Source organism: Equus caballus, chromosome 23 (genome assembly GCF_041296265.1).
Source record: "Equus caballus isolate H_3958 breed thoroughbred chromosome 23, TB-T2T, whole genome shotgun sequence".
Taxonomy (NCBI): Eukaryota; Metazoa; Chordata; class Mammalia; order Perissodactyla; family Equidae; genus Equus; species Equus caballus.
Genome location: NC_091706.1, coordinates 19,055,811 through 19,127,899, shown reverse-complemented (window position 1 = coordinate 19,127,899; position 72,089 = coordinate 19,055,811). Strand labels below are relative to the sequence as shown.

General features: G+C 41.8%; 1 protein-coding gene across 1 annotated transcript; it reads left to right on the top strand.

Annotated features, from left to right (window-relative positions):
* The first annotated feature begins 15,924 nt into the window (after window positions 1-15,924).
* Window positions 15,925-66,694, top strand: LOC100054999 (solute carrier family 28 member 3). Its single transcript, XM_070248919.1, has 18 exons — window positions 15,925-16,226; window positions 21,895-21,969; window positions 23,073-23,164; window positions 24,595-24,784; window positions 25,877-26,021; window positions 27,466-27,579; window positions 28,200-28,277; window positions 30,353-30,433; window positions 31,805-31,885; window positions 33,818-33,943; window positions 35,574-35,704; window positions 38,386-38,554; window positions 38,951-39,148; window positions 43,269-43,350; window positions 44,082-44,180; window positions 44,410-44,530; window positions 45,413-45,564; window positions 52,895-66,694. The coding sequence occupies exons 2-17, from the start codon at window positions 21,938-21,940 to the stop codon at window positions 45,537-45,539; spliced, it is 1,866 nt and encodes a 621-aa protein (XP_070105020.1). The 5' UTR covers window positions 15,925-16,226; window positions 21,895-21,937; the 3' UTR covers window positions 45,540-45,564; window positions 52,895-66,694.
* The last annotated feature ends 5,395 nt before the right edge of the window (window positions 66,695-72,089 follow it).

Genomic DNA, 72,089 nt, shown 5'->3' with positions numbered 1-72,089 from the left:
AATCAGTTACCAACATTACTTGTTTCTTCCAACATTTTATTATGAAAATTTTCAAACACACAGAAAAGTTGAAAGAATTTCATAGTGAGCACCTATATACCCACCACCTACATTCTGCAATTAATATTTTCTACACTTGCTTTCTCACATATTCATTCATCTGTGCTACTCTCTATCCATCCACAATCCACCTTACTTTTTGACACAAGTAAGTGTCAGACATTATTCATGTTTTTGACTTTCTGGTGCTCAATTTGCCCCAATCTTGGCCAGTGACCTTAGACTTCTTTTTGACAAACATTGAATTTATTCATTAGATATAACCACCCCAGAAAATATATGAAGAAAACATTTATATAAAATTGAGACCGTGGTTTAGCATTTTAATGCTTTTAATTAGGTTCCCGCTTTCAGAGCCAACAGACTGCCAGATCAGAAGTGGCTAAGCGTTGGCCTTCGTGGCAGCTGCATCTTACAGCCTAGATGGAGTGGGGCCGCCAAGTGGACATTTCATGCAGCAACCACTGGTGTCCAGCCTATATGAACCTGTCTATTCTGGCACCAGAATTAACATGGGAAGCTAATCAGCATTTCATCTTCAAAATATAACCCAGGACTCTGATGAATTCTGAGGAAAAAATGATCACTTTTAGAAAAATCATGTGACATCAGCCTCAGAGACAATTAAAATTGCAAGATGCTTAAACATCACTCATCTGCTGTTTATTTCAAGAATCTATATGAACACCATGCTAAGGCCTGTGTTACCGGCTATTTATTTTCCCCACTAGTAGATTTACTGTATGATAATATGATGGATCCAGAAGTGAAACCAAGATATTTAATTACAAATAAGAGACAAGGTCCATATTCTCCCAGATGTATCCATTTATAGTCACTTCATACCCAAGAGATACACTCGCCTGGGGGAGGGGCAGGGGAGCCTTCCACATGGCCTGAGGGGGAAAGGGGCACTTCCTTCCACAGACCAAGAGGAGGTGGAGCTGCTTGTTTGAAATGAATGTGAAAGATGCAAAAGGACCCTCACTGCATGGAGTTAACGCATACAAGTAGTAAAAAGAATTCATATCTGTTGCAAATATCTCAAAATATAATTTACACCCATGGCACTGAAATTAAGGTAGTTATTAGAACTTCCCACTGGACTTTGTGGAGGTTTTTGCCTGTTTTTTAGTGTGTTAATAAAGCTGAATATACATTATTCTATCACAAGTTAATTTTAATCTGTTAATAACTGTTTCATTTTAATCGTATGTATTTAATTTTATGTACTTTAAATAGGACCTCTGAAAGGGTCCGTAGGCTCCACCGGTTGTCCTGCTTTAGGACCCTTCCCAGAAGTTCCACACGGCTTCTGTCACAAGGGAGAACTTAATCACAGCCACAGGGCAGTTTGGTAATGTGCCTTTATTCTGGGAAATCTTAGGTTCTGCTAAAATTCAGGGCTCTGTTTCTAAAGGAAATGGGGAAGAAGAGATACTGGGGACAGCTAACAGTCTTGGCCACAGTGTGTTTTCTATTCGGATTATACAGTTCAATAGATGTTCACTAAATTCATGTTATTTATCTTGGTCTTCCTTATCCTTACTCTTGCCCACTTGATCTGTCGCAGACCTAAAGCTTCCCTCAGCCTCTTTCCAAATGTGTCTCTAGATATTTCTCTCTTGTTTCCTTTACGTTCATCTATGTCGTTTGTCCATAGAAAGCCCTGCTTCTCGGAGTGTGAGATTGTGTCCTGACCACTGCCTCTTTTTGGACGTGTTCGTTGCTTTTCTGGTCCTCTATTCAGGTTGGTTGAGATCGTGACCACCATAGGTTTACCCGTCTGAGTCATCTTCAGTCAAGGGCTGTGCTGTTGTCGCTCCATCTGACTCCATCAAATCCACTGCTGATTTGCCAGATGTGCTTGTCTGTTCCTGGCTCCTCTCATCATATTTCATGTTGTGCTTTTTAAAAATCTTTCCCCTGTGTGGTTTGCATCTTCTTCATTTTTGTTTGGTTTCCTGTGAAGACTCGTATTCTTTTGTTTTAATGGTTCCATTTATAACCAGCTTAAGATTATGAGTAGTAATCACAAAATTAGCATATTTACCACCTTCTGTTATTTTCTTTTTCTCTGCCACCATTTCAATTTAGCTGAATATGCATCTTTGAGCATTTATCTTTGTATCTTCAACACTATTACTTACAATCTCTTTCAGCTCCTAGAAGTTGGAAGATGAGGAAACTGGTCTACTTACTCTACCTTCCACATTCTCTCTTCCTTCTCCTTCAAGTAGTCTTCTGATTATCGTTTCTACATTGTCAGGGGTTATGTTTACAATTTGTTCTGGAATCAGAATCCCTTGGATTGTTTTAGCTTTAAGTTATTAAATAGATTCAACACACACTGTCACTGCTTTTGCCCTAATTTCTCCATTTGTCATTTGTTTGGCTGAAGTTCCTCCTCGAGTGCTTTCTTCAAGCAAGCTCGGAGAAACCACATTCTAGGAGGACTTGCGTGCTCACTTTATTTTGTGAATCTGATGCGTACGAACTTCCTCTCACTTTTCTCCTCCAGGCACAGAGCTCAGCCTCTTTCCCCTTTCCCTCGCATCCTGGACTTAGCGGTTCCCTTTGCCCCTGGCTCACAAGGATCTTGAGGGAAGAAGGTCATCAGTGTTCTGTAGCCCTGACTCCCTGCACCCAATTCAAAGCCCCTTCAGAGCCCTCAGGGTGACAGAGAATTGTGCCAGGGAAGTGTGACAGTGAGCCCCAGGCTGACTAGGTGGTTCCCTCCCACAGCACTGCTGCTCCTCACTTGGTCTATAAGCCCACCCAGGCCAGCTGGAAAAGCAGGAACACCCCAGGGAGGAACGGTCTAGCCAGCGCCCACAACTCACATTCAGGATTCATTAAACCCAGGACTGGAGGCAGAAGTTACAGGAGCAGGAGGATCGGGGCCACGGGAAGCTCAAAGACTTCAGGAATGCTGCCTTTGAAAATGCAATCACTCCAAGGCAAAGCCCATGCAATGTGGAGGAAAACGTTGTAGAGAAATGGCCTTAAAACATCTGACGTTTGCAGATTTTGTTGTTGTTGTTGTTGTTGTGAGGAAGATTCTCCCTGAACTAACATCTGTGCCAGTCTTCCTCTACTTTGTTCTCAGGATGCCTCCACAAATGGCTGATGAGTGCAGGAGGTCCATGCCTGGGATCTGAACCTGCGAACCTGGACAGCCGAAGCAGAGCACTTGGAACTTGAACCAGTCAGCCACAGGGCCAGGCCCCTGACATCTGTAGATTTTAAAAGTGAAAAAAAATAGAGAGAGAAAAAAAAGAAGGGAGAGAGGAATGATCTTAAGCAAATTGAAGACATCAGATTCACAAAACAGGTTCACTTTCACCAGCCAAATTTCAACAACAGAGAACGAAGTGACTGCAAATGCTCCAGGGCAAGCAAATGAGTAGTAAACTAAACCATACAATCAACAGAAAGGTCAATGAGCTCTCACTACGTGTGGCTCTGGAACAGCCCCACAGACCCTGCCCCAAAGGAAGGTGAGGAATCCTACATTCCCATGAAGCAGGGTATGAGTCCTCAAGAAATTAAGGCTGGATTTGAACCCAGGTAGGATGGTGGAACCCAAGCTTTTCATCACAGTGGAGCACCAATTAATATAGATAATTTATCAATATTCCAAAAAGCAGTCACCTCAGGTTCATGATGAACTCTTCCTATGACCTATTTGTGTTGCACTTTGGAATTTTAAGTTACCATTTGAGGCAGTTGCTCTGGTCTAGTCCCATTCTGTGCCCAGAGAAATGGATACAGAAACATCATTGAAGAAGCTCAGAAAAACAACAGAAAGTGGAGATGTATTTCTGACACCTTGATTTAGGCACCGAAGGCTTAGAAGATTAGAACATAAGGGAACTGTCTTGGAGAAGTAGAGAAAGCTGTCCTGTACCATGTGGTCTCTACTCAGTTGTAGAGATACTGTTTTACCTGCTACTATAATCAGCTCAACAGCCCCTAGGAATGCGTTTCCCATCCTTTCAGAAACAGTTATTGAGCACTTCCTGCCTGGCACTGTGCTATGCAGAGAACAGGGGACAGAGTCTCTGGCTTCTTGGCTTAGAGTCCAGTGGGTGTAAATCTACAATAGAGATTTATATGGTCCCCAGTCCAACTGACATCGTCACATGCCCTCTTTTGTCACTGGCGTTGGGACTCTGACATCCATGGTGACTTTTCAGGCATCACCCCTTCTCACAATGCACCACACTGACTGCTTCTAGGAAGACTGTGTCAGTGTCAGGCTCTAGAACCAGTTAAAGGTCTTCACAGCGACTCCTCGGGGTCCTTGTCAACATCACATTTGCCTGCTGGACAAGTCCCATCTTCCCGTAAACTTACACAATCTCCATCCCACCAAAGGTCAGGAGGGAAGTCTCCTGGGGGTGAAGGTGCCTGTTCTGGCCCCAGGCCTCAAAGCCAGGCTGTGCCCCCTCAGCAAGGCCAGTCCCACAGTCAGAGCACGCCAGCCAGAGCAGTTTCTACAAAGAAGATGGAAGAAGGGCTCCCCTGGCACAGTGATGTTGAGTCTGCAGCAGAGAAAGCCTGGCCACAAAAGCTGAGACACGGGAGCCACGTGGTGCCATCAGGGACACAAGTAGAGGGAGAGACGGAGTGAGTGGTGCAGACACAGTTGGAAGAACAAACATCAGACTAATCATGGAGACAAGATGTGTCCACAGATGCGGGCGTGCCCACTCATGTTATTTAAAGGATAGCCTCTACTTAAAGCCATTTATTGGGTGGGAGGGCCAGTATTCTGGCTTCAGAAATGACCACCAGAGCCCAAATAGGGTTTAAAAGTGGCCACAAGCATTTGAGGAATCTCTCTGCACCTCTGTCATTTCTACTCTTATCTTTTAATATCTAGAATTCAAATCAGGCATGCTTCGTTGAAAGGGAATTTAACCTTTAGGTGCACTGCTATGCGCTTAGATACTCCCAAGGGCCAAACACGACAGGCATGATGCAGTCTGGGGTTGGAAGGCACGAGTTCAGATCCCATCTCAGCCATTCCTGGTTGTGCAACCTGAGTCAAGTGATTAATTACCTTTGGCTTCGTTTCTTCATCTGTAAAATGTAGATCACAGTACCCACCTCACAGGCCTCTTAAGATCAAATACAGAATTTTTAAAGGGTTTAACACAATGTCTTCTGCATACAAATATTGTGTCAGTCCAGGTGCAAATAACAGCAAAATCCAAAAGTAGCAAGGGAGTCTGTTTCCTGCAGATAAAAGTCAGGCAGTAGGAAGGAGAGAGCTGGAGGGGAAGCGTTGCTCAAAGTTTTCAGGATTCAAGTCCCCCCAACTCACCCTTCTGACCTCACCAGGACCTGACCCTTGTGCTCATGGCCCAGCTGGGACCATCCACACACCAGGCAGCAGGATGGAGGAAAGGAGGAAAGGGACAAAGAGCACCCACCAGCCATCTCCTAAGGAGCGTCCCTGAGCTGCCCCACTCAGGGCTCCACTTCTATTTTCATTTCATGGGCCGGGATCTAGTTGAAAGTGAAGCTTGGAAATTAGCTTTTATTCTGGGTGGCCACAGCTTCAGCTAAAATTCTATGGAAGGGGGCATCACAAAAAGAGAGGAGGGATTTCAGTAATTTCCTATGTTGTAGAAGTTATCTGGTTTAGAAACTGAATGAAAGGAAGAAGTTCATAAAAAGCCCTCTGTCCCTCTGTACTCCCTGTGACACCCACTGTGGATCTGCACTTGCTCGAGCAGCCTGTAAAGTACAAAAGCAAACCCCAGGCACAGTGTACTCCCGGCTCAAGGATGTGCCCTTCAGAGGGGTCTCAATCCAGGGTTGAGGACACCCAGCAACGAATGCTGACTAGGGGAATTAAAAGTGGCGTGCTGTAAACTGCCTAGAAATACCTGTACACAACACCCACGACATTGTTAGCATTCAGTGGCGGGTCAGGCTTGCATCTGGAACAAGGTCACAGTTCTAGTTCAGTGCAGTAAGGTATCAAGTAATTGGAATTGCTCAATAGATGGAAAGAAACAATGGGCTCAGAAGTAATTATGTTACCACTTGCCAACATAGGCTCTTTACCCACCACACAGGAGGGGCCAAATAAAAACTGAAACACCAGGCTTATGGCAAGGAAAGTGTTTTTATTTCAGATGGCATCGGCTGGGAGGCAAGAGTGAGCCCTAAAACTTTGTCTCATTTCATCTCATCTCCCCGAAAGAGGGGAGGCGAGGGGTTTTAAAAGTTTGTGAGGAGTGTGGCTGCATGTAGATGGCAGGGGGAGTCAGCGGCCTTGCTGGTCGGAGCTTTCCCACCAGCCTGCGTTTAGCCTTGGGATGCTGCTTGCAGGGAGGAGGAGATGATAAGAAACCCAGGTGGGCGACCTTGGCTGTTTGTGCCCATGGTGGATAGTGGATTCTGTAGCCAGGGAGTGAGCAGGGAATGAGTGCTTTGGTTTTAACCCCATATATGCTGGGTTTAATGTAGGGGAACTGATATCAGGGCCAACATCAATTATGGGCCACAGATTCTGGCCCTGTGACTCCAATTTGAAAAGAAGCAGGGGAACAGGTGTCATAATGGTCATTTCTCAGGCACCAAGCAATACCCACAATACCCCATTTATTTCTGGTGGGAATCCTCTAATGGGAGACATTGTTCTTCTTGAAAATGCTAAAAAGCCAAAGCACATATCCTATTGGAAGTAGAACAATCTCATTCCATGTTACAAAATACACCAAGGGGTGCTCTTGTTACCACTTATGCCCACTCTGTCCTCCCCTTCAACACATGCACACACACACACTCACACACACACACACACACAAACACCCTTTCCTCTTTCATTAACTTTAACAAGCCAGGCTCCATCCTTGTGTTCCACAAGTAAGTTTCAGATTCTGCCACCATGTGGCAGGAATAATCAGCGTCAGGAAGCTCAAGCTGCTCATGGAACCAGAAAATGTCAGGATTCTGGAAGGGACCATAAGGACACCAAATCAAAACTGTGGTAGAGATAGGTGGACTGAGGCTTAGAAAGATGGGACCTGCCCAGCATCACACCTGAAATTCGGGACCCTGAGGACCAGCCCCTCAGTTACCTGTCTCCTATTTTTCTAAGAACTCATGCTGGGTTTTATTTTTAACTTTTTATTGAGGAGACTTTCAGCATCCATGAAAGTCAGACTAGTAAAATGAGTCCATAAGTATCCATCAGCCAGCTTCAGCAATTAGCAACACTTTGTCATCTTTCCATACTGTATATATTGTCACTCCCTGCCATATCTTGTACCCAGAGGTATTACACTGCTGTTCCCGTTAGTACAAAATTAAAATCACTATGGTTCATTAATTCCACAGTAATTGTTAGTGTCTGCCATGTGCAAGGACCTGTGCTAAGAAGATGTAAACAACTGTAACACAAAAGGGCGGTTTGGCAACAAGACTTCTGCGTGTGTTGGGGAGGGAGAACTATTCCTCTACCCTCCAGGTCCTTCTGGTGGGTCTAAGAATTAAACTGACATGAGACAGAATAACAGGAGAAAATCAAAGTTTAATAACAGGTGTGTATGGGGAAAATCCAGGAAAACTGAACAACTCAGCAAAATGGCTGAAGCCGCCACCTTAAATACCATCTTCAGCTAAAGACAAAGGAGGGTGATGGAGGTAGTGGTTTGGGACTTCCAGGGGAGGAAGGCAATTTACATGGAGATAGAAAAGCAAATGCTTGATAAACAGATGTTTGCTGGGTCATTTATAGACAAGATGACCCCAAAAGAGAGACCATTGATGAGAATGGGCTCAGCAAGGACCCTCCCAGTCTGTTACACCCAGAGTTATCCACGGTGACGGCCTGTCCTGGGACAGGGCTTCTGTCTTAAACTCTTTTAGGCAGTTAGGTGGAAGGTCAAGTTGCTTTCAGAGTCTTTTATCCTTAAAAATAATGAGCCAAAGAGACACATTTTGGGGTTGGAGACACACTCTGACCCCCCACATGTGTGTGCTCAAAGTTAGATTTTATTCACGCTTATACACCCTTGTGTTTCGATGGGGTCCATGGCAGGCCACCCCAAGATGCGCCACTCTGGTATGCGGATTATTTAGAGCTGAAGACAATAAAGACTCAGAATATTCAGGAAGAACATTCCACCCTCCCCCCGCAACTGCCGAAAAGAAATTTATAATAAAGGCCTGTCCCCAGGACAGACCATGACCATAGACAACTCTGGGTATCAGTAGACTGGGAGGGGTCTTGCTAAGCCCACTCTTACCAAAGTTCTATTTACCAAACATTCGCTTTTCCATTTCCATGTGAGTTGCCTTCCTCCCCTTTGAAGCCCCAAACCACTACACCAACATCCTCCTTGTCTGTAGCTGAAGATATTTAAACAGGCAGCCTCTGCCAAAGGGCTGAGTTACTCAGTTTATCCTGAGTTTCTCCCATGTATACATGCTATTAAACTTTGTTTGATTTTCTCCTGCTAACCTGACTCTTTCATTATTTGACCAGCCATAGAACCTTAAGGAAAATGGGGGAATTCTTCCACTTCCCCAACAGTTTCAATAAATGGAAAATGCAACATAAGTTGGAACTGTAATTTTTTCTGGATCCTTGGGGCCAGCCAGAGACCTAAAGTTACAATCAAGTCATATACTTGTTCTTTTTTCAAAGACAAGGTCACAGCCGACAGGCCTAGCAGGGGACATTTCCTGAAAAGATATAGGGACCCACTTGACACCATCTATCTATCTGTTGCCATATAAAAAGTATCTTATAAAAAGTTAAGCTGGGATGACATGGGAGAAGAATTGGACCCCCCTCCAAAAGAAGTTAAAAGAGAAACAATCCAGGTGTTTGTCACATCTGGAAAAAGCAGCTAGGGGTCAGCACACCCCTCCCAGAGCACACCTCACTCAGTTCCTCAAAGTAAAACCAGCATCACAAGAGGAGGCATTTCTCCTGTGCTTATTACTATCAGAGACTGCTTTAAACCAAACACAACACATTTTAACATCCCATAAAGCCAACATTAAGAATAAAATCATAGGCCTAGGGTTTACTATATTTTGTTTCATTTTACCAGTTGAGAAAGCCTGTGTGATGTGATAGAAAGGAGACTGGAAACCTGCCCCCTGGTCTCAGCTGTGCTGATTAGAAAGTCCTATGGTCTGGACGAGGGCAATTGTCCTCCTTGCTCTCTCCCTCAAGCTGGACCACACCAATCTTTCTATCAGAACCAAACAAAACAAAAATTATCTATATGTCTTCATGACCCAAGATTCACTGGTTCTTTTGTTTTTTTGGAGAGGAAGATGGGCCCTGAGCTAACATCTGTTGCCAGTCCTCCTCTACTTTGTACGTGGGGCGCCTGCCACAGCATGGCTTGATGAATGGTGTGTAGTTCATGCCTGGGATCCGAACCTGTGAATCCGAGGTCACCGAAGTGAAGCATGTGAACTAAATCATTACGCCACTGGGCCAGCCACTCACTGGTTCTTTCTTTATCAGCCGACTCATGTAAGCTCCTCGTCTTTGCCATCGCATCCCTCAAAAGCCTTCTAAGTGTCATTCATTGAAAAAACCTTCTTTTTTTGGTTATGAAATTTTATTTTTGCGATCTTTACTTTTTACTTAGAGTGAAGGAGACTTTCGCGAAAACCAGAACACATCAGGAAATGACAACTCCCTGAGGCGCAGAGCTGTGCAGAACAGAGAGCATGGAAAGGCCAAACAGGTAGGGGAAGAGGGAGGTGAGTGAATCTATTACCATCAGAACTGCTGTGCAAGAAGTACCTGAGAGCTACAGGGACAGAAATCATGGAGCTCGGCTGGCACTCAGAGAAATGAATTAAATGGTCATTAGAGTGTGTAAGGCAGAGTCATGAAGAAAAAACATAGTCCCAAAAAAGATTTTGTGTTTACACACCTGTCCTCAGAGTTCTCTGATGGGGAGGGTACCCAGGCTTCCTCTGACACCTCACTATTACCAACCTTAAGCTCCATCCTAAGGCCAAAGGCACTAGCTTAAACAAAAGCATCTCAATTTTAGGGTATATGAGGCAGGCGAGACAGGTTCTAAGACATGGTTCTAAAACTGTCCATCACGCCCTAGGGTTCCTCAGTGACATCCAAGTCTACAGAGCAGCCTGAGGCGCTCTGTATTGTTGACAGGGGTGAACATTAAATGTTGTTGCTGAGCAAAAGAAGCCATCTGAAATGGCTACACACTGTATGATTCTAACCATATGACATTCTGGAAAAGGAAAAACTGTGGAGACTGTAAAAAGACCAGTGGTTACCAAGATGGGAGGGAGGGATGAATAGGCAGAGCACAGAGGAGTTTCAGGGCAGTGAAACTACTCTATGTGACACTATAATGGTGGATACGTGCCATTATACATTTGTCCAAACCCGTAGAATGTACCACACCAAGAGTGAACCCCAATGTAAACTATGGACTTTGAGACATAATGATGCCAACGTAGGTTCATCAGTTGCAGTAGATGTACCACTCTAGTGGGAGACGTGGATAATGGGGGGGGGGGTCTATGCATGTGTGGGGGCAGTAGATATATGTGAAATCTCTACTTTCCACTCAATTTTGCTGTGAACCTAAAACTGCTCTATAAAAAGAAGATTTTTTTGTTTAATATTGTTTCACAGAAAACAAAAATTAGATACTTTATAATCATAAACGGAAATATGAAGACTGAGGAGTAGCCGCTGGATTTGGCAACAGTGGTCCTGGGGTGAGCTTGGCAGAAGCCATCTCTGTGGAAGCCTGATCAGAGGGGGCTGAGGGAGCAGGATGTGAGGGAGCAGGTCATGAAAAGTAAAGGCAACCCTTTCAGGTGGTCTGGCTGCGAAGGGATGGAGGGGCAGATATCCATGACTGTGGGGTCAAGAAGGTGGTGCTGGTGTTTTGTTTTGTTTTGTTTTAAAGATGAGAATGTTGGAAAAGAAGAAGGAAAGAAAACAATAGTACTGTTAGACATTCCGTAGATAGTAGGTAGCTTGGCAATTTCATTGTAAGAAAATAATACTTATGATCATTTAAATAAAAAGTTTAGCAAACTTTATTGGCCAAGCTAAGTTTTCGGGGGAAAATGAATAAGGCTTGTCTCCAACCCTGACCTTAGCAGCTGCAGGTTGGACTCAGCTGGTCTCTCTTGCAGTTGTCCCCTCGCCTTCCTAGTTCCCAAGGCCCAGGGAGAAAATGAAGGCCGTCTAAGTCAGAAGTGTAGTAGAGTTTGGCATCGAAGGGGTATGTGATCTTTGAGGATCCCTTTGGCTCAGAAACATGCTAATGACTTATTTCTGTGATTTTTGTTGAAGTGAAGAGAATCAAAGGCCTCATGGAATATGACAGAAAACTAAAGGTGAGATTTAGCATTATGCCTCCTGGAGCATGTTCAAAACTGCTCCACATCTGCATACTTCCTCCCCACCTCCCCTCACCATTGCTTACAATAGCTGGACCTTTTGGAGACATTATTGCAACATGGAGGGAGGTGGGAAATCCTATGGCCATCCCAAGAGTAGGATGGGTCATGGATATTTAAGACCTCAAACAGTACCTAGAAAGATTGTCCATGAAAGACGGCCCAGGTATCCACTTCACTCAGTTAATGAGAGCAAGGGCTACCTGAGCAAGGGAAATATTAAATTGACATGAGACAGATTAACAGGAGGAGATCAAACAAAGTTTAATAACATGCATACATGGGAGAAACCCAGGAAAACTGAGTAACTATCATCAGGTGAATCCTCAGCTAAAGAAAAAAGACAATGTTGGGGGTGGGGAGAGTCTGGGACTTCAAAGGGAAGGAAGGCAATTCACAGGTAGGTGAAAGAGAAGCAAATGTTTGGAAAACAAGTGTATATTTGGCCACACAGAAACAGAAGAATACAGAGAGAGCCCGACAAACAGGCTTTTCTAGGTTCCTCCCTGTGTACCACCTAGTTCATGTTATGCTGAGTTGATAGCTTCCTGAGACAGGTTTTCTTTCTCAATTCTTTTAGGCAGTTAAAGGGGAGGTAACGAGAAAAACTTTCTGAGTCTTTTGTTTCTTAAAAATAGTCAGCTAAAATAATTCTCACGTTGAAGAGATACATTTTGGGGCAGCAAATGGTGTTTGCCTTCTTCTCAGTCCTTTGGAAACTGGGGCTGGCAGACTATAAAGAGAGATGTATGCAGCTCTGGTGTTAACTTCGTTTTGCACTTGCCTGAAAACAGAGTGACAGTTGCATGATTACAGTAGAGGCAGGAGGAAAAAACAGAGATATGAGCCTGTTCTTAAAGAAAAGGAGATAATACCAACAGCTCCTTTGGAAGTAAAGGAAGAGATGTGTGATCTGTTTTTTTTTTTGTGACGAGAAGGAAAAAAGTCTGCGCAGTAGATAATAGGAGCCATCTTCTTGCATAATGATTTAAAAGGACCTTTTAAAAGTTCTTTGCCAAAATTCTGAGTAAAAGAGATCAGGACCCATTATGCCCAGGATTCTCATTATTCCATCTCTGCTCCACTGTTTGATTTCCAGCATGAATAACAGGTCACCATTGAGGCGGATTCTCCAGGAAACAAAGAAGATGAAAAGGATGATCAAGAGATGCATCAAAAAGGGTACAGGTTTCAATCAGAGAAATAACCACACCTACCTCCTAAACAGAGTGGTTTTTTTATCCTCATCTAAATTTTAATGTTTATTATGGTTTATCAGAGATAGTCGCCACCACCAATCTCCTCTCCCCATTACCCACCCAGCGCTATGTTCAGAAAATTAATGGAGCTCTATCATAATCAACATGGAAAATTCAAACAACTGATGTCCATAGAAAGAGGAGGAAAATAAGGCCTCTACCCTCCAGGTCCTTCTGACTCGTCTACGTATGAAATTGACATAAGAGAATAACAAGACAAAATCAAACAGAGCTTATAAAATGAATACATGGGAGAAACCCAGGAAAACTGGTTAGCTCAGCCAGAATGGCTGAAGCCGCCACCTCAAATAACATCTTTAACTAAAAATAAAGGAGGGTGTTGGGGGGAGTGGTTTGGGACTTCAAAGGAGAGGAAGGCAATTCACAGGGAAATGGAAAAGTAAATGTTTGGTAGACAGAACTTTGATAAGAATGGGCTTAGCAAGGCCCTTCACAGTCTACTGATACCCAGAGTTATCTATGGTGACAGTCTGTCCTCGGGGACAGGTCTTTTATCTTAAATTTCTTTTAGGCAGTTAGGGGGCAAGTCAAAATTTCTTTCAGAGTCTTTTGTTCTTAAAAATAGTCAAGCCAAAAAGATACAATTGGGAGCAGCCAATTCTGATCCCCTACCTGGAACCCAATATCCAGACAGTCTTCTAATTAAAGGTGTAAATTACTGACTAATTGCTCCAGTCCATACTAAGTAGTTAATTCATCTTCTCAATGTCAATCAACAAGCAATTGATTTGTCAAAACCCCATCCATTTCAAATCCCAACAAACTTGCTCTTACCTTGTAGTATCCTGAAGGTATTCCAGGTCCTGATCACCCATTAGGTGGGAGAGGCAAATTACTGTCTTTAGTTTTTGACCAGGAAAATGAAGCTCAAAGAAGTGACTTACCCAAGGTTAGTCAGCTAGAGTGGAACAAAGCTAACTTACAACATCAGCTTCTGATTCCTAGTCCAAGACTGTCTGGTACTCCATCATAACACCAAAGTATTTGCCAATATTCTAAATTCCTCTTTAAATTTGATTTAATTCCTAAGGCTCTGAGGAACTTTGTTTTCATGTATCAGAAGATATCTCTGGAGTTGGTCAGAATTAGGATTGGACTCTCTTATCACATATACACCATCAAGAAGACTTACCATGTGATAAACCTGAGCTTAGTTTCATCCTTCTCTTTACTTTCTGAGTCTCTGATGCTGGGGGCTGAGAGATTCTCTTGGGTGGCCAGAGGCACTCAGGTTTCACCAATGCCAACGGGATGGAAACAACCCCCAGGGGATTGGGAGGTGTTCACTCCAGAAAACCAAATGGCCAAGCGTGTTTCTGCCTATTTTATTTTGTGCAGTGTCAGCTTGCAGTAATGAACTGCACACATTCCCTGAAATTACGAAATCTGATACATCCACCCTAAAGCAGGTGGGCGCTCCCTATTAAATGCTGCCCTTCACCACTGCTGCTTGTTAACACTATGTCCACGACTGAGGATAATGCATCACCAGCCTTTCCTAAATTAGACCATGAAAAACTTAGTCTTTTCTACACTATATTCCTTCAATATCTTCTAGAATAGTGTTTCTAATTCTCAGTACACATATTCACACATGATAATGACAAAAGTTTCATGAACTATATCTGCCATCACTCTGTGTGATACACTCTGAGATGTCCTCTTCTCCCTTTTAATGAGGGTTATCATGCCCTGTGTGACTTCACAACCCACTAATGGGTCCCAACCCACAGCTGTCAAATACTGTTCCAGAAAAGCAATGTACACTCCCATTGCATGCATCCAGTAATTCAAAAAATGCCTGTCAAGCATCGTCAGTGTCCCAGCTGCTGGTGCTGTAGGGCTCACAGACATTCATTTTCCAGGAAGTTATAGTCAGTCTAGACTCCATAAGAAAACACAATCAGAGAAGACAGTAGGAAGAATGTGCAGAGGATGCCTCTGCCTGAGCAGATGCAAGAAGGCTTCGTAGAAGCAAAGGCCTGAGCTGTGCCCTGAAACCTGAAGGGAGCTAAGACCTGGACATGTGGGCATGACTGTGGGAAGGAGGGGACTGGAGGCCTTAACCAAGGGGAAGGGGGCTTCCAGCCAGGGCCAGGGTCCTGTGAGGTCCTGGAGATTGAGAACCTTCTATACGGGATGAGAAGGGCTTATTTTAGAAATGCTGTCCAGTGGCAATGGTTAAATGTGAGAGTAAATTCCTTCCAGCCAGCCTCAAGCAGGAGAAGGAGAGGCCTCTGTTCGATGCGTCATTGATGACAGAGGCACCTGCAGGAAAGCCAGGTCTCAGAGCAGGTCTGGAGGGGACTGGGAACATCCCAAGAGAAGTAGAGGACAATTGTTGTGGGTACAGCCCTGTGGCCTCTCCACACTCACTCACTGGTGGACACTTTCCTCCTCACAAGAAATGATAAGATACAAACATTGTTCCCATACTACCTGTACAAATTGGTGACCCAGATGGCCCCTCTGGCCTTCTGTTCTTCCAATGATTTGGTTTCCAATGGACAGAGAACCCATTCATGCCACAGGAGGTGGGACCTCAGGGGGAGGGACTTTCTACGCCGTGTTGATGCTGCCAGCTTGGCATGGCTTCCCCACTGGGAGACCCAATGACCACTCTGAGCGTTTTGCTCCCAGAATCTCCTGAAGGAGGTCAGTGGCGCCAACCTCACGGCACAACTATAAGCATTATTTCTTTAAGTTGTCTCATAAAATCAGCTGCCTGAACCTTGGGTATAAGGCTGCCCCAGCCTTGAGTTTGAGTCCCAAGGTCCGCATGTTGGAGCCTGGCTTCAGGGTTCGGATCTCCGTCTGGAGGTGGCCTGGCTCAAGGGAGTAATAGTCTCCATGTGGTTGGAAGGATTGCGCGACCCGACCACCCCGGAAGAACCGATGCTCAGCTCTGGCCAACAGGAGCCATCCCTGCTGATTAGTCATTGGGCAGTGAGGGCTTGAAGCCCATTTGAGTTTGTCACTGCTGGGGCTTGAAGCCCGCTTGAAGGCCCTTTGGTGTTTTGTGCTGTGTCAGTGACAGAAGGAGCTGGTATCTGGACTCACAGAGTCTGAGTCTTATCTTGTAACTGTGGTACAAGGTGGGGTTAGGTCCCTGCAGTCTGAGTCTTAACTGCTGAGCCATCTGGAACAAAGTGGCTGGGCGCGCCCAACAGAGGATCCTCGTACCCCTCTGTTTCCTCAACAGACGGGCTTCCAGGCCTCTCGGATCTCTCTGTCTCAGTTTCTTTACCAGCCGTTCTTGGGGAAACTCAACGCCCCCATTCTTCTTTCCCTCACACTTCCTGCTGGAGAGGTTCCGTCGGCCTCTCCTCTCCCAGATCGGACCTTCCTGGGGTCCTTAGTCTCCTTAACTGTCCTCCTTCGAGAGGGCGACTTTGGTTTTGCTGGTGGAAGAAACGAGGCTCAGAACTTGAGAAGACATCTGAGGTGAGTCACGGAACTCGTAGATGACAGGGCCAAGGTACTTGCCCTCCCAGCACTTGGTCCGGTTTTTGTTTTACTGGATATTGGATCTGTGAGGTTTTTTGTTGTTTTTGTCTTTGCACTAACCTTTTCCAACAGGACTGGCTAAAAATGATGGGATTTATGTAAAATGATTACATCTCTTTTGCCTAATTATATTTTAAACTACACTGTGGGGATTGTGAGCACATATAAATCCACCCTTCAGGCAATGTTAATTAACCATGCTAAGTGAGACCTCTCCTTAAATTGGCCAAAATGGAGCAAGATCAGTTGACTGAAACTGGTGTATTTGCATTCAGAATTGGAGACAAAGCTGGCTATAAAACATTAAAAACCAATGGGAAGCCTATTTTAATTTTTTTTTTTTTTTTGGTGCTGAAGATTATCCTGAGCCAACATCTGTGCCAGTCTTCCTCTATTTCACATGTGGGATGCTGCGAAAGCGTGGCTTGAGGAGCAGTGTGTAGGTCCACACCTGGGAAACACACCCTTGAACCACGAGCCACCAAAGCAGAGTGTGTGAACTTAACCACTACACCACTGGGCCAGACATGCCTATTTTGATTTTTGAGGCTTCTAAACATGTTCCAAATCCTGTACTGCCTCTTTAAGAAAAAATAACTAAATAAATGTGCTGGGGAAAGGACACCCAATCTGCTGCTCCTCCCTCCTCTCTAGCTGGGCTCCCCTGCTTCAGCTTTGCCAAAATTCCACATCTGAAACTAAGCAAGTGAAAATAGGTAACCTTTTAAAAGTTTTTTAAAATTGTAATGGTCATTTTGGGGAAACTTTGTTCCAGAAAAGTCCACCTTAAAAGAGAGTATTCCAAACCTCTCACAGTGGCATGCATTCTTTGATTAATTCACAGGTGCTGCTTAAAGATAAAATGACTTTAAAACCAGCTATAAAACAGGATCCTTAGAGCAAAAAGAAAAACAATCTTTAAGACAAATCTTTAGCCATCTGAAGAGGTCACAATTTGGATCCCGCATTCTTTTAAATTTTGTGCCTGAGACGTGGCTGAAATTTTTAAAAATCTCTGTTTCTGATTGTCTACCTGTCTCTGTGTATGTGTCCAGATGGTGTCATTTCTAAAGAGAGCTCTATTTAATTGACTTAAAATAAGCGCTTATATAAATTATTTCTAAATGTGATAAAAACTAGCCCAGATTTCTCTCAAGTTGACTTGATCTAAAATGATCTTTGGTAAATAAAAACTTGTTTAAGTTTGTTGGTTTAATTAAAGTAGACATGTCCTCAGAGTTATCAACATAGCATGTAATGTAAACACACAGCCTTCATGAGTCAAACAAACTCGTGTTGTCTCTGTTACAAAATTTGTCAACAAAACTAATAACTTAAAATAATAGCTAATTTTGTCTGATAATTCATAAAGTTTTTATAGGTAATCTAAACAATCTTTGGAAACAGGTAAACTAAACAGATGTAAAAAGGTAAAAGCTTTGGGGAGAACTTTTAACGTTAATCATGTCATGTAACATATGTTCTTCAACAACTTAAAATGACGGCGAACTGCTCTGGTGTCACATAAAGACATTGTGAGTAATCTGGACATGATCTTTAACAACAAATGTCTTAAATGTGAGGTAAGAGTTTATGGATAGACTTTTAACAATAATTATATTTTATAACATATGTATTTAGAATAACTTCCAAAATCTTTTTGGTAAGTTAAAACTTTTAAGTTTTACTCAATTAAATTAAATGATAAAAATTCATTAAATAGCAAGATAATTTCCAAGTAAGATAAAATATCAGATAAAGGTTAATCTACTTCTGGCTTCTTATTACAAAAAAACTAAAAGATGCTCAAGTCTATTAGTAAACTCGTCCTATATTTTATTAAAAGATTGTACCACGAAGGAGCATGTTTCTAAAATTTATAAAAAGCTTTTATAAATATACCAGGCTACAGAATACTAATGTAAAAGACAGTATGTAATTACTTACCTCTTAGTTTTCACAAACAAAATCAAAGTCTGTAAGGGCTAAAATTCTGATTAATACATGTGATTAAAGCTACTAAAAGTTGGGCCTGGCCCCATGGCCGAGTGATTAAAGTTCCACACTCTCTGCTTCGGTGGCCCAGGTTCTCGGGTTTGGATCCCGGGCACGGACCCACTCCACTCACCAGCCACACTGTGGAGGTGTTGCACATACAAAATGTGGAGGAAGATTGGCACAGATGTAGCACAGGGCGAATCTTACCAGCAAAATAAGTTACCAAAAGTTAATAAGGGAAACATCTTCGTATTCAAGGAAAGTAAAAGGTATGTTTTCAGTAAAGAAGACATAAAGAATAGAGATATTTTTACTTATTTCATCAAAAAGATAAATCTGTCTTACATTACTAGGGAAAAAAAGGAGGAAGACATGGAACAAATTCTAAATGTAAGAAGCAAGTGACAGAAGGTTTGTGAAAGTAAAAACCCCAAGAAAAGAGTTTTATACATACTCAAGTTTACTAAGGTTAAAATAAATTCAATTAAATAAATGAGTTTCTGTATCAAAAGTAATTTACAAAATTAAAAATGTGGCTCTCTCTCTCTTAAAAGGATAATCTTAAAGTTTGGTCCACTCTTGATAAAGAGATTATGAAAGATTTTTTTTCTTTACTTTTGAGTGAGTCTACTTACAAGACAGAAAATCTATTTTTGCTTAAAATAATTTGTTATGCTCAAGGAAGCTGAAGTCTCTCTATTGGGGTTTTCGTTTTAGACTATTTCACTCTCTCTGTTTGCCTGTGACATTTTCTGTTGTCACCTTGATTAAATGGATAACTAAACATTATTTCCTATTTGACCAAGTGTTTTAAAACCTTTTGATATTTTTTGACAAATTTCCCTGAGGTTCAAACCCTAAGTAAAGTCTTTCTTTTGAGGGGTTTCCAGTGGGGCCCTGAGGACTTCTCAAAAAGTTTGGTCTCTTTATTTTGTGAGGAAGATTGGCCCTGAGCTATCATCTTGTTGCCAGTCTTCCTCGGTATGTTTGAGGAAGATTGTTGCTGAGGTAACATCTGTGCCAATCTTCCCCTATTTTATGTGGGGTGCCACCACAGCATGGCTTGATGACCAGTGCTAGGTCCAAGCCCAGGAACTGAACCTGTGAACTCCAGGCCATCAAAATGGAGCACACAAATTTAACCACGATGCATTGGGCCAGCCCCATTCTCTCTTTCCATAAAGAGGGCAATATTAGACTAGTTAGGCTTATTTGTTGTATTAAATTACATAAAAATTATCAAATAAATAATAATAAACCTTCTTAGGTTATATCAGGTGGGTAAATGTTACTGGTATAAGTGGTTCTTGACACCTGTTTCACATCTCAAAGTGCTCCAGATATCTGTAGGAAACTCCAAAAACTGACAATAGGCCTGATACCAGTTCTGTGCAGTTAGTGGAGGTGGCCTTCAGGGTGCTCAACACCCAAGATATGACAGAAGAAATGAAAGATGACCAAGAGATACAGAGGCAAGCAACTCTGCTCACATGGCCCTCCAGTTTGCTCGAGGTCACCCGAGGGAGAAGAAGATGCCACGGGTGAATGACCCTGACCCCCAGTGGAGGACCAGAGGCCACCAACGAAGTTGGGGCCTAATCAGCATGCAACTATAGACATGAAGGGCATTGAGATAGTCCAAACCAACCCGAGAGCAGGAAGGGATTGGACAAGACCAAGGCATGGCAACTGCCCATGACTACAGATGAGATGTGATGGGGCCGTGGACCTCCAAGTTTGGCTCCAGGAAACTAGATCCTCATCTTCAGGTAAAGTTAGCAGTGGGAGAAGAGCATGTGGAAATTTTGCTCGATACTGAGGCCACATTCCTGGTGTTAAATACCCAAAAAGGAAACCTTTCAAAAAAGAAAATGTGATATACAAGGAGTATCAGTAGAGGAGAGACCAGAAGGTTTCTGGAGCCCTTGACCTGTGAAATAAGATCAAAAACATTAAGATGTTCTTTTCTATATATACCAGAATGCCCTCTTCCTCTCCTCAGGAGGGACATGTTATCAAAACTAGGGGCCTCAATACACCTGGAACAAGACAAAATAGAAATCCAAGTTCCCAAAAATCGGGAAGTCAAGCTCATGGCCCTGTTACAAAACACACCAGTACCTGAAAAGGAAGAAATTCCCCAAACATTCTAAGCTGAGTCAACTCAGAGGTATGGACACAAGGACAAATAGGATAGGCGGTCACTGCCATTCCTGTAAAGGTGAACTTAAAGCAGATAGACTACTGGCTTCTCACATAACAATGCCCCCTAAAGTCAGAAGCCATAAGAAAAATCTTTCCGGTAATTGACAAACTTTTAAAACAAGGAATAATCAGGCCATGTAGATCCCCATGTAACATTCCCATTTTACTCATTAAAAAGCTGGGGAAAAGGGAATACAGATTTGTTGAAGGCCTTAGAGCTGTCCACAAAACAGTCCAAGACCCACATCCCGTAGGACCTAATCCTTACACCTGCTGGCTAATCTCCCTGGGACAGCATGTTTCAGACAGTGCCAGATTTAAAAGATGCTTTATTTTGAGTCCCATTGGACCCTGAGTCCCAAGAGATTTTTGCTTTTGAATGGAAGGACCCAGACTCCAGCCAGAAAAAACAATACTGCTGGGCTGTCTTACCCCAAGCATTTAAAAACTCCCCTACAATTTTAGGGGAAATCCTGGGCTGAAATTTAATGGAATTAAAATTAAAACAAAGGACTGTGTTATAGTATGTGGATGGCATCCTAGCAGGCAGTCCTTGTAAGAAAATCTCTGATGAGAGCATAGTGACCACGTTAAACCTCTTAGCCAGTAAGGAATATATATTTTCTAAGGGAAAAACACTGATATCTAAAGATACTGTAAAGTATTTGGGGTTTATTATTTCAAAAGGGCAGTGCCACCTTCCTCAAGAGAAGAAAATGGTAATATATCAACTTCTCCATCAAGAACATGTAGGCAACTATGAGGATTCTTGAGATGGCTGGGTTTTGCCACATATGGATCCCTAATTGGGGTTAATTGCTAAGCCTCTCTATGACAAATTACAGGGGCCAGAAATGGACCCCTTTGAAAGGGATGAGCTATGTGAACAAGCTTTCAATAAGCTTAGAAACTTACTAATAGAAGCACCTGCACTGGCCTTTCCAGACCTGAGCAAACCATCTGACTTGTACCTTCATGAAGGACAAGGAATAACTCTGGGAGGATTAACCCAAATGTTAGGACCCTTAAAGATAGTGATAGTCTATTTCTCACAGCAGCTAGACACCATGGCAAAAAGATGGTCCCCACGCCAGAGAGCTGTAACTGCCACCTGCCTGTTAACCAAGGATATGAACAACTTAGAGCCATGCCTCGTGACCCACAGAATTACCTCAGACCAGCGGGAAAAATTCTACTCCTCTAGTGACCCCTATGACAACACTCATGCTCAGGAGGAAGTAGTTACAGAAGATGCACCTTTGACTCATGCCCTCAAGAATGAGGAGCAGGATAAAAGTAGAGGAGGGATTCTGTCACCAGCCATGGACTGTAGCCTGCTTCTCTTGCCCTGCCTAAACTCTAACCTTTTGTGTTTGACCTAATTCTCTTGTCTTCTTGAAAGGTGCACACATTCCTATCTCCAACAGCTTTGGGGTCTTGAGCATATGCGCTTTCAGCTATGCCTGAGGAAGAAGCTGTAAGTGCCAACCGCCCTGGACCCAACCCCTCTGAACCAGACCAGACCAACAAGAATGACGCCTACGCAGACAGACGGGGAGTTGTAATAAAGTAATCTGCCCTCATTAACATCATAAATTCTCCTCTGGGAGGGACAAAGCAACCATTTTTAGATCACATGGTGCATGTAAATGAATGATTTCAAACCACATATGTGCAAGCTTCTGCCACCTCTACATGCGATGATAAAACTCCCCCTTTGAATATTCATTCCCTACCCCAAATAAAGGGACCCACCTCCCCATGCTCAGGGAGCCATAGCTTTGTGAATTATTCCCTATGTTCTCCATTTTCTTTCTAGCATGCCGCAAACAAAATTTCTTCTTCATGTGACAACTACGTCTGGTGTAGATTGATTAACTTGACAAGAAGGGGACACATGTTTAGTCTTGAAACATACCCACCATAAACAAACCCTATACTCATAACAAAACTCTGGACAGAAACAAAGACGTACCAACAATTTTAGAACTTTCTGAGAAAGCTATGTTACAACCTACTGGTTTAATAGCTCTCAGATCCACAAAATCCTATTTTACATTTCAAGCACCCAGTGAAGTCAGTCAGCCTCCCACTAAAAAGTATGGTGAGCGAGGACAGGGAACCACCAGCTTCCTCAAACTTTATGGAACCAGAAGGGATGACAGTTCATTGGATTTTTATTTTTTTTAAACTCAACATTTAACGACAGTTGCTTAAGCTAATTGGGCCTTCATAGTCCAGTGAGAAACACCCTCGTCCTATGATTTATTTTCAGCTTTTGGTTAGTTCTCCATGTTCCCTGCTCTATTTCCAGGAGCACATTTTCTCATCTCTGTAACCCCTCAAGGGCTGGCACATTCAATTCAGCAAATCACATCCATTCAGCAAAGGCACATCCAAGCCATGGCTGCTTTTAGTCTAAAATGAAGAGTTTCCCGTTTCTATATTGTAGGACACGCACTCATGAGTTGGGGAGTTTGCTTGCTTGATTTACAAAGCCACATCCAGCCTTAGCTGCCAGTTCATTTCATGATTTTGGTGTTGACTTCTGCCTGCCTTTTTGCTTTTGTCTTCTCACAGGCATCTGGAAAGGAAGTATGGTACAGTTCGGAATTTTTCTCGGAAACACAAAACCACCCTTCAGTACATCTTCTGGGGCATCTTATTAGCAGGTAAATAACAAGAGGGTGGGATAGAAGTGTCTCTTTTGGTGGATCCCCCAAATATGAGCTTTCTGTGGAAAGAAAATAAGTCTGCCCTCTCCCCTGGACCTCACAGAATCATCCAGAGAGGGAGAGAATCAATCAAGAAGGCCCTGGCGGTGGGGGGGGGGGGGGGGGGAGAGTCTCAGCGTGGGACATCTATGCAGAGTGGTTCCCTGTCAAGTTTTTGTACTAGCAGCTAACATTTTAGGTCCCCTACTCCTGTGGCCTTTGTGACTATGGTGTGGATTTGAGGGTTGGTTCATCACATCCAGGTAAGTGGAAAACATGGTGATAATCACAAGGTAGAGACAGAACTGCAGGGGAAATATAAGCACTTAAAACTCTACACAAACACAACACAAGGAGGAACCTGGGGTTAGGGAGCCCACTCCTCTTGCCTGAAGCCAGGACTGTACCATCCTCACAGATGAGCAGGTCTCCAGTTTTGCTCCCTCCCAAGCAAAGGGCTCTGCAGCCCATTTTAAAGGGCACTCTTGTCTATAAGATGGGATCCTCCCACCCAAGTCCAAAGACGTTAACCCAAGACCGCTGCTCCCCGAGGTCAGTAGGTCTGCTGGTACTCACACCGCAAGAACAGGGAACAGCCATAAACTTTCTGTCCAGGCCATACGGTGTCTCAGGCTTTGGACGCCATATGGTGAAACCCACATAACTCTGCCTTATAGGACAAAAGCACACAGACAGAGTGGCTGTGTTCCCATGAGACTTTATTTGTAGAAGACAGATACAAACATACAAATACAGCTGTACTTGCCACCTACGAAGCAGTGGCAGCCACATTTAACCTGCAGACACTGTTTGCTGACCTTTAACAGGAAACTTTGTTGTTCTTATCCTACAAACTCCTCTTTAAAAGCAGCCACCTTGGTAATTGCCCCACCCCGTCCCCTTTTCTGTAGAGATCCCGGAACACGTAGAGATGGTTGGTGGGCCTGTTTTCCTACTCAAGCTTAGGCCAAATCTGAGCTGCAAACCAGGAGAATCAATACCTTTAGTCAGTGGTTGCTTCAACTCCTGGCCTTTCTCTCACGGAAGCTCACCTGCCAAGTCTGAATGCCAGAAAAAAGTGGTTAGTACTGCGTGAGAGGCTGGGTGATGAAGTGTCAGGATTCGAGAACTCTTAGGTTCTATAAGCGAAAAAGACCTAGCGTGCTGTCCTCCTAGTGTTCATGGTGACACTGTTAGGGACTGGCTTGGAAAAACAAAAAAATCTCCCAAAATACACTATTTATAGTCAGAGGAGCCCACAGCCCTATCACAACCACTCCCACCTTCAATGGTCCCTCGACTGAACCTCCCCTTGACTGAGCCGATTGGTGCTGTGGCTGGTGTCCAGCTTGTGCTGATGGTCCCCGTCTGCGTTTGCTTCCAGGCAGGTTACCTGGCTATGGTGATCGCCGCGTGTGCCCTCAACTTTCAGAGAGCCGTTCCTCTGTTCGTGATCACTGTGGCTGCCATCTTCTTTGTGGTCTGGGATCACTTTATGGCCAAATATGAGCATCAAATTGAGGAGCTCCTGTCTCCTGGCAGAGAGTTTCTGGACGACCATTGGTCCTGGCTGAAGTGGTAAATGCAGTTGGTTCTCTTACTGCTGTTGAAGGGGAGCTTAGTCTTTTTGAAAACTCTTCCAAAACTGTGTTCTGAAATTGCTTCCTCATTTATGGATATTGAAGCTAGAGACAACCAACGGAATAATCCGTTAAAATGCCTTCCTTTTACAAACATGAAATCAAGGCCTTGGTAAGGTAATGACACATTTGAGATGTGTTCAAATGTCCCTACAAACTTCCTTAATTTAAACTGTCACTAAATGATAAGATGTTGTCCAAAGGACAGGATGGTTCTCACTTGGGGAGGTGACCCTCTGCTCTAGGCACAAAGCTGGTCTCCTTGGGAGGAAGGGTCTGTGAATTATTACAGCCAAACCTCTCCTACAGGAGCCAGTGACCTGCAGGTGACCACTTAGGGCGTTTCTCACAGCATCTCTCTGTGCGACCTCCTCTCCCTCCAGGTGGCCCTCCTTGGTAGGACACAGGGCCCATTCTCCCCAGCATGGCCCACCTGGGATCTACCAGGAAACTTCATACATCCTTGGCCTAATAAACCAGGGTTGTGCAATTCCAACACAGCACCCTTTCTGGTTCTGCCATCCAAGCCATGAGTCAGCCTGGTCATACCCACCTGATTCCCCAGGGAGTTGCATCTATTCTAAAGACCAACTTGACACTCTGGCACTCGGGTGAGGTCCCCCAACTGCAGAGAAGGCATTTCAAGTTCTCCCTTAAAGGGAAGAAAGGAACGCCTCACCTGTCTTCTAAAATGGAGATGAAGACTCCCCATAGATCTCTCAAAGGAATCACAAGACTTCTCTCCAAACATCCTTTCTTCTCTCTCACCCCTTTATATATCCTTGAAGTGCCCAAGGGCTGTGAATGAGGGGGACACATTGCTTAAGCTTTTGGCTATTTGCCTTTATAGACACAACAAAAGAGGGTCTGCTGCAATTTCTAGAAGCATAACTTCTGGTGCCAGAGTGTGCTACTCTTAATAATTTATGTTTGTTACTTTAAACCTGATTATGATTTTCAAGCCAGCACTTGAATGCGACAAATGTTGCCACAAATGCAACAAAAGATGCCCCATTTCTGGTTCTCTCAGGGTGATTTGGAGCTCTCTGATCCTGGGAGTTGTTTTCTGGCTGATCTTTGACACCGCCAAATTGGGCCAACGGCAGCTGGTGTCCTTCGGTGGGCTCATAATGTTCATTATCCTGATGTTTCCATTTTCCAAGAACCCAACCAAAGTAAGTATCAAATTGATCTTTTTTATTTTTTCCCTCTTTTTTCTCATGTGTAAATTGCTCAAATTAATGAGTGTGAGAGAATTTAACTGTTATTCAGTATTTTTCTTACCTTGCTATGATATTTTGAGTGGCTAGGGGGTCCTTCTTCCTGAACTTTCATAGAACTGTCACTTTCTCATTGTTCATTCTCAGTAACTTTCCAGTTACACTTTCAGTGACATGTTCTGTCCTGTCAAGTAAAACTTCTCCTCGTAATTTAAAACTATGGACCAAGAACAGTTTAGTGGATACCAGGGGAAAGGTGGGGTGGGGGGTGGGCACAAAGGGTGAAGTGGTGCACCTACAACATGACTGACAAACATTAATGTACAATTGAAATTTCACAAGATTGTAACCTATCAATAACTCAATAAAAAAATAATTAAAAAAAAAAAAACTTCTCCTCGTGTCGCCTCCTCTCCCCATCAAACACGCATTCAAAGAAAACTCATCCATTTTGATCCAGATTTCCCAGACCAGTAAATAATGTAATATTCTACCATGGGATTCTGCAGTTTATCAATTTTCTATTTGCAATTTTGTCTATTTTACTCCAAAAGTTTGTCCTTGAACAGTTTTGTTCACATTGAATTCCAGCTTCATCCTTGTTCTGTTAGTCAGTAACCCAACACATGGGCAAAAATTCTGAGACATCAGTTGTTCACAAATGACTCATAATGGCAAATCCTGGAAGACTTTACTGGCTGAAGGGTTCACCCCTCAAAAGAAAGCATTTGTCAGAAACCAAAGTCACCTAATGTGATCCACTTCTTTCCCCTGTGAACATCTCAGCTGTTTTCTATGCCTCCAATCCCATAGTTCTTTGCAGGCCATTCATCTCTGCACCAAAAATGAAAGCAGCTGATTGTCCATGACTCTGCTCTCCCTGGGTCTGCATTAGAGTTAGTTGGTTCCTTTTGCAGTGAAATGAGAGCCCCTCAACAGGGTGGAATTTTTTTTACTTAATTCACTTACAGTTTGTCAGATCAACAAACCTAGGACACACAGAGAAGTCATGTTCTGCCTCTCCATCTTCTAGAAGGGGAAATAATTATAGGTATTGAATATTTACAGCATGACCAGCAAGGATAGATCCTTCCTCCTTATGGCCCTGCTAAGACTACTCTTTGGGTTTGAGTTGTTTTATCATGGCATAATGGTTCCCTACTCCCCTGAGACTGAAGGCGTCAAACTCAGGTTTAGAAAGAGGGAATACAACCTTGAGATTTCTGCATATGAGTTTATTAAGGGACTCTCTGCTCATGACTGCTTGGGCCTCCCAGAGAAGGTGGGTCACAGGCCACGTGTGAGAAGCTTCCAAGGAAACAGTGAGGCTCTGGGCGTTTATGTGGAGGTCAGCATTCATCCTCTAATAAGATACGTCTCTCTCCATCTTTCTGCATAGGTTCGCTGGAGGCCTGTCTTTTGGGGAATTGGGTTACAGTTTCTTCTTGGGCTCATAATACTAAGGACTGGCCCTGGACTTATGGCTTTTCAGTGGTTGGGCAAACAAGTTGAGGTAAGTTGGGTTCAAAAAGAATAGCTTACTTTTATAGTGTTTTAACATTTTAATATAATCCTCAAGATATGTCAGAAATAGATTTATTTGTCTGCATGAGTTGACTCAAATTTTAATTTCATAGCATGAGTTAGACAAATAATTTTATGTGTCAAATGTTAATCTGTCCAGTTTATTAATATTATTGTTGCCCCTCACCCGTACCATCCACTACATCTCTCCCCTCTCCTGGTTGCCCCCTTCATCCTGCCCAAGGGGTGTCACACTTCTAAGATGGTTCCACAAACAGTGAAACAGGCTCTCTTTGCATCTAGTGGTCAGCAGTGCCACCCATGTGCCATCTATTGCTTCTGGATCAAATTACCACGCCCAGCTTACTTTTCAGCACCCTAGAGTCAGATGGAATGTTAGAAATGCTGGGAAATCTGTGTGCAGTTATAGTTCAAAAATACACTTCCATGCTGCCCACTGGAGGGAGAAAAGCTGAGAAAATTAACTCTCCAAGTCTATCCAACAAGTTTGCTGGGTCCTCACCCTCTGCAGGGCCTGGTGGGTCCTGAGAACAGTAACCACCACTTCAGGGGTTATAATGGTCTCTTCTTGCCCTTTCTTTATCTCAGACCTTCTTGGAACACACTGACGCTGGTGCTTTATTTCTCTTTGGTGAGAACTACAAAGACCACTTCTTTGCATTTAAGGTAAAGCCAAACCCTTTTCTATGGAGTCACATCCTTTTCAGTAACTTCTCAGTCTTTGTAGATGTTCTGATAGAACCCAACTACCAGAAACCTGGCGTATAACTGCTGGGCAGGTCATAGGTGCACAGCACACCACTGTCCTTTCTCATGACAATTTTATCTGAAGTCAGTAGGTTATAAATGTTTACTTTGTTACTATAGCATTAAGGGAAACATCTAGAGGGGTCAGAAATATTGGAATACATTTGGAGGGCTTGTAGCGTTGTCTGAGATTCTTATGAAAAATCATACAGGGCAACAGTATCTGAGATTTCAGGGAAAAGATCATTAGGTACCTGGCCATGAACAGGCATATGACCAATAATGGCTGCTAGGTCCAGGATCAGTGACAGATCTGTGCTCAGGAAACTCTCAGTCCTAGGCCAATCAGGACAACTGGACACCCACATCAGCCTCTGTTTTTCCAGAACCATCCTCGTGCTAAACCGTTCCCATTTTCCTTCAGCACAGCCTTTGCCTATGGGAGGCCTGGGGGCTGGGCCTTCTCCCAGCCAAAGAGGGGTGTTATTTTACAGTGGCAAGGCAACCTGGCCCCATGCCCGGGCCTCTTCGCTTCCCTCCCGGGGCTCCCACAAGCCCCAGGAAGTCACTGTCCTCTGGGAAGTCCCTACAGATGCCTGTTGATGAGTCAGAAAGATGCATTTGGTTTTTTCTTCATCTTTCCTTTTTGTGGTGTATTATTGTTCCTACACTTCTAAACTGTCTTTTCACTTAGGTACTCCCAGTTTACCTCCAAATTACTCCAGTTTCAGTTAGGCCAACTGTTAGGCTGGATATTTTTTTAAACTGCTGATTTGATGCTTTGGTGCTGAGATAACTAAGCCATCTCTGAAAGGTCAAGTGTTTACAAATTGAGATGGAAATATGCTCATATCGTGATGTGAATCCAGAATTGGAAAAAATAAAGTCACAAAGAAGGCATGACTTGCTGCCCAGACTGCACCAGTGTCTCAGACCTCCCTCCCGCTCCCCCCAGGGCAGTAGCCTCCATCCTCTCTGCCAGCACAGAATCCCTGTGGGCACATCCGAGAGATGAGCCCCTTCGACTCCCTGACACTTTCAGGAAGGCTCTCCCTGCCCATTAAAGCCAAGAAAAGCACGTAAGTGCGTGAGCTCTGAATGATGGCACAGAGTGTCTTTTAACATATAATATTAATAGAGTTTCCTAAATTGGATGCTTTAAAAATCGTCCTCAGTCATTCTGAGCCTTTGGTGGCAGCTCGTCCCTGGCCATTTATCTGGGGAGCAGATGGGAAGGGGTGGGGGGGGGTATGGGTGGGGAGGGACTGAGACCACAGCTCTGTGTGGTCTCTGCAGGGGAGACACGGCTCCCTGTAGACACACAGGCTGCATTGAAGGCATCCAAAGAGCATCAGGAAAATAGGATCTAGGAAAGGACAACCTTTGTGAACACAGAAGTAAGCTGGTTTCCAAAGTTTAATCTTTTGTTAGTGATCAAAAGTCTATAAGTAAAATAATTATCATTCTAAAAGCCGAAAGAGTAGATGCTTCCTCTATAGGAGGCACTATGTGTGAGGACCTACCGTGCTCTATCTGATCTGTGCAGCCACTTTGAATAAGGATCTGAGGTTGCTGGCATTTAATCTTGACCCAGGTTACTCTGCTAATAAGTTGTGAAGCTCATGGCTATTTAATATCAGAACAAGAACATCTGCTAGTGGCGTTCAGTTCAATGAGCCTAATTATTACAATTCCCCTAAATCTTTATACCTTCTCTGAGACAGTAAAGGAAGAAAAGATCATTATAGCAGAGGGGAAAAAAAATGTCAAGTTTCCTAGGAAATATACTCAAACTTATCCAAGCAAACTAGAATCAGAGACTGTAGATGGAGCAGCTGCCTGATAAAAGTGTTGTTTAGTTGAAGAGGCATTTCCAGTATTTTTATGACGTTTCAGAGGAGGAAAAGGAGGTAGAAAGAAGGAGATTGATCTGAAACCTACTAATCCTCCTGAGGCCAACGTTAGCCCATGATTGCTTCCATCTCCTCCCCCAGGTCCTGCCAATGGTGATTTTTTTTGGCGCCATCGTGTCCCTGCTCTACTATCTCAGACTGATGCAGTGGATCATTAGAAAGGTACGGGACCAGAGGGATGGGTGACAGCTGTAGAGCTGATTATTTCAGGGACAGAGTCCTATTTATTCAGAGTCTATTTATTCAGAGTTTTCCAAAGTGCTTTTCTCTTCGTACCAAGTTCTACTCCCTACCCCGAGTTACTGGATTCAAACACAAAAATCCTGCATGCGTCCCTAGAGGGAAGCTTATCTCAGGGAGTTCTGACAGGGCTTTGACTTGCAACCCACTGTTATCTTCATGAAACCTTAGCAATTACTTCTTTAGCCACAGAATTGACTCCCACAGGTCCCACACCTGCCGGGGAGAACAGCACTGTCCTCCATGTTGGCGACCACCCTGTGCCTTATGCAGAGTCACTGCTTTTCCACAGGAGGTTCTGCAGGAGGTCTCGAAGCTGCTAGGGAATCAGAGCAGGAAGGGGAAGCTACTTTTCGCTCTTCAGGGGTTTTTATAAGCACACAAATTTAAAAGAAAAAAGTCTAAAAAGTTAATCTCATTCTTGCTGGCCCAGCAACTCTCAGTCCTACCGTTACATGTTAGACCAGAAATGTGTGAAACGTGTAAGCTGGTTTGAATGCACACGATAGCGAGGCTGTGCACACAGGGTTTGGGCACAGCCCAGCCCTCCTTGGATCCCTGACAATAAATAAAATGGAGAGAGAGAGAGAAACAGAATACCAGCAGAATTCAGAATTTCAGTAAGAGCACCAAGGCCCGCGATTTTCCTATTGTCGATTAAAACATTCAGAATTACTGTGCTCATTTCTAAGGAGAAGGAATGCCACAGGAAGTCCCCATCCTGAGGTAGGCACCACAGCCTCTGTTGGAAGGGCCACTATGAAAGTGGGACCATAAACCATGCTCGACTGAATGTTAAGTAGAAAGGGCCAAATGTCAACTACACTCCACTACCTATGAGCTGGGTGGTTTTTGACAAAACAGCTAAACTGTTCTGTGCCTCAGTTTCCACTTCTATCAAATGGGCGTAATTATAGGACCTCCCTCAAAGGGTTATTGTGAGGATTAAAGCATTACTCAGATCAAGGGCTCAAAACAGTGCCTCCGAATGCAGTAAGCCTGCCCTGACTGTCAGCAATTATTATAACTTATGACTTCTCCACCACATTTCAATACAAATTCATTCGTATGATGTTGAAAGTACGTACAATGACTCAGACTTACCCCTCCAATAGGAGGGTGTGATTGGCCTGCTCTAAGGACTAGGTAAGATGTAATCTTGTGAGCACCATTGCTGGCCTGCCCACAGTTGTTGAAGGCCTCAGCATTTTCCTCCAAAGACTTTTATCCCTACTTTGAAGTTTTGTGTGTACAAATAGCTCTTCACTGACTTTGTCCCTTGTCCCCTTTTAGATTGGATGGGTCATGCTGGTTACTGTGGGATCATCTCCTATTGAATCTGTAGTTGCTGCTGTCAATATATTCGTCGGACTTGTAAGTTGTAATATCAAAAAACAAAGGAAAACAAAGCAAAACACCTCTGAAATGCACTTCCAGAAAGTGGAATAAAAAAATATGATGGTTTTATTTCTTTTAGTGTAGAGGGAATGGTGTCAAAATAAGGACCCCTCAGGATAGACAAAGTCCATATTCCAGAGAGAGAAAAAGAGAGAGAGAGAGATCCCTTCCAAGAGTCTCAGTGCATGAATGCAGCATTGAGGTTCTGGAAATTTGATGGAGAGGACGAAAGGTTGAGGCATTTTGTCAAAGCATTGGACTTCTCATGCATAGATTCCCAACCAATCTTTTGTAAGTTTATAGAATTGTTGAGGCCTCTGGCCCACCCTTCAGAGACAAGCAGCTCATTCACTCACATGGAATTCACCGCTATCTTGAGCCTGCAAACCCATAGCAGGCAACCTCACCTGCTGTAGTGTAAGGCTGGGACGATGAAAGAGACCAGGAAAGGCTCCCACTGACGACCGTGCAGCTGTATAGATACCTGAGTTCGTTCTTAACTTGTCTCGACTGGCAAACAGTCTGTCTTTGCTGAGCCTGCAGAACAATGCTGATGAGCAAAAGCATTTTCACTCCCTGATCCATCCCATGGTTAAATGCTCTTTTGCCTGAAATCCATTTAAGCAAAGAAATATGATGCAAAAGGAGTGTCTCTCAAAACAGTGGCATTCCTAAGGGGTGGATGAGTGAGAAATAGTAACAATCATCCTCATCACTCTGCATACGTAGCTTCAGGCAAAATGGAGTCACATACCAAGGAAACCAAGTGTGAGTGCTGGCTAGCATGGCTGCCCAAGGAAGTTGGATTTGAAGCAAAAATAGTCACCCAGAAAAACACATGGCCCTGGATCCCAGGCTTATGACTGCTCCAAGCAGCTGAGCCTTCTTATCGGCCAGCCCAGCTTGCTAACCTGGAGCAGAGGCTTCGGAGCAGGGCCCATGCTTCCTTCCATAGGAGTTGAAATTATTATAATTACAATCATAAGATCCCTCTGGACTAATTAGGGCACCATTCTGAGTCAATTACTCCTACATGCAGGGTAAGAGGGCTCATGTACTGAATTTCTATTCAATCCATAAATTGATGCTCAACACATTCAGTCTCACAGAACAATTAGAAATAATAGGGTGAAATTGTAAAATTGCACACATGCTCAATTTGATACCTAATATGCTAAAAGTTCAGCTACTATTTATGAAGAGCTCGAGGCTGCAGGCCGCCTGCCCTCCTTGATGGGACTCAAGCCTTTTCAACTACACTCTACCTGATTCCTTTCCACCCAAGGGAAAGAAGGGGTCTCTGATTCTCAATTAGAAAAAGGCCTCTGGGCACCTGTCCTTGTTTGTTTTTTCTGCTTGCATCTCTATTTCCCTGCGGTTTGAGCAAAGAGGTTTAAAGTCTGTCGAGATGAAGCTGGAAGATGGGAAGTCACAGAGGCTTGGGAATCGCCCATTCTCAAGACCAGGCCACTGGGCAGAGTTGCTTGGCCAATGGTGTTCCAGCTTTAGGAAAGTGTCCCCAGCCAGCAGAGTCCAGTCCTAGGCTAAGTGGGGGCCTTGTGTGAATTGGCCTTGCAAATCCTGCAAACTTTACACATGATTCTGTCTGCACACTGACCTAGAGTTCAAATGACCCAGACAGCTAGGGTGTAGGCTTTCAAACTCCAGCATGCATCAGAACCATCTGGAAGGCTGTTAAAACAGGATTGCTGGCTCCAATGCCCAGAGTTTCTGATTCAGTAAGTCTGAGAATTTGCATTTCTACAGAGTTCCGAGGTGATGCTCATGGGGGTCTGCGATCCACTCTTAGAAATACTGCTTTAGAGGATGGAATTTTGAGTAGATTGGCATACCCCACTAAGACTCAACAGGGAACGCTTAATCTGGTCACTCACTCTCCATTTCCAGGCAGAGTCTGCACTGCTGGTCCGACCGTATTTACCACACGTCACCAAGTCTGAACTCCATGCAATCATGACCGCTGGGTTCTCTACCATTGCTGGAAATGTCTTAGGCATATACATTTCTTTTGGGGTAAGAATGTTTGGGGATCAATTTATGGAAAATGCCACCTCTTCTTTCTTTGCTATTATCATTTCTTTTTTTTCTTTACCATTGCTGCTGAATAAAGAGGCCGAAAGAGTGTCCTTTTTACTCTATGGCTGGTCACAGTTCCTTTGGCATTTGAATGGATTACCCCAAAGGAGCTTTGGGGCTCCTCTTTTATATCCCTGTCACCTAAATGTGAATCATATCCAACCATGTCAGAATACAGTCATATTATGAGGCTGCTTTGGCTGAAAATATAAATATGTAAAGAAAAAAACCTATTATACTAGTAAAGGCAATCTAAACCAGAGGTCAGCAAAGAATGACCCATGGGCCAATTCTAGATCATGCCTCTTCTCTTGTAATTGAAGTTATAACTGGAAACTAGCTACTCCTATTTGTTTCTCTACGGCAGGTTTCATGCTACAGAGTTAAGTAGTTGTTGCCCAAAAAGCCAAAAATATTTACTCTCTGGCCCTTTACAGAAAAATTTTTCTGACCCTGACCTAGAGCAGTGGTTCTCAAACCTTACTGCACATTAGAATCACCTGGGATCCTTTAAAAGCCCAAATACCCAGGCCCATCCCCCAGAGTAGTTAAACCAGAATCTCTTGATATGAGACCCAGGCATCAGTATTTTGTTAAAGCTCCTCAGATTCCAATGTACAGCCCGTTAAGAGCTGGTGGTCAATAGCATAGGGATGGAGAGCCTTATGATAACTGGGGCGTGTGCCCCAAGCAGAGAGCCGACAAACCACATACATATGCAACCCCCATGGGAGAAATGAGACCAATAGCAGCCGTGTGACCCAGGCAACTGGGTGTTCTTACAGGATAGGTGAGTTTCACTCCAGGACTTCATCTGGGCTTTGGAAGCTGACCAGCAGGAAGAGGGAAGAGGAAAAGGGTAAAGGAGACCTCAGGAATAGCACTGTGACTGGATGCCCAGATGATCCACTCTTCCACCACTGTGGGAACACCGCCTGCAGAAATGTGCTGGGTGGAATGGGCGTGGGGAGGGGGTGCTGATTCTGGAATTCTGAAAAGATAGGGAAGAGAATCCAGGAACAACAAGGGTGTGGGGAGGGGAGGGGAAAGACTTTAAGTAGACCTGCAGTGAGGAGAGCAGAGATGCTTGCAGATCACAGGGACTCTGCGTAAAGGAGTATTACATAAAGGCACAAACTTTCGGAAGAGCACAAGGAAGACAGAGAGTGTTGTATCCATGCCTGCAGCCCCAGACATCCCCATCTAAATCGATGATGTAATGAAATATGGGCTCTAGGGACTGTTTGAACATTTAAAAGGACCACAGAGAGGTGGAGGGATCTGTGAAAGCTCCTACAGCACAGGATTAATTCTCTTCTGAAATGATCAGACTTTGGTTTTGTGCCTCTCTCTCCAGGGATGTGGTCAATTCACACAAATTACTCCCTCTGAGTCTCATGGTGATGCCAGCTTGGCTCGCTGAGCTCCTCCAAACCTCCAAAGAAACATTGTTTTCTGGCATAAACGCAATTCCTGCCCTCTTCCCTTGTGAGGCTTTCGGGCCATTCTTTCTGAACACAACGGAAAAGCTAAACCTAAGTTGGCCTTCTTTCTCCTAAAATCACAGATTTCACCTGCCCACTTATTAACTGCCTCAGTTATGTCAGCTCCCGCTTCATTGGCTGTGGCTAAACTCTTTTGGCCTGAGACAGAAACACCTAAAATAACCCTCAAGAATGCCATGAAAATGGGAATGAGGTAAGTGAGATTCGTTCGCCTCATTAATGACTATACAAGCTGGGGTGTCAGGGAGTTCCACATTCAAAGTACAGCAAAAAATTGACAAAGGGAGCATGGTGAATTATAGTATTAAAGTGAATTTAATTTCCCAGTGACTATTAGACTTCAACCCCAAAAATCCTGTTTCAGCACTTGAAAACATTTTTTTTTCATTGAACTATAGTTGACATACAATATTAGTTTTGGGTGTACAACATAGTGATTCAACACTTATATACATTATGAATTGATGACCACAGCAAGTCTAGTAACCATCTGTCAGCAGACAAAGTTATTACCATATTATTGACTGTATACCCTATGCTGTACATTACATCCCCAAGACTTCTTTATTTTATAACTGGAAGTTTGTACCTCTGTATCTGTGAGTTTGTTTCTGTTTTGTTATGTTTATCCATTTGTTTTTTAGATTCCACATATAAGTGAAATCATAGAGTATTTGTCTTTCTCTGTCTGACTTATATCACTTAGCATAATACCCTCTAGGTTCATCCATGTTGTCGCAAATGGCACGATTTCATTCCTTTTTACAGCTGAGTAATATTCCATCGTATGTATATACCATGTCTTCTTTATCCATCCATCTATCAATGAACATTTAGGTTGTTTCCATATCTTGTCTATTGTAACTAATGCTGTAATGAAAACAGGGGTGCACATATCTTTTTGAATTAGTGTTTTCATTTTCTTTGAATAAATGCCCAGAAGTAGAATTGCTGATTGTATGGTAGTTTTATTTTTAATTTTTTGAGGAATCTGCATACTGTTTTCCATAGTGGCTGCACCAATTTACATTCCCTCCCACAGTGTATGAGTTCTCTTTTCTTCACATCCTCACCAACATTTATTTCTTATCTTTTTGGTAATAGCCATTCTGACAGGTGTGAAGTGATAATTTATTGTAGTCCTGATTTGCATTTCCCTGATGATTAGTGATGCTGAGCATATTTTCATGTTTCTGTTGACCATATGTATATCTTCTTTGGAAAAATGTCTATTTAGGTCCTCTGCTTATGTTTTAATTGAAGTTTTTGTTTGTATCCTATTGAGTTGTATGAGTTCTTTATGTATTTTGGCTATCACCCCCTTATCGGATACATCATTTGTGAATATCTTCTCCCATTCAATAGGCTGCCTTTTGGTTTTGTTGATGGCTTCCTTTGCTGTGCAAAAACTGTTTAGTTTGATGTAATTCTATTTATTAATTTTTGCTTTTGCTGCCTTTGCCTGAGGAGACAGATCCATAAAAATATTGCTAAGACCAATGTCCAAAAGCTGACTGCCTACATTTTCTTCTAGGAGTTTTATGGTTTCATGTGTTACATTTAAGTCTTTAATCCATTTTGAATTTATTTTTGTGTATAGTATAAGAAAGTGGCCTTGTTCCATTCTTTTGCATGTGGCTGTCAAGTTTTTCCAACACCACTTATTGAACAGATTATCATTTCCTTGTTGTATATGCTTGCCTCTTTTGCCATAGATTAATTGACCATATAAGCAGGGGTTTATTTCTTGGCTCTTATTCTGTTCCATTGATCTCTGTGTCTGTTTTTGTGCCAGTGCCATACTGTTGCGATTACTATAGATTTGTAGTATTGTTTGAAATCAGAGAGTGTGATGCCTCCAGCTTTGTTCTTCTTTCTCAAGATTGCTTTGGCTGAAAACCTTTCAAACGCCTAAAAGTCATTATATTTACTTGACTTCAATGTAGATATTTTATTTTAAATATAGTGTAGTGTTCACTGAACTTTGATTTAAAACTGTTGCAAAACCATAGAATGACCATTTCTGGAAGTGTCTCATATGATAGGGAAAGAAAGTGTGATATAGGTATCCTTAACCCCTCTTCAGTTCATTTTCTTTTGCCCTGGGCAAAACAAATAAAAAAGGGTGGAAAAGACTAAGGGATTTAGAATGTTCAAAAGTATTTCATTAAAGAACAGAATACGTCAACAAACATGTTTCTGAGATTTGCCCCTTGTTTGTATGTGGGTAAAGTCATAACCATGAATGAAAAAGCAAGCTGTCAAAGAATATATGTATATGGAATATGTGTGATTCCACTTATAAAGTTAGCAAATGTGTGAACCTACACAATATATTACTTAGGGATGCAGACATATAGGGAAATTGAAAAGAAAGGGAATGATAAGCAACTTCTAGGGAGCCAGGTACCTATGAGATTGAAGAGGATGAGATTAAGGAAGGGCACGGTGGGGGGAGGGGGACTCAAAGGTGAGGATGACCTTCCATTTCTTAGGTGATGGGTATTCAGGCCTTCCTTGAATTATTAGTTCTTATACCATGGATATTTTATAAATAGGTTCTCTAGTAGCTACTTTTAATTAAATATAATTTTTAAAACCTATAATATTATCTTTTCTCAACTTTTTAATTATAAATGCCCCCAACTAAAAGAGTAGTATAACAGTTAGATACCCATAAGCCCATCACCTGCACTCAGTAATTATAAATCCCATCATGATTTCATGGAACCCAGGTGAGGATTTTGACCAAGGTATGGGCCTGAGAATTTGTCTCTCCATCCGAATGAGCTCTGATTTCCCCATATCTACATCTGTGATGTCCATCTGCTGACAACTCCTTGGTAATTCTGCCATTGCTATTTTTTGATAAAGTGATTCGAGGAATCTCCTAGACGCAGCATCACATGGAGCATCCTCATCCATCTCTGTGGTAGCACACATCGCTGTGAATATGATTGCCTTCGTGGCGCTGCTGTCTTTTGTGAACTCAGCCCTGTCCTGGTTTGGAAACATGTTTGACTACCCACAGCTGAGTTTTGAGGTATATTCTATCATGTTTCTCCTCCACTTTGTTTCTGCCCGTCTTTGTTCAAAAATGAAATAGGTTTGTGAATCGCCTTCCCTTACTGCCTCCAGTGCACTTGTACACAAGCACCAACCTCTCATGTATCCTCTATCTTCCCACAGCTCTTTCTCTGTCTCCTGTCACACTCCTTCCCCCAACATACAGTCATTCTCTCCATCCGAAGGATCCAGGTCACTTCATATGACTAATTCCAACCTTGACTCCTAATGGATAAATATGGACAAGGGCATGTGAAGGGATTTCTGTGCCCACAGGTGACACAGAGGGGGTGGGAACAATCTCTTCGTGAGAATGAGGCAGAAGAACAGGAGCAAATCACGTCTAATAAAGTATCTACTTTTTATTTTGTAGATAATATGCTCCTACATCTTCATGCCCTTTTCCTTGATGATGGGAGTGAACTGGCAAGACAGCTTTATGGTTGCCAAACTCATAGGTTATAAGACCTTCTTCAGTGAATTTGTGGCCTATGACTACCTCTCAAAATTGGTGGATTTAAGGAAACGATCTGGACCCAAATTTGTGGATGGTGTCCAGCAATATATGTCAGTGAGTAAACATTTTGGTTTTTCAGTGCACTTCTTTATCATATATATCATATATATATATATATGTTTCATCAAATCGTTACTGGTGCCTCTTTATGTTAGGTCAGGCACTTAGAAGATGACAAAACAGACCCCAAATCGAGAGCTCATAATGAACACAGCACCTCATAATTTTCAGTTACATTGAATTAATCAATGTGTGTGTTTGTGTGTGTAGAAGCACAACTAATCTTTACTACTGTGATCATTTACTGTTGAGCTCTGTGTGTCCAAACCCAGAGTGATAAGAGCTGGGACTAGAATCAATCCATCAACAAGCATTTATCGAATGCCTTCTGTGTGCAATGCACCTAGGAACTGAGGCCACAGCGTTGAACAAGTGATGAGGCCTCTGCCCTCATTGAGCTCAGAGTCTAATGATCAGGAAGCTCTCTTCCTTTCAGCTTAAGGAATTCTATGGACTCTGAGAAACTGCCTAAATGCAGCCTAGAGCCTGGACATCCTAACGAAGTATTGAGACACAATCTCTGCTCTCCACATAGATGAGGGAAGAGAAGAAGCTCAGGGTCTGTGATCTGAACCTTTGAGACAAGCACTCTAGAACTATGTCAGGACTTCAGGTCAATAGGCTGCAAGGAGATGCCCATGTCCCCTTAGCCTTGGATGGGATAAGGGAGCTCAGGTGAGGCTCTTCCTTGGGCCATGTTTGCAGCTGAGCCTCCAACTTTTATTTTCCTAAAGAACAGAATTGGCACACACGGAAACTCTCAGGGAAACAGTGAGTATTTCTGGCCACCACTATGACTCATGGAAACAATCCATTTGGAATTAATGTCCTAGGCGCATATTGGGCTTTAAAAGGAAAGGGGAGGGAAAGCATGCTGCCCAAGCTTCTAACTGAGATGGCCCACCTCTGAACAGCCCCCACTCTCCAGCCTCCCAGAGACCAAACAAGCACATTCACTTCCACGTGTTACACAAAATAACAGCACACCCCAGGAGAGTGTTGATTTGTGTGTTCTAATCAGGGCATTTGACCCACGTATCTGATGTGAATAGTGACTGCATAGGACTCCTGTTTCTCAAATGCTCATTCTTCAGCTGACCACGCAGTGGGGCTTGGCCGAATGTCCTCATTGTCTGGATGCCACCACAAAGCAGCTTGCTTCCCTGCGAAAAGTAAACTGTAGGCTCAATTAAGTGAAATGTTTTTCATCCCCAACTGCCAGTTGCTGACAGAAAGTTTTGTTAATGAGCAAAGCAAGCTCACAGGTCTGGCAGTGCTGAGCAGGTTTGTGAGCAGGTTAGTAAGAGGATAGAGACAGGCCAGTAGAGCTGATTCAGGTTGGGGGTGAGCCCCAACAGGGGCAAGATAAACAAAATGGGAATGAGTCCTGAAATTTCTGCATACCAACCAAGAAGAGGTGGGGGTATCGCCGTAGTCTCCTGGAAAACATACCACGTGACTGAAGTGTAAGATCTGGGTCCATAGGCAAAAATCCCATGGTACCCATCAAATTGTGCCCAGTTCTGACCTCCATCTGAGGTAAGAGGTCAGAATGTGTATGTCACACTTTATTACTCCATTTTCTCTTTGTTAAAGATAATACTTTGCATGTTTGCTTGTTTGTTTATACATAATATATTTCATGGCACAGAAGTCAAAAGGTACAAAAAGGTGTAGAGGAAAAAGTGAGTCATCCTCCCTCTTTCTCTGACACTAGCTCCTCTCCCTGTGTCATATTATGCTCACTGTCCTTAGCCTTTCTCTTTGTACTTAATAACATATCTCAAATGCCTTTCCATACCAGTGCATGTGACACAATATTCTACTGTACGAGCACACCATAATTTATTTTAGCCAGTCCCTTGTTGAAAAACACTCTTATCGATTTTTTCTATTGGTACCACAGTGTACTGTCCCTGTACATATGGCATCTTTGCTCTTGTGCTAGGAGAGCTGTAGGATATACTATTAATCTCCTAGTGCAGTTCTTTCCATCACATAGTCTTGCACATTTATGGGCAAAGACAGAGCAGAATCACCCCAGCTTCCTTTTCCTCTTCTTATAAAACCCTACGTGGCCCCATCTGTGTGCCCCCCTCCACAGGTCCCCAGGAAGGAGAAAGAGGACTCTCGAGCACTTCATGCCCTCCCTCCTGCCATGGTCTCTTAATAAGTTGCCTCTTTTTCAAGCCAATTGAACTAAATGAAAAGCACTAGACAGAGCAGGGGACGAGGATGAGCTTTTCCAGAAACAGTGGACTGCTCAAATACTTGATATATTTTATTTTCCTGCCTGCTATATGCACGCTGAATGAAAATATCAACAAAGGAGTTCTCAGAAACCATGAAAAGAAGAAGGGCTTTCTCAGCAAAAACTTACCATGACCACTTGAGTCTTGAATGTGGGCTTTAAAAAATCCAGTTGGTGAAAGAAAAGAAAGGCACTACAAGTTTTGAATGTAGCATTGACCTGGTTTGTTCTTTGAACCAAATCATAGATTTTCAGGATTTGGGGGGAAAAAATTATTGCCTCAATTGTGTGGGTGCCTTTGCCAGATTGGGTGTATCTCCGGTGAACAGTGAAGTGCCCTGGCTCTTCCAAGCCTCTGCAGTCAGTCCCTCACCCTGAGAAAGAACCATCTGGCCTGAGCAACTCCTCTTGACCTTAGAATAGAGACGGAGGGCCGTACTCACACTTGGACGAATTCACCTTCCATCCTCTCACGGCCCTGTGAGAGGACAGTCCATTCTTCCACCTCCAAGGGGCACCTAATGTTCTTATGGGCTGGTCAGAGCTGAGGTGCAAAGACAGGCAAGCACACCCCATGGTCAGATGGAAAGGACTCCTGTGATAGCTGTGAGCTGCCTTTTTACTGATATGATTCCTTTCAAATTATATTCTTTTTACTGAAGTACAATTTACATACAAAAAAGCTCATTTTTGGTGTACATGTGAGTTTTGACATATGTATCACCTGTGTCACCACGACCACAATCAGATATAGAACATTTACATCTCACCTAGAAAATCATCCTCATGGCCAGTTGTAGTCAACAGCCCCCTACTCCCACCCCAACTCAGTCTCAGCAGCCACTGATCTTTCTTTCACCATAGATTACTTTTGCTTCTTCTACAATTTCATATGAGTGGACTCACTTAGCATTCATGTTGTTGCCTATATTAGTTATTTTCCTTTTTATTGCAAAGCAGCTTCCTATTTTATGGAAATCCACAATTTGTGTATCCATTTGCCTGTTGAAAGATGTTTGAGTTGTTTCCAACTTTGGACTACTAGGAATAAAGCTGCTGTAAATATTCATGTACAGCCTTTGTGGGCATATGTTTTTATTTCTCCTGGGAAAACTCCTAGGAGTGGACTGCTGGGTCATGCAGGCAGTGGATGTTAACTTGATAAGAAACTGTCAAGTATGTTTGTATTTTACAAACAGGCTGTGTCAGTTTACATTCTCACCAACAATGTACAAGAGTTCCAGTTGTTCCAAATCCTCGCTAACCCTTAGTATTGTCCACATTTTTAGCCATTTTAGTGGGATCTCTTTGTTTTAATCTGCATTTCCCTGGTGACAAACACTGTTGCACATTTTCTCACATGCTTATTGGCCATTTGCTTGTCCTTTGTGAAATCTCTTTATTCATTTATTAGGCACTTGTCTTCTTATTATTGCGTTACAACAGTTCTTTATAATTCTGAATAAGTCTTTTATCAAATAAATGTAATGTGAATATTTTATGGGACCAATTTTGTGTCTTCCGGAGCTGGTCCTGTGCCTGGCACATTGTAGCAGGTGGCCAGGACACACTGAATATTAAAAGTTGTCATTGAGCAGAAAGTAGCATTTGTAGAGGCCAAGATTACCAATTCCAAGCCCTTTGTAGAGAGTCTCTGAATCCACACAGCCCCTTTCTCTCCATCGAAATTGAAGGGGAAATGGAAAAAAGAGTCTAGGAAGCAACAGGTGTTTGACACCGTGCACTGTGCACTTATTTGTCAGTATCAATTCTGTCGTCAGAATAGGAAGCCCAGTTAGGATGTCAGATTTACTAAGCTGGTCACACCATGTATGCATCTGTGTGTTTATGCTTATTTTACAGATTCATTCTGAGACAATTGCCACTTACGCTCTCTGTGGCTTTTCCAATATCTGTTCCCTAGGAATGGTGATCGGCGCATTCAGTAAGTGAAAAGAATATTTTTCAACAACAGATGTCATGTGAGCATGCTTCAGGTCTCCATGTTCCTCTGTAACATTATTCATGTCAGGAAAAGAAGGCCCTGCAAGAGCAGTAAATCCTTTGGGGTCTATTTGTTATCCCTGCTCTGCAATGTAGTTTCCCTGTGTAGACCCAAGCTAACATGGGGAAGAATTTGCCCAAATGCTCAGGTGCCTCTCCAGCCAGGGATGACACATGGCTTTCACTTCATGTGCCAATTCCAGTAGACTTATAACAGCCACGTGGAGAAGGATTCTGAGGTCCAATGGAAGGTAAGTGGGAAAAAGCTGTGATTCATGAGTGATGTCTGCCATGGGCACAGACATGGATGGTGACAGATGAGTTGCAGATGTTTGGGATCCTCCCTTGCAATGCGCTTGCCTTGCTGTGCCCTCAACATGCTGTGTGCGCCCTTTGGATGAAACTTAGGATTTGTCTCTTCTGTAGAGAATGGAATCCTCTGGGCCTTTCAGTGTGGACAGACTTCTTTTCCTCACACACCAGAGGACTTCTCTGGATATAGAACTTATCACTAAGCTCTTGAATCTTGAATTTCTGAGCTAAGTTTAAAAAAAGAAAAGAAAAGTCAGCTGATCTGAGACTCCAGCCCCAGAACAATTCTCAGAGAATGAGATTTGGAATTCTAATCAATAATCCTCAAGATTAACCTCATATCTGCTTCCATGTTTCCAGCATCCATAGCTCCTACCAGAAAGCATGACATCGCCTCAGAAGCAGTGAGAGCTCTGATCGCAGGGAACACTGCCTGCTTCATAACTGCCTGTATCGCAGGTACTGCTTCCATTCTTTGTGTCCTGTGTCCCTGTGCCCACAGCTCTCAGGGGGGCGGTGCCTCCAACCTTATATGCAGCGTATGCTGTGCAGAGAGCTGAGAGGCAGAGCCATGTTAAGCATGTTGTGACTTGAAATGTGTGCAGTGTGATGGAGAAGCTAAGAACAGAAGGAGACTTCAGTGACCTCGTTCATTAATAAAATCAGTGGTGCTCTGTTCCACTTCCAGGCATCCTCTCCAGCACTCCTGTAGACATCAACTGCCAACACATTTTAGAGAACACCTTTGCCTCTGGCTTACCTCAAAACACAACCGATGTGGTGTCGTGTTGCCAGAGCTTATTGAGCAGGTATTGTATTCTTGATCATAACTTCTTTATATCCATTATTAATTTAAAAATTAGACCTAAAGACCCCTTCCACTTATTTTTAAACTTCATAACTCTTACTTTATTTACATATGGGAAGCTGTGTGGCAATTCCAACCGCCTTTCATTTTGAGGTTTCTCGGCTAAGACTAGGACCCATAGCCATCTAGTGTCGCTCAAGCGTTTCACACGCTCCTGCTGTGTTGGGCACTTGGTGTGAATTACCTCACTCACACCTTGCAGACACTGTGTAAGTTAGGCACTGTTGCTTTTTTAAGCGTTATATAAAATCAGGGCTTGGGGAGGCTATGTCACTGACCCAAGAAGAACGAGTACAAGCAAAGTCACGATAGAAAGACCCCAGAAAATCTGGGTCTTTCTGCTCACAGAGCCCAGGCCCTTAACTAGGACTGTAGTACTCTAGTACTAGTTATGAGGTGCTGCCTCCCTTTCAAAGGGATCAGGCAATGCAGGCTGTCCTGACAACACGGTGGTGGTGATGGTCCATGGTGGATGAGGGGCTGCCAGTGCCGCATGCCGGCCACCCCCTCCCTGTACAGTTTCTATTTGCAAAATCAATATCCCCACCCCATGTGCTCTTCTTAATGTGCAGGTGTTTTATAAGGATTAGTTCTATCCTTTCTTTGTTTATTCTGGAGAAAATAGGTGGAGTCCTTGAAGCCAAACAGGATTTGAGAGTCAAAATTAATTCTTTGGTGCCTCTGTCCTTAACCCACCCTAAACTGTATGTGAGGGCAGAAGTCAGCTCCCTGTCCTATGCTATTTTTAATGTGTCATCTTCTGCTCAATTACTGTTTCCATCTTCTAAGTCTCAGCTAACTGTTTCATTCTACTTTCTACCAGCACTGTTGCCAAGGGTCCCAGGGAGGTCATCCCAGGAGGAAACCACAGCCTGTATTTTTTGAAGAGCTGTTGCGAATTGTTGAAGCCATCAACACTGAACTGCAGTTGGATTCCTAATACATTTTGAGTTCAGCCACTTCTCCAACAGAACTGTAAGTGCAGATGCTGAACTTTCCGCATGGGGGAGAAAAAAAAGTTATTCTCCACAGATTGATACTTCCATCGTGGAGTCAGCTTTACCTGGAAAGAAGAAACACAGGAGTGCACCCTTCAGATCTAGAGCATCTCCCTCCCCTCCTCAGCCCCTTCCCCGCTGAGAACTACTATAGTGTCCCCAAGTGAGGTGTTGTCTCCAGTACCCCAAATGTCTTCTGACCTTGGAATTTCAGGACATTTGACCAGAATGCAGGTATAAATGATGGCTCACAACAACTGGGCTATACTCAGTATAACTAAGCCATACTCAGTGTGAGTCTCTGAGTAGTCCAGAGTGACCCACTTTAAAAACATCTCAGGTGATGTCTCTGCTTTCACCCTGGCTGAGCTGAAACAGCCTAAATGTGAATCTCAGGTGGAGGAGGACCAGTCACATATCACCCACTCATTACCTGCCCTGGAAAAAGTCCTGCAGAAATCAGGAGTCCTTCAGGAGAGCACCTAGAACATTCCAAAGCTAGGTTTTAAATGCCGTGTGCTTCAAGTCAGCTTAAGCTGAAATATGCTGCAGTAACAAATAATTCAAAGACCTTGATGGCTTACAAGTTTATTTTCACTTATATTATGTGTTTATTGAGGGCAAATTTTGGCCATACTCCATGTTGTCGTCATTTCCAGGACCCAGGCTAAAAGAGCAACCCCTATGTGGGGCATGTTGGTCTTATGGGAGAGGGAAAAGAAAGATGAGGACCACATTATGGTTCTTAAAACTTCTGCTAGGAAGTGACACCCTTCACTTCCACTACCTCCCATTATCAAAAGCTAGTCATGTGAAAAGCATGAGACAATAGCCATAGATGAATTATCCTGTCATAGGGAGGGATAGAGAATATTTGGAAGAAATAATATGATATACCACCTGGGTACATAATATCTGTGTCTGCCTTCGAGGAGTCAACATGTTATAGGGCATAACAGTAAGCCTATTCGTGTGCGAATTTGGTTATGTTCCTGGTGACAAGACTGGAAATGGTGCTACTCTTTATTCAAAAAAGCCACGTAAGCACCATTTGAAGAACAAAAATAAGTCCTGATTGAGATCTGAAAGCCTTCCATTGATACTTCCATTGACCAGGAGAGCATCAGCATCAAACTTGCTTAATGAGTATCAAACAAGAACCTTCCACAAACAATGGTGGGGTGCTCTTTAATGAAATGCTCATCATCATTGCCATTAACAGCATAAAGACCACATTACTGAGAAAACACAAAGACTAATGACTGGATTAAAGGGTGATGCACACAAAAGAAAGAATGTGAAAAAGGTTTCAGAATATCTGAAGTAATTTATATGTTTTCCTTTTTGTTCATGCACAAGAGTAATTTTTTTAATCCAGTGTAAACAGTTAGGTTGTTTTTATGATCGTGGTGGTGGTGGTGTAGGAGGGAGTTAAGTGCCCAAAAGACTCTTAATCTCTGAAGTACAATATACTAGGATATTTCTACTTAAACTGATCATTTGTATCAAATTTTTCTTGGAACTCAATGTGTCCTTTCAGTATTTAGACTTTGTTTTAGGAAAATATGTTTACCTTTCTTTCCCTCTGTTCTCAGTGTTCTGGTGTCAGCTTCATAAACGCCTGTGGCAGAGTGTGTCATGGATGCCAGTTATTCATATGTTAGTTCTCCTTTGTCTGTTATCACTATTATTTTTCGAACTTTTCTTTTCTCCTTTTAAATCTTTGCATTTTGCTATTCTGTTTTATTCCCAAGAATCTCTTTCTAGGAGAATCTCTGTGCTGTTTCTAGTGTCCCTCTCTGGCCAAGTAATTTTTAAATTCTCTCTGTTGCCGTTACTATTCCTTAGATGTTTGTAGCTCTTCTTTGAGCTTTTTTTTTTTTATTTTAAGGAAAACTTAATTACTGCCCTGTTTTCTTCTTTTTCAAATTCAAAAAGTAATATCTATTTGTAATAAAAAATGATATTATATACACACACATGTCTTTCTCCCCACTCTGTTCACCTCAGCTCTCTTTCCAGTACCACACACCTGAAATTATTACTAATAACCAGCATATGCACCTTTCTCCAAACATATATAAGAATATGGGGAATTTGGTGTTTCTACACATAGTGAGCCTTTTTACATATCATCCTCAACTTCTTTTCACTTGGCAATGCACTTTGGAAATTCCTACAAGTCATTATATATGGTTCTGGCTGTATCCTTCTCTTCCTCCTAGTGTGTGTGTGTGTGTGTGTGTGTGCACAATTCTACATAAATGAGACAATATATATGCTGGGGATGGGAGGGAGTTAGACATTTTATTGTCTTTCTACTTGCTTTCCTCTTCCTTTCTCCTGCCCTGGCCCACCACACACAGGTAACCCAGGTGCAATAACTTGATGTATAGCTTTCTGTACTTTTTTCATGTTTAGGTCATATTTTACAAACATATCAATCTATTGAGGATTGGGATGGTACTTTTACAATACAAATCTTCCTTGACTTACAATGGGGTTACATCCCAATAAACCCATCAAAAGTTGAAAACATCTTAAGTCAAAATTGCATTTAATACACCTAACCTACTGAACATTATAAGAGCCCAGCCTACCTTAAATATGCTTAGAACACTTACATTAGCCTACATTTGGGAAAAATCACCTAACACAAAGCCTGTTTTATAATAGAGCACTGAATATCTCATGTAATTTGTTGAATACTGTACTGAAAGTGAGAAACAGAGTGGTTTATGGGTACAGAATGTGTATCGGTGGTTTACCCTTGTGATGGCAGGGCTGACTGTGAGCTGCGGCTGCTCAGTGTCATGAGAGAGTATTGTACCACATAGAGTATCGATAGCCCAGGAAAAGATTAAAATTCAAAGTACTGTTTCTACTGAATGCATATCGCTTCCACACCATCGTAAAGTCAAAAAATCCTAAGTCAAGCCGTCATTAAGTTGGGGACCATCTGTACTGGGATTGCTCACATTTCTATGCAGTTTACTTTTCTTCTATAACAACACTTGGTGGATAGTCAAGTCCACTGGTATAACTTTTCTTTGCAAATTCTTCATAATAGCCCATGATGTGTACATATATGTATGAGCCATTCCTCTATGAACAAGGATCCACTTTCTTTCCAGTTTGCTTTTTGTTTTGCTTTTGGGCTACTTTGAACAGTTTTTGTCCATTTACTGTACATACTGCTGCTTTTATTTTCTTTAGCAGTGCTGTCTGATGGAAATATAATGCAAGTCACATGTAATTTAAAATTCTCTAGTAGCCATGTTAAAAAAGTAAAAAGAAACTGGTAAAATTAATTTTAACAATATATTTAACCCAATATATCCAAGATATTATCTCAATGAGATATTTTACATTCTGTTTATTGAATGAGTCTTTAAAATTGAATGTATATTTTATGCTTAGAGCATATCTTGAGACACTAAATTTTTATTGGGAATACTTGATCTGTATTTAGATTTCATAGAATTTACAGTTAAAAAGTAAATTTACATACCTAAGCTGCTGCAAATACACTTAAAAGTTTTCCAATGGAAACTTCCATTTCCAAATGAAATGAGTATCATTTAGAAATTAAAATTTTAGGTCCTCTGTTCCACATATGAAAGAGTTTCATATTTCAAGTATTGGCTACCCTACTGGATAGTGAAATCCTATGACATGATTTCCTAGGTGAATTGAAGTGTGTGTGTATATTTGATATTAATATAGGTTGCCAGATTTCTTCCTAGAAAAATAGATTATCTTAATTTTCATCTGCTTCATGGTATAATCTTTCTGATGTGTTTTATTCATCTACCTCTGTGTGTATGTGTGATATTTTTAATGCAACATGTTCACATAAGTCTCATGCTGATTTCTTTTTTTAATATTGTCCATCCTTGAGCCGAGGATGGGGTTACGATTCCTGAGCCATATGAGAAAAGAGAGTAAGGGTAAGGACCAGGTGGGTGAGCTGGTGAGTGCTTTAGGCTTGTTGCCTCCAGAACCTTCTCAATCTCCTGTGAATGTTGCGAGTGGTTCTGGGCTGATGGAGGTTTTGGGTGATGTCCTCGCTCTTCTCTAGCAGACACAGAAGGTGGAGGGCTGTTTGCTCCCCCAAATTCATCCTCCACCCACCCACCCATAGTCTCCTAGGATGGCAAAGATGGAGTGTGCATGTGTTTCCTGTGTGTTTGCTCAGTTGTTGTCTGAGGTCACTCACAGCTGACAGCAGGTTACTGTCCGTCTATGCACCCCGACCGTGTTTCAAGCCAAGGCTGTGACATTCATTTTGAAGAGTTCTGTACTTTGTCTACTCTGCCCTTGGCATCTGAAGCCCCAGCCTTCTCTCTGTGTCTGTCTTCACACTGGTACAGTTTTCACTAATCTGAAAACCCTTTTTCAAACACAGCATTATGGGTCCAGATATGAATTTTTCCAAATTTCAATGAAGAAATAAGTTTACTTTACCGCTTCTGTTCTCCTTGTTGTTCTCCATTGGTTTGCAAAAGGAGAGGGAGGCGGAAATGGCATTTCTCTCCCCAATCCAGAAACCATGATTATAAACAAATCCTCTGACCCTGGAGAGGCCTTAGGGTCTCAGCCAAGAATAGACTGGAGTCATGGGATATGGAGAATTTTCTTTGACTTTTTTTCCATTGGTCAAATCAGCACATCCGCACAGTTAGATCTGAGTGAGAAGGTGTCCGTAACTACAGATCATTAACTACATTCATTTTGCAAATGCCTCCAACTAATGACTTCTATATTTCTGTGGTCTAACTAGGCTGGTAGGCCACTGTGAAGAGCTGAAGATGGGCACTTGCCCAGTGAGGCTGACTTCCAATCACAGAGCAATTCCGAATCAGGCATGCTCATGAGGAAGGTGCTGCAGGACAGTGTGCTGGGAAGGGCTAAACTACCCGCGTGCACTGGAGCAGGGGAAGGGAGGCAACCAAGTACCTTTGAACAGGCAGGAGCCCAGGACTTAAGGAAGGAACGCCTGGTACGGGGGCACCACGGGGAACTAATGAGCCATGTGGTCCTGAGAAAAGCTACTTTTTACAGCTTGTTACTTTAAAAATCAAAGCAAAACTTTGTTTGATGCTAAAGCAAAAAGAATAAATTTACCCATTCTTTTTCTGTCACTAAAGACAGCACAAGCTTATGATAATAGTTTCCTTTACATTACTTTCCTTTACATTACGAAGGCAGTGTTACTGGATGTAGGGGGACTGCTTTCAACCCTGGTCATTAGTGGGCTACTTGGCAATTTCATTTCAAGAGACTCTAGAAAGTAAACACAGTCTGCACCAAGCCAGCACTCTTACCCAGTATGCCTTTTTCAAGCAGAGACAGTGACTGATTTTAGAGATCAGCCTTTAGCCATGGAACAGAGAAAAACTCTCAGATGACGACCTTGAAATGTGGTCCTCTGGCAACTGACAACCAACTGCTTTACAATGAGAAACTAGGATTAGGAAAAAACTGATGCCTTACAAGCCACGTTAACACGTAGAATCAGCCCTACATCTTCTATGCTCTGGGCATGCTTCTGGAATATTCATGAAATAAGAGGATGGTAGAACCCTAGGTCATTCAGAAATGCTTCAGCCACTCTCACCCCTGAGTCATCTAGAGCTGCGAAACCCATGGGTAAAAGCAGAGCTGGGGCAGAATCCCTTGGTCTAATCTGAATCCCTTCAACTATAGAGCACCTGCCTCCTTCCGTAATTGTCCATACGTCTGTCTCATCACTAGACTACTAATTCCTGTGTGTCTCCAGTACCTAGGATCTGGCATCTAGTAGACATTCAGTAATGGTTTATTCAATGAATGAATGAGTGAATATTGCAAAATGGCCAACCTTCACACAAGCAGGAACTGTTAATTGGTTCACCACTAAAAAACTTTTTAAAAATCTCATCTAAGTGCATACTTGTAATAAAAGTTGCAAATGGTATGCAAGTGTATAGTTGAGAAATTGGAAATTTCTACCTACTTCACTCTCATTCCCCATATTTGGCCACTGTTAACACTTTGGTGCCACTATTAATTTTCTCTCCATCTTATAAACAATACAGTAAGCTACAGCTATCAAGCTGGAGTGGATGAGTCTTCTTTCCAGCCCAATGCCTCAATCACTGCCACCTTCCATTTCTTGGCAACTTCAGGCACGTGATTTTTCTTGTCTACAACATTAGCTGTGTTACACAGTAATCAGCAAACACAGTTCAGGAGACTGGCCTTCCTGATAATCTGCAAAGCCAGCCTGCAGTTTAGTAGTATTGTCTACACTGAAGCTAAATGGAATCATTAAATGCATCCCAATACCCAACATAAATAGGTGTATTTTAAATAACCAGATTCTTTCTGCCTATATGAGCAATTGTGCTTCTATCATATTTGGAAAAGCTCTTAATAGGAAACGGAAAACCACAAGCTGGTGGCTACTTCTGGCAGGTGTGGAAGTATAACTCAGCAGCTAAGAGTCCAGCTCTGGAGCTGAACTGTTAATGTTCAAATCCTCGCCCCAAACACCAGCTCCATCACCTTAGATCACTATGTAGCCTCTCTGCCTTGGTTTCTCCATCTGTAAAAATGCAAATAAACATCTCCTCTCCCATATTTTTGTGAGAATTAAATAAGTTAAATCATGGAGAGCACTTAGAACGCCTCACAGAGAAAGGCTGTAACATACACTCTTCATTGAGGTGTAATTTATACACAGTAAATGCACAGATCTTAAGTATACAGCTTGATGAGTTTTGACAAATGTATACGCCCGTGTCACCATTACCCCAATCAAGACGCAGCACATTCCCATCATTTTAGGAAGTCCCCTGCGCCCCTTCCCAGGCTATCTCACCCCCATCTTCCCACGTAAGCCTGATTGACTTTCTTTCTCCCAGAGATCAGTTCAGATAAATGGTTCAGGGAGAACTTCATAGAAATGGAGTCACACGTGCTCTTTTGTCTCTCGCTCTTCTCACTCAGCGCAACGTATTTAAGTTTTATCCAGTAGGCCGTTCTGTTTATATTGCTGAGTATTATCCCATTGTATGAAGAAACCACCATTTATGAGTCCATTCTACTCTTGATGGACATTTTTCAGATTTTGCAGAATATTTATTTTTGAAAGAAGCTTCTATTTGCCACCATTGTTTGAGTGTTTCAGAATATTTTGAGCTTCAGAAGTGTAAACTGGAGAGTGAAGAAGGCGTGGTGCCCTCATGGGGACTGCTACTTATCACCCTTTCTCTCCCTCATCATCTTGTTGAGCCTCTTTATTTACATGTTGTTCTTCACAGGGATTGTCAAGATCATTGGCTTCAGGCCACAAACTGGAAGATCAGTGATGCTGGAACCTCAAAGAGAGCACCAGGGAATCTGGAACACCATGAGGCCAGTCTCAGTTGAATAGCACGTTGATGAGCCTGCTCTCAGATGCTGCATAATGGCACTTTCACCGTGCTGCATTTTGAGAAAATCACTTGGCTTTTCTTAGTCTCCAATAATAGTAAGAGTTACATTAGCCTTTGACCCCACAGGGCTATAGAGCAGGAACATCAATTAAAAAATACAAGAAATGTAAAAACACACTTTGTAATTTGAAAGCAGTGTAGGAAAGTCTGATGCACATGCCAAGTGAGCTCTGATCATAACAGACATGCAAGGTATAGAAACATCCGTCAGCTGGAAACTTTGTCACTTAGGAGCTGTAATAAAATTTATCCCATTTATAGGAAAGGTTGGCCAGTTCTTAAAAGCACTTGTGTGTAGCAAAGACCCTAATTTTCATCAGAGTTCACCCATCAAAATTCAACCTGCCCTTTCTGAGAGGGACAACTCAAACAGTTGAGAAGTATTTGCTCTCTTTGACCATCCATTCCTCAGTGTCTGACCATAGAAAACACCTTATCCATAAAGTGAGGGTTTCTGCATCTACTTAAACCAAATGGAACCAAACAGAAGGAAACTATGTTTGGGGGATTCAGGAAAGGTCCTGCTGTTGCTGTCTGACTTGTTTTCGTAGCAATAGACTCCAAAGTCCTCAGACAAGCACAATGTGGTCACAGAGGCTGCAACTGGACCCTCAAGAAAGTTCTTTCTTAAAAGCTACGGAAGTATTCAGAAAGAATTCAATCAACATTCCCTCTAAAATTCACAAAGGGTGATCATCTAGATGGCCTGAAGATAAAGTGAATTTCTTAAACGCTTTCTCCCCCCTCTTACCAGTAATATGCTTGAGGGGAACTTTACTGAGGTTATAGGTTTTTACAAGTGCCTCTGCTCAGGTGGATGGCATGGACACAGTCCAGACATCAATAGTGAGGAACAGGACAGACCCAGAGAGCTTCCCCAGCAACTGACCAGAGCCCGCATGGGCCTCAGAGGACAAGGCAGGGGTCCAGGTTCTGGAGGAGGCTCCCTGCGTTGGCCACTGTGACTGTACCGGGACAGGCGCTCAGAGGCATTTTTGCCCCTCCCCTTCTCACAGTAGCTTTTATAAGATGCTTTACTGCAAAAATAATCAATTATATTTGTTGTAGAAAAATATGCATAATCTTAAGAAAATAAAAACTTTACCTGTATCCCAGCACAAAAATATGAGTGCTAACAGTCTGTGATGTATAGCAATTCAATGTATGTGTGTGTGCACGTGTGTGTGTATAATACTTTTAAAGTGAGATAACTACTGTGATTTATTTTGAGGCCAGCTTTACCACCTTAAGTATATCATGAACACGTTTGCAGATTGTTAAATATTCTTCTACATCATATTTTTAAGTGGCTGCTGAGCCTCCCATGTGTGACTGTACCAAAATTTATCCTGTCTCCTATGGTTGGCTGTTATGGACATTTCCCATTTTTCATGATTACTAACACATCTGCAATAAACATTCTTGCAGCCAAATCTTTACACGAATTCACGATTAGTTCCTTGTAAAATATACAAAAATGCTAGAGACACATAGAGATTTATCTCCCAACAGAATGTTTCCTATCTTATGCTAAGCCTCAGGGCGAAGCCAAATAATTCATCTTTGAATGGACATTTCTCCAGGACAAAGCCAGTCTACCTATGATCAAACTCCTAGACTCTGCTGGCCTTCAAGAAGTTGGTTGAAACACGACAGCAAGCCTTGGCTTGTGTGGGATTTCATGTAACCACTGACATCCACTTTGTAAAACTCCTTGGTAAATGACACACTGGGTTATCTTCATCTGATTAAAGGTGAATTTTCTAGTGTCAGAGTTGGAACTAAAAAGGATTTTTCCAGCCAGCGCTGGTGGCCTAGTGGTTAAGTTCAATGCACTCCACTTCAGTTGCCTGGATTCAGTTCCCAGGCAAATCTTCCTCAGCCAAAAAAAAGAATGATTTTTCTATTTCTTTGGTGGGCTTTTAGACTGTCAACACAGATTCATTGGGTATGAATAAAACAAAAGTAAGTTTGAATGCTAACTCCCAACCATTCTTAGACCCAGTCTAGGAGGAAAGAAGTCCTAGTCCAGAGAGAATCAAAAAGTATGGTCCCCACCAGCACAGTTGGATACTGGGTGTGGTGACGACAGGGGAGGGGTGAGCACTGCACGGGTCCCTGAGAAACTGAGTCTGTTCACCCCATCAAGGGAGGGCCAGCAATATCATCAGCAAAGGCAAGATCCAGAATTGAGTGTCCCATCTCCTGAGGTTGCCCAGGAGAGCAGCCATGGGTTCCCCTTTGTTGGGAGAGGGGTCAACTCCCCATACTCATGGTTCAGAAATGGCAGCCTACTGTACAGTGTTCTGTATCTGGGCTCTTTTTCACTGAGTAATATATCCTAGAGTGCTTTCTAAATCACTGCAAAAGATTTCGTTCTTTTGTACATATCGTATGGATTTACTATAATTTATTTAGTACTCTTCTGTTTATGTTGTATTCCATGTTTTATAAAACAAACAAAAATGCTGCAGTAAACAGCCTCTACCTAAGTCACTGCAAACATGTGTGAGGATACTTGTAGGAGAATTTTCTAGAAATGGAATTGCTGAAACCTAGGGCTTGTACATTTATGATTTTGGAAGATGTTGCCAAATTGTACTCCATAGAGACTTTTTTTAATTCTTTTTTTATTGCGATAACAATGGTTTATAACATTATATAAATTTCAGGTATACATCATTATATTTCCATTTCTGTGTAGATTATGTCACATTTAGCACCCAAAGACTAATTACAATCCATTACCACACACATGTGCCACACACCCTTTTGCCCTCCTCCTTCCCCCCTTGCCCTTTGGTAGCCACTAATCCAATCTCTGTTTCTCTGTGTTTGTTTGTCATTGTTTTTATCTTCTATTTATGAGTGAGATCATATAATATTTGACTTTCTCCCTCTGACTTATTTCACTTAGCATAATACCCTCAATGTCTATCCATGTTGCCACAAACTGCCTGGTCACCCATTTTGCCCTCACCTGCACTTCCCCTATGGTAATCACCAATCAAATCTCCAATGCTATGTGTTTGCCTGTCATTGTTTTTATCTTCTACTTATGAGTGAGGTCATATGGTATTTGACTTTCTCCCTCTGACATTTCACTCAGCATAATACCCTCAAAGGTCCATCCATGTTGTCACAAATGGCCGGATTTCATCATTTCTTATGGCGAGTAGTATTCCATTGTGTATAAATGCCACATCTTCTTTATCCATTCGTCCCTTGATGGGCACCTAGGTTGCTTCCAAATCTTGGCTATTGTGAATAATGCTGCGATGAACATAGGGGTGCATATGTCTTTATGTATTTGTGTTTTCATGTTGTTTGGATAAGTACACAGCAGTCGAATAGCAGGATCATATGATAGATCTATTTTTAATTGTTTGAGGAATCTCCATAGTGCTTTCCATAGTGACTGCACCAGTTTGCACTCCCACCAGCAGTGTATCAGGGTTCCCTTCTCTACACATCCTCTCCAACACTTATTATTTAATGTCTTGTTAATTATAGTCATTCTGATGGAAGTAGGTAATATCTCATTGTACTTTTGGTTTGTATTTCCCTAATAGTTAGTGACGCTGAACATCTTTTCAGGTGTCTGTTGGCCATCTGTTTATCTTCTTTGGAGAAATGTCTGTTCAGATCTTTTGCCCATTTTTTAATTGGGTTGTTAGTTTAGAGATGTATGAGTTCTTCATATATTTTGGATATTAACCCCTTATCAGATATATGGTTTGCAAATATCTTCTTCCAGTTCTTAGGTTGTCTTTTCAATTTGTTGATGGTTTCCTTTGCTATGCAGAAGCTTTTTAGTTTGATGTAGTCCCATTTCTTTATTTTTTCTATTGTTTCCCTTGCCTAGTCAGACATGGAACTTGAAAATATGCTGCTAAGATCAATGTTAAAGAGCATACTGCCTATGTTTTGTTCTAGAAGTTTCATGGTTTCAGGTCTTACATTCAAGTCTTTAACCCATTTTGAGTTGATTTTTGTGCATGGTGTAAGATAATGGTCTAGTTTCATTCTTTTGTACGGGCTGTACAGTGTTCCCAAAACCATTTATTGAAGAGACTTTCCTATCTGCCTTGTATGTTCTTTGATCCCTTGTCAAAAATTAGCCATCCATACATGTGTGGGTTTATTTCTGGGCTCTTGATTCTGCTCCATTGATCTGTGTGTCTGTTTTTGTGCCAGTACCATGCTGTTTTGGTTGCTATAGCTTTGTAGGATATTTTGAACTCAGAGAATGTGAGACTTTCAACTTCATTCTTTTTCTCAGGACTCCTTTGGCTATTCTGGGTCTTTTGTTGTTCCATATAAATTTTAGGATTCTTTGTTCTATTTCTGTGAAAAAATGTTGTTGGAACTTTAAAAGGGGTTACATTGAATCTGTAGACTGCTTTAGGAAGTATGGACATTTTAAATATGCTAATTCTTCCAATTCAAGAGCATGGAATGTCTTTCCATTTCTTTGTGTCTTCTTCAATTTCTTTCATCAATGTTTTATAGTTTTCAGTGTACACATCTTTCACCTCGTTGGTTAAGTTTATTCCTAGATATTTTATTCTTTTTGTTGCAGTTGTAAACGAGATTGTATTCTTGAATTCTCTTTCTACTACTTCATTGTTAGTGTATAGAAACACAACTGACTTTTCTATGTTGATTTTGGATCCTACAACTTGAATGTATTTATTATTTCTAAAAGTTTTTTAGTGAATTCTTTAGGGTTTTCTATATATAAAATCGTGTCATCTGCAAATACTGACAGTTTCACTTCTTCTGTTCCAATTTGGATCTCTTTTATTTCTTTTTCTTGCCTGACTGCTCTGGCTTGGACTTCCAATACTATGTTAAATAAGAGTGGTGACAGTGGGCATCCTTGTCTGGTTCCTCTTCTTAGAGGAATAGCTTTCAGTTTTTCTCCATTGAGAATGGTATTTTCTGTGGGTTTATCATATATGGCCTTTATTATGTTGAGGTATTATTTTCCTTCTGTGCCCATTTTATTCAGAGTTTTTATCATAAATATATTCTGTATCTTGTCAAATGCTTTCTCTGTGGCTATTGAGAAGATCACGGGATTTTTATTCTTCATTTTGTTAATGTGGTGTATCACGCTGAATGGCTTGAGGATGTTGAACCATCCCTGTGTCCCTGAAATAAATCTCACTTGATCATGGTGTATGATCTCTTTAATGTACTGTTTTATTTGATTTGCTAGTATTTTTTTGAGGAGTTTTGCATCGATGTTCATCAATGATTTTTGCCTGTAATTTTCTTTTTGTGTGTTGTCCTTGTCTGGTTTGGTATCAGGGTAACATTGGCTTTGTAGAAGGAGTTAGGAAGCTTTCTTTCCTCTTCAATTTTTTGGAAGAGTTTGAGAAGGATAGGTGTTAAGTCTTCTTTGAATGTTTTGTAGAATTCATCAGGGAAGCCATCTGGTCCTAGGCTTTTATTTTTGGTGAGGTTTAGATTACTGTTTCAATCTCCTTACTGGTGATGGGTCTATTCAAACTTTCTATTACTTCTTGAGTCAGTTTTAGAAGGTTTTGTGATTCTAAGAATTTATCCATTTCTTCTAGATTATCCAATTTGTTGACATATAGCTTTTCATAGTATTATGACCATTTGTATTTCTGAGGTGTCCATTGTAATTTCTCCTCTTTCATTTCTGATTTTATTTATTTGAGCCTTCTCTTTTCTTCTTGGTAAGTGTAGCTAAAGGTTTCTCAATTTTGTTTATCTTTTCAAAGAATCAGCTATTGGTTTCATTGATTTTTTTCTACTGTTTTGTTAGTCTCTATTTCATTTATTTTTGCTTTTACTTTTATTATTTCCTTCCTTCTACTGATTTGGGGCTTTGTTTGTTCTTCTTTTCCCAGTTCCTTTAGGTGCGCTGTTAGATTGTTCTTTTGGGATTTTTCTTGTTTTTTGAGGTAGGCCTGAATTGCTATAAACTTCCGTCTTAGAATTGCTTTTGCTGTATCCCATAGATTTTGTCATGTAATATTTTCATTTTCATTTGTCTCCAGGTATTTTTTTATTTCTCCTTTGATTTCTTCATTGCCCCAATCGTTATTCAGTAGTATTTTGTTTTATCTCCACATATTAGTGGCTTTCTGGCTTTCTTCCTGTAGTCGATCTCTAGTTTTATACCGTTGTGGGCAGAAAAGATGTTTGGTATTATTTCAATCTTCTTAAATTTATTGAAACTTCTTATGTGGCCTAATATGTGATCCATCCTGGAGAATGTTCCATGTGCATTGGAAAAGAATGTGTATTCTGCAGTGTTTGGATGGAATGTTCCATGTATATCTACTAAGTCCATCTGGTCTAATGTGTCATTTAAGGCCAATGTTTCCTTATTGATCTTCTGTTTGGATGATCTCTCCATTGGTGTAAGTGGAGTGTTAAAGTCCCCTACTATTACTGTGTTTCTGTCTATTTCTCATTTTATGTCTGTTAGTAATTGATTTATGTAGTTAGGTGCTCCTATGTTGAGTGCATAGATATTTACAAGTGTTATATCTTCTTGTTGGATTATTCCCTGTATCACTATGTAGTGCCCTTCTTTGTCTCTTGTTACAGTTTTTGTTTTAAAGTCTATTTTGTCTGATACAAGTATTGCTCCTTAGATTTCTTTTCTTTGCCATTTGCCTGGAGTATCTTTTTCCATCCCTTCACTTTCAGTTTGTGAGTGTCAGTAGGTCTTAAGTGTGTTTCTTGTATGCAGCATATATATGGGTCTTGTTTTTCTAATCCAGTCAGCCATGCTGTGCCTTTTGATTGGAGCATTTAGTCCATTGACATTTAATGTAGCTATTGATAAATATGTAGTTATTGTCATTTTGTTAGTTTTTTCTGGGTGTTTTAGTAGTTCTTCTCAGTTCCTTTCTTCTTCTCTTGCTCTCTTCCCTTGTGGTTTGATGGCTTCTTTAGGATTACGTTTGGGTTCCTTTCACTTAGTTATTTGTCTATTTATTAAAGGTTTCTGGTTTATGATTACCATGAGGTTCACATATAGTAATCTACATATATAGCAAGGTATATTGAGTTGATGGTCTCTTTAGTTCGACCTCTTTCTAAAAGCTCTTCTCTTTTACTCCTCTCCTCCCACATTTTATGTTTTTGATATTATATTTAACCTCTTATTTTGTGTGCATGTATCCATTACGCTCTTATCATTGAAATAGGTAATTTTAGGACTTTTGTCTTTTGACCTTCATATTATTTTCGTAGGTGGTTGATCTACTAACTTTACTGTATTTTTTCCTTTATCAGTGATTTCATTGACTTTCTTTTTTTTGATATTTTTCTTATTCCTATTTGTGATCTTCTGTTTCCCACTTAAATAAGTCCCTTTAGCATTTCTTGTAAGACTGGTTTCTTGGTGATAAGCTCCTTTAACTTTTGTATGTCTGGAAAACTATTTACCTCTCCTTCCATTTGGAATGATAACCTTGCCAGGTAGAGTATTCTTGGCTGTAGGTTTTTTCCTTCAGCACTTTAAATGCATCATGCCACTCCCTTCTAGCCTGTAAGGTTTCAGCTAAGAAGTCAGCTGATAGCCTTGTAGGGTTTCGATTGTATGTCACTTATTGCCTTTCTCTTGCAGCTTTTAAGATGCTTTATCTTTAATTTTGACATTTTAATTATAATATGACTTGGTGTGGGCTTATTTGGGTTTATCTTGTTTGGAGCTCTCTGTGCTACCTGCACTTGGATGTCTGCTTCCTTCTTTACATTAGGAAAGTTTTCAGCTATTATTTCTTCAGCTAGATTTTCTGCCCCTTTGTCTCTCTTTCTTCTTCTGAGAAACCTATAATATGAATGTTAGAGCACTTGATGTTGTCCCAGAGTTCCCTTAGATGGTTCTCATTCTTTTTTTTCTTTTATCTGTTCAGTTTGGGTGATTTTCTCTAGTCTGTCATCCAGCTCACTGATCTGTTCCTCTGTATCATCTACTCTGACATTGAGTCCCTCTAGTGAATTTTTCACTTCCAGTATTGTATTCTTCCTTTCTGATTGGTTCTTTTTTATATTTTCTAATTCTTTGTTGATATTCTCACTGTATTCATCCATTCTTCTCCCAAGATTGGTGAGCATTCTTATGATTTTTTGCTCGAACTCTTTGTCTGGTAGATTGTTTATTTCTGTTTCATTTAGTTCTTTTTCTGGGGTTTTGTCCTATTCCCTTGCTTGGAACATATTCCTTTGCCTCTTCATTTTGCCTCTTTCTCTGTGCTTAAATCTATGTAGTAGGTGGGTCAGCTACATCTCCTGATCTTGGAGAAGCAGCTTATGTAGGAGACACCTTTTGAGGCCCAGCAGGGCTTCCTTTTCATCAGGTTCCAAATATTCCAGGAGTGACCCATGTGTCGGCTACATGTGTCCTTCTATTGTGGCAGGTTTGCTCTTGCTTCAGGTGTCCAGGATATCTAGGCTGTCCCCCCTGGCCAACCACTGGTTGTAGTGCTCAGCTGCCTGTGGCTGCTATGGACCCTTCAGTCAATTTATCGGGTTTGGTGGGCCCCAGCACAGTTAGCTACCAGGTCTAATAGCACATTCCTGTTGCAACTTTTCTGTTAAGTGAGTAGACCCCCAGCATCGCTGCTTGCGAGGCTCAGGGACTTACAACTGCTGTAGGCCCCAGACCTGCAAGGCTGTTCTCAACTCTCTCAGGATTGCAGCTGAGTGGGGCTAGCCCCAGGCATGGGAGTACCCAGCTGTTTTAGGCTTTAGAAGGCAGGTCGAATTCCCTATGTGGCTGTTTGAGAAGCACAGGTCCTCTGCTGCTGATAAGCCCCACTGCCCACAGATCCATGCCCACTGTCAACACAGTCCTGGCCCATGCAACTTCTTGAACTCCTGGAGCAGACCCAGTCACCCCACTGCAGAAGCCCCCACATACTCTACCAACACCCCACACTCTCCACCAGCTCCCCATGCATGCCTTGCCCGACAGTCAGACCCACTTGCCTGCCTGTAGAGCATCCAGGCACCCAGTCTATGCAGGCCAAAAAGTTGCCTGAGGGCTTGCTGTTGGGTGGGGCCAGTCCCTAGGGTGGACTGCCTGCCCTGGCTGAGCTAGATTAAATTGGCACTCTAGTGCGTGGGGCAGACCCTGGGCTATAATGCCAGGGGAAGAACTCCAATGGCATTTGCCAGCATCTGTGTCAGCATGGCTGTACTAGGTCACAATAATGGCTGCCACCAGTGTCTCAGTCCCTGGACAGGTCAGCTCTCACCAAGATGCACCCAGAACCTATCAGAGGAGTCTCTTTTCACCAAAGAACTGTGCACCTTTCTTTCTGGTGATTTTAGGTTGCTTTCCAAAATGGGTAAATTTGTGCATGGGCCCTTTAAGAGCTGGCTTTTTTCCACTCATGTCTGATACGTTTTGTAGGGGTATTCCCCATTGTAGTTAATAGTCAGCAAAGCCAGATATTATGAGACTTGCCTCAGTTGCACTGAGTCTGAAGGTTGCTTATAGCAGCAACATTCCCCTGCTCAGTTCCCTCGCTCCTCTCCATGGAGATTTGACTGATTAATATCCTCACTAGCAAATCACAGTGCACTGTTTTATTAAACTTTTGGATTTTTCCAAATGCAAAGGAAATTGAATCTCAGTGTTGCTGTAATTCACATTTCTCTTATTTAATGAGGCTGAGGATCTGTTTCAATTCTTAAGAGCCATGTGTATTTCTCCTTCTAGGACTAGTCTATTCCTATCCATCACCCATTCCTCTGTTGGGTAGGTTGTCTTTTCCTCACACATTTGTAGGTGCCATTTTCCTATTGAGGAGCATAACCTTTTATCTGTGGTGAGAGTTGCACATATTTTGCTCATATTGTCATTTGTATTTTTACTTTTTTGTGGTGCTTTTTGCCATATAGGAGTTGGCCCTGTACTGATAATTTCTATTTTCCCCATTTATTTGAGATGCCACTTTTATCCCATACTAAAGCCTCATTTGTTGGAGTGCATGTGGACTTTCTCTTCTGTTCTGTTATCTGTCAATCTACTCCAGTGAGGATCATTGTTTATCTTGAGGGGATCAAAGTGTTCTACCTCAAAAGATGCCATTTTAGTGTAAGGCTTGTTTTGAGCTGAAAGCAATTAGCTCTCTGCCCTCCCGCTTACTCACTGGAGATGACTCATCAAAGGAGAAGGCACCAACTTGAGTCTGTATGACACACCTTACTAAATAATTCTCTTCCTATTGTTCCCCCCATATATTTACCTTCCCACAATTTACTGCCCCTGGCAGCCTGGAAGCACAATTTGCTGTGAATTTACTTCCCACAATTTACCCCCATTACTTTGTTTAGTTATGTTACAATTTATCAATCTTTGTTAAAATGGAATATGAGTCCCCAGGTCTAATCACTTATTTGAGTTTTCATTACTTTCTTGTGGAGCTCCCATATACGTTTAAAATGAACCTTTTCTCCTATTAATCTGTCTTTTATCACTTTAATTTGTAGGTCCCAGTCACGAACCTAAGAGGGTAGAGAAAAAGATCCTTTCCCTTCCCCACAATTTCTAAAATGGAGATTATAATATCTACCCCAGAGAATTAGTCTTAACAATTAAATTAACGTGGAATGTTTGGCCCATAAATTCCAGCAATTATGATGAAGAGAAGGAGAATACTGCCTACTTCACTCTTGTGCAAAGAAATGCTGATACCCAGAGGGGTCACAGATAATGACAGTTCAAGGATTAGCCTTTCCATTACCCCCTGAACTAATGACTTATCTACATGCAGAAAGCGATGTTCTCAATGATTTTCATAATGGGTTTGAGATGATCTTAGTGAATTTCTCACTAACCCTGTTCGAAAGGGAATCTCTAGGACTGTTGTTCCCCTGAAACTGGACTGCGGAGGTGAAATGTCAGATAAGACCAGACTTGAACTCCAGTTTAGCCACTCCTCTCTGAGCCTCTGTTTCCTTCTCATCAAAAGAGGGATAATCATGCCTCCTTCTCCTTCTGACATGTAACAAGATGGTAACATCACAACAGTGGCCAGCACTGCGCCTGTGATGTAATGTATGTTCTAAATTTTAGCTACTTTCATTGTTCTTTGTTGTAATCATTAAAGATGATGGCTTCAGGTGGCTGAGGACAAATAGAAGGAGGGTAATAAACACCAGAATTGGAAGGAAAGAAAGAGGGAAGGGGCTGGCCCTGTGGTAGAATGGTTAAGTTCCCATGTTCCACTTCACCTGTTCAGATCCTGGGTGCAGACATGACATTGCTCATGAGGCCATGCTGAGGCGGTGTCCCACATAGCACAACCAGAGGCACTCACAACTAGGATATACAACTATGTAATAGGGGGCTTTGGGAAGAAAAAGAAGAATATTGGTAACAATTGTTAGCTCAGGTGCCAATCTTTAAAAAAAAAAAAAGAGATGAATTGGTGGAGGGACAGAGGGACATGCAGATGGACAGCATGTGATAAAGTAGATAAAATAAAATACTGATAGTAGAATCTAAGCAGTGTGTTTCTTTCAGGTTTGCTGTATATTTGAAAAAGATTTTATAATAAACTGTTGGGAAAATTTTTAATTTTACAGTAACCCCCCATAAACACTCACAGACAAAGGAGGATGGATTTTCCTGTCTTGATATTTCTGTAGCGTGAAGACCTTGTAACTTCCCTCCAGGCGGAAATATCAAGCTATCTTTGTGACTGGGATTCATTCCGCTCCCCTCAGATCTGTGCTTCTTATTTCCTGCTGGTCCAGCTGACAGCTCCAAGTGACACACATCCCACCGATATCAATCATGTCCCAGGATCCCCCACTCATCCTCTTTCTCTCAGCCCCCAACTCCCCGAGTCCAAACAGCTTCCCACCCAGAAAACCTCAGAGAGAGAAGTCGGGGCCTGGGACTGAAGCCCTGTTTCCAGGCACTTGGAACTCGGAAGACAACCGCAGCTTCTCCTGGCACCATGACACAAGCGACCCTGTAGAGGGGCCAGCTTGGAAACTGACGGATGGGGACCAGTGTGCGCTGGTTGCCGTGGTGAGCAGGGACCTAAGTGTGGTTTCTCTAGGCCCCTGGTGCCTGGCGGGTCAGGTGCCCCGAGCTGCCAGAGAGCTAAAAGGCCTCCTCAAATCCTTAACATTTAGGCAGGAAGTCAGCTGTGCACTGTTGGTCTGAGGTCCTGCTCCACAAAAGAGTGACGGGGAGGAGAACTGCCGGACCCTCAGAAACCTGGAAAATTAAGTATCCAAAGCAAACGCTGTATTCTTTTAAATAACTTGTTCATTCTCTTCTTCAAAAGGAAGTTTAAATCCATTTTGAAAAGTTTATCTTTGGGCAATCAGCATCCTCTAGTCCAGTATTTGTCAAAATGGTGAATCACAATCTCAGGGGGTGGGGCCCAGGTCACTGCAGTTTTAACCACGTCCCTAAGGTCCTGGGCAAACTGAAGTTTGAAAATACAGCTATAGAACTATAAAGTCTCCTGCCAAACAATCCTAGCCAGTACCTCCCAGCCTTCTCTCTATTCCAGATCTTTTTGTCACATCCTTCCGTCCCCGTGGCACCTCAAGAGCCGCATTCTCTGAGAGATATTTGTCTACTAAGCAAATTGCATTCATTGAATAATAATGATTTTCCCCTTTTTATCAAAAATTTATGTAATCCCCTACTGATTGGCAGAGAGAAGCAGTGTTAAGATGTTGCGTTGATAGAAAATTCACTTCAAATCAAGGAAAGTTGATCTGCCCTCACAGCCTCCGCCCTGGTGAGTGTATGTTGCTCCTCAGGCTTCAGAGATGCAGAGCTCAAGCTCAGCAGGACCACCTCTGAGCATCCCAAGGTGGGAACGGTTAAGACCTCCGTGGCATCAGAGCCCATTCTGAGATTCGGACTCATGTTAGACAGAACCAATAACAAGATCCATCCTGCTTCTAAGAATATAAACTTATTTATTCCTTCATTTACTTATCATCACCCTTCCCCCAGTATGGACAGAATTTAAAATAGTTCACAAAGATCCATAAAATAAATTACAGATAGAGGTACCACAACCTGCTACTTGTTTCCGAATGGCCCATCTCCCCTTCCTCTACAGTATTAAGACTCTTCATTTTTAGCTAAAATACATAGCTACCCACATTTCTGAGCCATCCTCATAGCTAGGTGTAGTCATGTGACTAAGGACTGGTCAATGGGATGCAAATGGAAGTTGTGTGTGCAACTTCTAGGAAGTAATTTTCAAAGGGAAGCTTGGTTGTGTCCCTCTTCTCTCCTATTCTTCTTCCAGCTGACTTGATGCAGACATGATGATGAGAGCTTGAGCAGCCATCTTGCACCATGAGTTGGAAACTGTGTGTTGAGGACGGCAGAGCAACACGTTAGAAGTCTGGGTTCCTGATGACCATGGAGCTGCCATTCCAAGCTGGGACCACCTAGAATTTTACCTGAGAGAAAATGAAGCTTCTATCTTGTTTAAGCCAATGGTATTCTGGGTTTTCCACTCCTCATAGCCAAACCTAATCCATACAACCAATGTAAGTGAGAAAAAAAAAGAAACATACAGAGTCAGAAATAAACTTAGCACAAAAATATATAAAATAAAATCATATATTTGCTATGAATAAGTCGCAAATTTAGCTTCAAGCTTTCCAGTGGTTAATGCTACAGTAAAAAAAAATTTTTTTTTAGAACAACACCCATTTATTATCTTGCATGTGAGTAGGTCAGAAGCCTGCACAGCATGAATAGATGCTCTACTCGGGGTTACACGGGGCTAAAATCAAGGCCTCAGCTGGGCTCCAGCTGACTTGGGTCCTCTTTCAGTCTTATTGGGTTTTGACAGAATTTATTTCCTTCTCACACTTTCCCTGGAGCCCACTCCATCTTCCAGCCAGCAACGGTTCATTGAATCCTTCTTGTGTTTCAAGTCTGACTGCCTCTTCTTTCTTGTTTCTTCTTTGAAGGGTACACGTGATTACATTGGGCCCACTGAGATAATCCAGGATAACCTCTCTTAAAGTCAATTGATTAGTAAACTTAATTACGTCTGCAAAGTCTCTCTTGCCATGTAACATTTCATAACTATGGGAGTAACAGCAGACAACAAAGGTCGTGGGGGGCAAAATTCTGCCTACGACATTTGGCTATTCAGATTTCTGGAAGAGCTTTTGTTTTCCTGACAAAAGGGACAGAAGTGGCCAGCAGCAACTCCAACATGATGCTTGGAGGAGTAGCAGCCAATTTGATAACAAATTACCATAAATATGGAAGCTTAAAACAACAGAAACTTATTCTCTCATAGTTCTGGAGGCTAGAAGTCCAAAATCAAGATGTCGGCAAGGTGGCACCCTGAAGGTTTTAAGGGAGACTCCTTTCTTGCGTCCTTCAGCTTCTGGTGATTCCAGGAGTTCCTTGGCTTGCAGCTACATAACTCCAAGATCTGTCTCCATCTTCACATGGCCTTCCCTCTGTCACTTGCCATAAATGGATTTAGATCCACTTGGATGTAGGGCCACCAAGATAATCTAGGGTGATCTTATTTGAAGGTCCTTAACTTAATGACATCTGCAAAGACTCTTTTTCCAAATAAGGTCACATTCATAGGTTCCAGGGATTAGGAGGTGGATATATCTTTTGGGGAGCCACCATTTAACCCACGACAATATGATAAGCCAACATGCTAAGGATCATAGAGCAGAAAGATAGAAGAATCTGGATGCTTGAAAGCAACAATGAAGCCCTTACCTGCTTAGTACTTCTTACAATGTGAGGTAAATAAATCCCGATTTGTTTAAGTCATAAATTGTGAGGTTTTTTTTATTTTTATTGAGTTACTGACAGGTTACAATCTTGTGAAATTTCAGTTCTACATTATTGTTTGTCAGTCATGTTGTATGTGCACCCTTTCACCCTTTGTGCCTACGCCCCACCCCATCTTTCCCCTGGTAGCCACTAATCTGTTCTCTTTGTCCACATTTTTAAATTCCTCATATGAGTGGAGTCATACAGAGATTGTCCTTCTCTATCTGGCTTATTTCACTTAACATAATTCCCTCAAGGTCCAGCCACGTTGTTGCAAATGGGATGATTTTGTTCTGTTTTATGGCTGAGCAGTATTCCATTGTGTATATATATATATCTCTATCTATATATATATATAGATAGATAGATATATCACATCGTCTTTATCCAATAATCTGCTGATGGGCACTTAGGTTGCTTCCATGTCGTGGCTATTGTAAATAATGCTGCAATAAACATTGGGGTGCATAGGACTTTTGGAATTGCTGACTTCAAGCTCTTTGGATAGATGCCCAGTAGTGGGATAGCTGGGTCATACGGTAGTTCTATTTTTAATTTTTTGAGGAATCTCCATACTGTTTTCCACAGTGCCTGCACCAGTTTGCATTCCCACCAGCAGTGTATGAGGGTTCCTTTTTCTCCACAACCTCTCCAACATTTGTTACTATTAGTTTTAGATAATTTTGTCATTCTATTGGGTGTAAGGTGATATCTTAGTGTAGTTTTGAATTTCATTTCCCTGATGATCAGAGGTGATGAACATCTTTTCATGTGCCTATTGGCCATCTGTATATCTTCTTTGGAGAAATGTCTGTAATGTATCTAGCCCATTTTTTGATTGGGTTGTTTGATATTTTGTTGTTGAGTCTTGTGAGTTCTTTATGTATTATGGAGATTAACCCTTTGTCAGATATATGACTTGCAAATATTTTTTCCCAGTTAGTGGGTTGTTTTTTTTGTTTCAATCCTGTTTTCATTTGCCTTGAAGAAGCTCTTTAGTCTGATGAAGTCCCACTGCTTTATTCTTTCTATTGTTTCCCTTCTCTGAGAAGACATGGTGTCTGAAAAGATCCTTTTAATACTGATGTCAAAGAGTGTACTGCCTACATGAGAAAGAATGGTGAATTTTCATTCTTTTACATCTGGCTGTCCAGTTTTCCCAGCACCATTTGTTGAAAAGACTTTCTTTTTTCCATTGTATGCCCTCAGCTCCTTTGTGGAAGATTAGCTGTCCATAGATGTGTGGTTTTATTTCTGGGCTTTCAATTCTGTTCCATTGATCTGTGCACCTGTTTTTGTACCATGACCATGCTGTTTTGATTACTGTAGCTTTGTAGTATATTTTGAAGTCACGGATTGTGATGCCTCCCATTTTGTTCTTTTATCTCAGGATTGCTTTAGCAATTCGGGGTCTTTTGTTGCCCCATATGAATTTTAGGATTCTTTGTTCTAATTCTGTAAAGAACGTCATTGGGATTCTGATTGGGATAGCATTGAATCTGTAGATTACTTTAGGTAGGATGGACATTTTAACTATGTTTATTCTTCCAATCCATGTACATGGAATGTCTTTCCATCTCTTTATGTCGTCATCCAATTCTTTCAGAAAGGCCTTTTAATTTTCATTGTATAGGTCTTTCACTTCCTTAGTTAAATTCATCCCGAGGTATTTTATTCTTTTTGTAGCGATTGTGAATGGTATTGTGTTCTTGAGTTCTTTTTCTGTTAGTTCGTTATTAGAATATAGAAATGCTACTGATTTATACAAAATGATTTTATACTCTGCAACTTTGCTGTAGTTGTTGATTACTTCCAAAAGTTTCCCAATGGATTCTTTGGGGTTTTTTATATATAAGATCATGTCATTTGCAAACAGCAAGAGTTTCACTTCTTCCCTCCCTATATGGATTCCTTTTATTCCTTTTTCTTGCCTGATTGCTCTGGCCAGGACCCCCAGTACTATGTTAAATAAAAGTGGTGATAGAGGGCATCCTTGTCTCATTCTTGTTTTCAGGGGTATGGCGCTCAGTTTTTGCCCATTGAGTATGATGTTGGCTGTGGGTTTGTCATATATGGCCTTTATTATGTAGAGGTAGTTCCCTTCTATGCCCATTTTGTTCAGAGGTTTTATCACAAATGGCTGTGGATTTTGTCAAATGCTTTCTCTGAGTCTATTGAGATGATCATGTGGTTTTTATTCCTCAGTTTGTTGATGTAGTGTATCATGTTGATTGATTTGTGGATGTTGAACCATCCCTGTTTCCCTGGTACAAATCCCACTTGATCATGATGTATGATCCTTTCGATGAATTGCTGAGTTCTGGTTGCCAAAATTTTGTTGAGAATTTTTGCATCTATGTTCATCAGTGATATTGGCATGTAGTTCTCTTTTTTCGTGGTGTCCTTGTCAGGCTTTGGTATCAGAGTGATGTTGGCCTCATAGAATGTGTTAGGAAGTGTTCCATCCTCTCTAATTTTTTGGAATAGCTTGAAAAGGATAGGTATTAAATCCTCTCTGAAAGTTTGGTAGAATTCCCCAGGAAAGCCATCTGGTCCTTGGGTTTTATTCTTTGGGATGTTTTTGATTGCTGTTTCAATCTCTTTTCTTGTAATTGGTCTGTTCAAATTGTCTGCTTCTTCTTGAGTGAGCTTTGGGAGATTGTAGGAGTCCAAGAATTTATCCATTTCCTCTGGGTTATCCATTTTGTTGGCATATAGTTTTTCATAGTATTCTCTTATAATCCTCTGTGGAGATTCTTCTGTTGTACTTCTGTGGAGTCTGTTGTTATTTCTCCTCTTTCATTTCTGATTTTGTTTATTTGAGCTTTCTCCCTTTTTTTGCTTGTAAGTTTGGCTAGGGGTTTGTCAATTTTATTTACCTTCTCAAGGAAGTAGCTCTTTGTTTCATTGATCCTTTCTACTGCCTTTTTAGTTTCAATAGCATTTATTTCTGCTCTGATTTTTATTATTTCTCTCCTTCCGCTGACTTTGGGCTTTGTTTGTTCTTCTTTCTCTAATTTGGTTAGGTGTAGTTTAAGATTGCTTATTTGGGATTTTTCTTGTTTGTTAAGATGTGTCTGTATTGTGATGAATTTTCCTCTTAATACAGCTTTTGTTGTATCCCATATGAGTTGGTATGGCATGTTAGCATTTTCATTTGTCTCCAGGTATTTTTTTATTTCATCTTTAACTTCTTCAATGATCCATTGCTTGTTCAATAGCATATTGTTTAGTCTCCACATCCTTGTGCCTTTCTCAGCTTTTTTCTTGTAATTAATTTCTAGCCTTATAGCATTATGATTGGAGAAGATGCTTATTATTATTTCAATTTTTTTAAATTTGTAGAGGATTGCCTTGTTTCCCAACATATGGTCTACCCTTGAGAATGTTCCATGCACACTTGAGAAGAATGTGTACTCTGCTGTTTTTGGATGAATTGTTCTATATATGTCTATTAAGTCCAGTTGTTTTAGCTTTTCGTTTAGCTCCACTATTTCCTTGTTGATTTTCTGTCTTGATGACCTGTCCATTGATGTGAGTGGGATGTTGAGGTCCCCTACTATTATGGTGTTGTTTTTAACATCTTCCTTTAGGTCTGTTAATAGTTGCTTTATGAACTTTGGTGCTCCTGTGTTGGTGCATAGATATTTATGAGTATTATTTATTCTTGATGCAGTGTCCCTTTGATCATTATATATTATCCCTCTGTGTCTCTCTTTACCTGCCTTATTTTGAAATCCGTTTTGTCTGATATAAGTACTGCAACACCTGCTTTCTTTTGCTTGCTATTAGCTTGAAGCATTGTCTTCTACCCCTTCACTCTGAGCCTGTGTTTGTCCTTGGGGCTGAGGTGTGTTTCCTGGAGGCAACAAATTGTTGGCTCTTGTTCTTTAATCCATTTTGTCACTCTGTGTCTTTTTATTGGAGAGTTCAATCTGTTTACATTGAGGGTGATTATTGATGCATGAGGGCTTAATGCTGTCGTTTTGTGGCTCATTATCTGGTTTTCCTGGGTTACCTTTGTTTCTCGTCCTGTGTGTTTTAGCCTGCCTATTGACTTCTGCAATTTCTTATGCTGGGTTTCTTAGATTTTTCCTTATTTATGTTTTGTGTCTCTGTTCTGTTTTTTAGTTTAGTGGCTACCCTGAAGTTTGTATTTAGAGTATCATGTATAATATAGTCCATTCTCTGGTGGTCTCTTACTTACTTGGCCTAGAC

Coding starts and splice junctions, on each gene's coding strand:
- LOC100054999 (XM_070248919.1), top strand. CDS start 21,938: ATGCGCTTTCAGCTATGCCTGAGGAAGAAGCT. Junction 33,944..35,573: donor GCATATACATTTCTTTTGGG/GTAAGAATGTTT, acceptor CTAAAATCACAG/ATTTCACCTGCCCACTTATT. Junction 38,555..38,950: donor ACCCACAGCTGAGTTTTGAG/GTATATTCTATC, acceptor TTTATTTTGTAG/ATAATATGCTCCTACATCTT.